Here is a 72,089-nt window from a genome sequence, read left to right on the forward strand (position 1 = left end):
CAATATTCCATTGTCTATGTGTATGACAGCTTTTTTATCCACTGGTCTATTATAGGCGCTTGGATGGCTTCCATATATTGGCTTTTGTTAAATAATGCTACAGTGAACATATGGGTGCATATATTCTTTCAAATTAGTGTTCTAATCCATTTGCATTTAAGGTAATTGTTAATAGATATGTACTTATTGCCATTTTATTATTCATATTTTAAATCTTTTTTTTCCTTCTTCTTTAAGTCCCTTTAACATTTCTTGCAATACCGGTTTGGTGTTGATAAACTCCTTTAGCTTTTTCTTATCTGGGAAGCTCTTTTTCTGTCCTTTGATTCTAAATGATAGCTCGGTTGTAGGTTCCTGCTTTTCACCATTTTGAATATTTCTTGCCAATCCTTTCTGGCCTGCAAAGTTTTTCTTGAGAAATCAACTGACAGTCTTATGGGAATTCCCTTGTAGGAACTAACTGTTCTTCTCTTGTTTTTTTAAGATTCTCTATGTGACTTTAACCTTTGATATTAAATTGTGACGTGTCTTGGTGTGGGCCTCTTTGTGTTTTGGATTCTCTGCTCTTCCTGAACTCGTATGTCTATTCCTTTTCCCAAGTAGGGAAGTTTTCTGTCATTATTTTTTTTCAAATAGGTTTTCAATTTCTTGCTCTTTCCCCTTCTCTTTCCGGCACCAAATGTACCTCCTGGTACATTTGTTTTTGTCCCAGAGGCCCCTTAAACTATCTTTATTTTTTGTATTCTTTTTTCTGTTTGTTGTTCTGATAAGATGTTTTCTGCTATCTTATCTTCCAAATTGCTGATTTGATCTTCTATTTCTTCTAATCTACTGTTAGTTCCCTATAATGTATTCTTCATTTTAGTTATTGTATTATTCATTTCTGACTTTTTAAATGGTTTCCATGTCTTTTTTGATGCTGTTGAGTTTCTCCCTAAGTTCTCTGAGCAAACCTATTATTGTTTTGAACTCTGCGTCACTTGTGGAGGTGATTGCGTAGTGCTCGGGCATGGTCTGAAGTTGTTCACGGTGTGCACTGGCGTTGGGGCTCCCAGGAGGTATAGGCCAAGGTCAGCTTCCACCTGTGCCCTGCCCAGGGCCACTTGGCGTGACCTATAGAGTGACCTACAGATGGCTGTTATTTGGCTGGGCTTGGAGGTGCCTCGGAGAGGCCAAGCTGTGAACCAAGGCTGGCTGCCACTAGTGCCAGGCGAGGGGTCACTTAGCAAGAGTTACATGGCACGCTGAGGCAAGATGCTGCTTGTGTAGGGTTGTGAACTTTAGAGAGATTTTAGGAATGTCCGCAGAATGAGCCAAGATGTGCCATTTATATGGAAGAAGTCATTGGAAGTGGCTTCGGTGGGCTCACAAGTTGGAAGGGATGGAGTCTCAGGGAATTACCAGGGCGTGGCAAACAGTGTTAATCAGGTTGATGGAGACTCAGATATGGCACCTGTCTGCTGGCTGTGTATGGGGAGGGCTGAGCAAAAGAACAATGGCCTTTGCCAGAACTTTTGTCTGAGAGAAAGCTGCCCCTTTAGCCCTTGTCCCAAAGCCAGACAATTCAGTTTCTCTCCCTATGTCCCTGGCATCTTTCAAGCTGCTGCCCCAGAACTAGAGCTCAGAGATGTGCCTGTAATCATGTTTTTGATGAAGTTCCTGTGTCCTGGGTATCAGTGATGTTCACATAATACTTGCTGGTCTTGAATTTCCACAGGGAGGTATCAATGTTAATACCACACTCACTTTTAGCTTTCAGTTTATCCAAGATCCAGGAATACTTAAAGAAGCCCTTCCCTAACTCAACACCTCCTTCTCAATTTTTTTTGATTTTTGATTTTGATTTTTGTCAATCCAACCCCATTTGCAGATCAGATGGCCAGTAGTGGTAGACTTTCTGGAATCTGTGTGTCCAATGATGACGATGGTGGCCTTTTAGTGGTGTTGTTCACAACATCTGTGTTCTGGCAGCAAACCCGTTGCTAAAAAGCCAGTGAATTTTTCATTTAAAACTTCTTTCCTTGTTAGAGGTTACATTTTTTATACCTTCCATTTTTCTTATGTTCATGTTTTAATCCTTAAGCATATCGAGCATACTTAAAATAAGCATTTTAGAGTATTTGTTAATATATCACCTCTGTCATTTCTAGGTCTGTTTCTATTGATTTATTTTTCTCTTGGTTATGTGTCACATTTTTTTCTGCTTCTTGATATGTGTGTAGTGAATAATTAACTTTAGCCAAAGAGAAGTCTGGTCTTTGTCCCAGCTTCTTAGAGGATAACCTCTAAACTCTTAAGTGAAAAAAGTGGCTGGCCTTGTCCTCACTTCCTGTGAAGTTGCTCTAAATTCTTAGAAAGTCTTGAGTGATAGGAGTGTCTTTTGCTATTCATGGGGCCTCTGATAGTTTATACTAACTCAGATGACCTAGAATGGGGCTTGCTATGCTGGAATGACAAATTATGTAATTAGAGATTGGGGCTTTGACTCAGTGATACCAACCTGACCTCTGGGGAGCAGAATGAGGCTGGAGATTGAGTTCAACCACATGGCCAATTATTCAACCAATTGTGCTTACATAATGAAAACTTAATAAAAACTCTGGAAGACTGGGTGAGCTTTACTGGTAGACAATACACTGCATATTGTCACACATGATGTGCTGGGAAGGTAGTGGATCCTGACTCCATGGGGAGAGGACAAGGAAGCTTCATGTTCGGAACCCTCTAAGACCTCATCTTATGCATCTTTTCTTTTTTGATTGGTTTTGATTTTTTTTGCTGACTAACACTGTAATCATAATCAGGAAAAACAGTGCTTTCCTGAGTTCTGTGAGTTGTTCTATTGAACTTTTAATTATTGAACCTGAAGGGTAGTGGTAACCCCCAAGTGTGTGTGGTCTGAAGACCCCTGAATTTGCTGGTGTCCAAAGTGAGGGCAGTCTTGTGCAGGACTGTGTCCTAAACTTGTGAAAGTTGTTTTGACTACCATAGTTGGTCTCAGAAGTCAATGCAACATGTTTAACAATTTGATTATGATATACCTTGGTATGATTTGGTTGTGTGTGTTCATTTTGCTTGGTGTTTGTCAATATTCTTGGATCTATAAGATGGATGTTGGATATTATGAAGGTTACCTCTTCCTTTCAAGAGGGTTGGGTTTAGTTAAATTACTTGAGAATCACTTTCATCCTTTTGGGGCATTGATTTGATGTTTTCTTAGGAAGGATACCTTCACTCTAAAAATTCCTCCCAGAATAATACGACCTTCTGGGATCACTATTTCCCAGGTGACCTTTCTGTCTTAATTTATTTCTTTTCCTTCCTTCCTTCCTTCCTTCCTTCCTTCCTTCCTTCCTTCCTTCCTTCCTTCCTTCCTTCCTTCCTTCCTTCTCTCTCTCTCTCTCTCTCTCTCTCTCTCTCTCTCTCTCTCTCTCTCTCTCTCTCTCTATCAACCACCTCTTACATCAAGCTCACTCTGGACCATTATTCACCTGTTCTAATCCCCCCACAGACATGTACCAAAAAATGAGAGATAGTCCCTAAAGCCAAAAGCACACTGAAATTATTCAAACGAGGCCGTTAAATGAGAAAATCCTAAGCATGTTTACCCGGCCGTGTCCATTCCTTCCTGTAGAAACCACCATAAAAGCTGCTGTCCGCGTTTTCCTTCATTCCCTCTGCCTTCTGACTTACCCTGGTTCTTCCCCAAGGGATTTTGTGTGGCATGCTATGCCTCCTGTTTTTAGGGATCTGTGAGTATAAACTTCATTCATGACAGTCATTTCTATGTCTGCATATCTCACCATGCCTGATTAAAACAAATCTCGGGTACCATTAACCACATGCACAAAGAGTAAATACTATATGATTACATTTATAAAAAGTTCAAACTTTAAATGTTGGGATGCTCACTATGCAGATTACCTTATTGTCTAACCACTATGCTTTACACTTGAAATTAATATAAAAATAATTTTGAATGTCAACTGTAATTGAAAAATAAAATTTAAAAAAGCTGGCATAATGGAATTATGGTGTTAGAAGTCAGAGTAGTGATTACTCTGGGAGGAGATATAAGGAGGCAGGAGGGAGCTTTTGTTACACTAATAATCTGTTTCTTGACCTAAGTGCTAGTTACAACAATGTGTTCAGTTTGTGCAAATCAATCAAGCAGTATATTACAATTTGGATACTTTCTGTATGTATATATGTATGTAATACTGAACAGTTGCATTATTGGTTCAAATCTTTTATCTCTTCCTGAATCCCTGTCTTTTGCCATATAACTTTGCAATTCTCTCTCACTCTGACCCTGGAATCCAACATGTGATTTGACGTAGACAATAGAATGAATAGGAGGTAAGAGTGTACTAGTTCTTGGCCTGACTCTCAAGAAGTCTTGTGTGTTTCTTGTACTCTTGTGCTTCTGTTATTGAAATTATGAAGATATGTTGGGGCTAGGTCACTCATCCTAGCATGAGAGCCATGTGGAATAGAGCTGCCTCAGCAAAAGTTCCCCATCTAAACCCAGCCTGGAGCAGGGCTCTCAGTTGCTCCACAGATGAATGAATGAGCACAGTCAAGATCAGCCAAACCCAGCCTAGGTCAGCTGACCCCCACCTGACTCACAGATGCATAAAGTGAAGATAATTGGTTTTGTTAAGCCACTGATTTCTAGGGTAGTTTATTATGCTGCAAAAGCTAACTGGTACAGTAGTGAAAAAAATCAATGAAGGCCAAAGTTGGAAAAATGGAGAGGAGGGAATTGAGACAGAAGAAATTTCATTTAAAAAAATTCTCCCCTGAGCTGTGTTTGAAACGTCATGTTGCTTATTCTCTTGATACTGTGTGGCATTAAGAAATCTATGGTTTTCTGTGTCTACGTGCCAGCTTCCCAGGGAGGCTATAGCTACTGCGAACAGACATGTAACAACCAGGAATGGCAGAGGGAGGATCTGGGTATGGATGGGGCATAGAGGAGAAGATACATTGGTTCAGCTTTGGGTAGGGTTGAACTTGACATCTTGAAAGACATGCAAGTGGAGTTGTTCAGCAAGGAGGAAATGCAGATCAGAAGCTCAGGTCTTTGCTGGACATCTAGACTTGGGTGTCCTCAGCTAGCAGGTAGTCACTGAGGAAGCTGGGACTGGGTCTGCACTGGAAAGCCAGTGCAGAAACCGCTCCAAGGAGCTGTGAGAGCCAACACCTCATTACTCCGTGCAAAGCGCTTCAGTCAGCATGGGTGATTCTTACACGGTAAGCAATTGACAACGGAAGTACTATGATTACTATTTAATGTATTACCTAACAGGGAGGTGATAAGTACCTCTTGGTCAACAAGCAGAGGGTGCCCTGTAGCACTAAAGTGTCATCATGTATCACATGTCCCAGGAATTAGAAACTCCCAAACTGGGCAGATGGGACCGTGTGCCTTTCATTGCAACAGCTAGTGCAACAGGGCAGGAGTGGATGAGGAAACACAGGGTGATGCTTCTGAGAGGCAATGAGTTGCAGCACCCAAGAAAGGGAGAGGGAGGGTATAGAGGGGGCACTGATGCTGAGAGTGGCGAAGGAGCTCAACGTCCTCTCTCTCTCTCTCTCTCTCTCTCTCTCTCTCTCTCTCTCTCTCTCTCTGCCTGACATAGGGACCACAGGAGAAAATTAATAGGGATCAAATAATCAAAAAAGGTGGGACAAAAAGTTGTACAATAGTGGGTGGGAAGAGGCCAGCCCAGCAGGAGGGAAGCTAGGCCAAAGAAAGGATGAGAGGAAAGGTGGCATAAAACAGGAGGGCAGCCAAGGGAGTCTGGATGCTGAATCAGAGAAGGGAAGAGGAAATAGGTAATGAACGAAGTTGGAGAACGACGGGGTGGAGGACGAGAGAAGGCCGCAAATAGAAGGAAGAGAAAGAACCTGCGTCTGGATATTTAGAGCGGCTCGCGGTATCACCGTATGGGACCCGACTCATCCGCTGGAGGACCTGGAAGAGGGCGCCTCTATGGGAGAAGCCCCAGATGTTGCCTGAACCTGGCCAGCTCCAGGGGTCCAGGGGCGCACCGGGGGCTCCAGAGAAAACCCAAGGAGAAACTGGGTCTGGGAGAGGTTGGTACCTGACGGCGGGCGTGGTGGCATAGAGGGGGCACTGATGCTGAGAGTGGCGAAGGAGGTCAACGTCCAACTCAGAACGATGCTCAGTGCTCGCCCACTGCCAGCAGAGCCGGGTGCTGCAGCCGCGGGAAGTGCCGGGTGTGGGGCCGGCGCGGAAAGGAGGAGGCAGGGGTGAGTGGGAGAGGCGGGCAGTGGAGGGGCGCAGGGAACCAGAAGGGCTGGGACACCCTGGCTCGGGGTGGTTCGAGGGTAGGGACTGCGTGGCTACCGCGCGCAGGTGCGCACAGAGGGGTGGGGGCGCGGGAGAACGTGCCCGCTGTATCGTTTCTGAGCAAGTCTAAGGGGGAGACCCGCGGCGGGCGAGGAAGAGAGAGGCCGCGGGGGTGGAGGCGCGGGCCCGGGCTAGTCACAGCCGCGGCGCGGGCCCGGGCTAGTCACAGCCGCGGCCCCAGGACAGGTTTTGGCCCCAGGACAAGCAGTGGTCCTGCCTCCCACCCCGGCCGCCTCCCGGAGCGCCAGCCCCGCGGCAGGGGCGCTGCTGCCGAGCAGAGACCGGCTCGGCTGGCCGCGCCCAGGTGGGAGGCAGGGTGGAGGGCGGGGTGCCGGGGCCCCAGCTGAAGGGGCGGACGCAGCGTGGCGTCTCCGCTCCATAAAGGGGCGGCGGGGGCCTCGCTCTCCCGGCGCCGGCGGCGACCACTGGCGGGGAGCGCGGACGGGGAGCGCGCACGATGCCCGCGCACTGCCAGCAGAGCCCGGTGCTGGCCGGCAGCGCCGCGTTGGCGGCCTTGGGGGCGCTGGTGCTGTACGTGAGGGAGCCCTCCTGCTATGGGAAGTACACGGGGAGCCTGGCCGCGGCTCCCCACCTGCCCGCAGGCGCCGCCTGGTTCCTGCAGGAGCTGCCCTCCTTGGCACTCCCTGTGGCGATGCTCGCCAGGCAGTCCCGCGCCCTCTTGGGTCCGCCTGCGACGGTGCTTCTGGGCCTCTTTTGCGCACATTACTTCCACAGGTAGCGTTTCCCGCGGGTGGGGCGGGCGGTGCAAGGCCGGTCCCTCCACGTCCAGGCGCACAGCGCAGCGCTCACCTGGGACCGAGGGGCGGCGCGGGCGGCGGCGGGGAGCGCAGAGCCTGGCTGGCGGGGAGGGGGCACCTGTAGGGCCGGGGCTGCCAGCCGGACACAGGCGAGTGGAGAAGCGGTCGCACTCGTCTCGGTTCCGTCCCAATCCTCTGGCTGCTCCGGGGAAGGAGGTTGCAGGGGGTGGGAGGGGAGCCGGGGAACTCCCGTCTGGGCAGAGCTGGACCATTCCCTTTCCAACTCCGCTAGGTCCCCTGTCCCCGACCCCTCCTTTTCTTTCTTTTCTCACCTTTCCTTTGCAGGACGGGCGGGCTGCTACAGGGGTCTTGAGAGACTCTAACTGTTGGCACCCCCAGAAGGAAACAGCTCAGAGGGATCGATCAACTTAATCTTTGTGGGTCTGAGGAGGGAGGTGGGCAGAGCCAGATCCGGACTTCAATGGCGGGAAAGAAAACGGATGGGAACCCACTGGCCTGAGCGAGAGCCCCACTTTCCATGCTTCACCCAAGAGGGACCGGACCGCCTCCCCCACCAGCTAATCTGCCTTTCCGTTTCCCGCGGGGCATAAGTATGAGTAGGTCAGAGTGAACGTAGAGCTCAAATGTTCTTCTAAATTAAAAACCCCAAGTTCAGAAGAACTTTGCCTGCTGGTCTGCTAAGGAGAGACAGGGAAGAAACTAGCGGCTTTTAGGACCCAAATAACTGCCAACCCCCTAAAAGGACACAGGGGAAGGGGGGAACACTCGATCAAGTTGCCTACCATTGCCCAATCATGTAGCATCTATTGTCTCCTCTAACCCCATTGTAACCCTGCAAGATATGCATTTATAGACAAAGAAAGTGAGGCTGAGTAAGATGAAGGGACTGAATGGAGATGATACAGCTTTTGCCCAGCCAGATCCAAATGTAAGCCCGAGCAACTCGATGGTTCAAGACCTTTCACCATGGTAAGTAGGCAGAGACTCCATGCATGGAGAAAACAGAGTCCATGGACAGAGAAAGGTTGCCAAACCAGGCCAGGAATTTGAGTAGAAGCACAGCCTTATATTTGAGTGGAGAATTTCTAGGATGCAAAGGTCAAGGAAATCTAGATTAGAAATCAGGGTAAAGAATGTCTCTGGAAGCTGAGAGGCATAATCCTCTCTCTCCTATAAGGCAAAAGTGATGCTCCATTTCAGGAGGAGGAAATGTAGAGAAACTCATTTCAACTTGTTTTCCCTTATAATCGTTTCTTACCCCTGGATCTTTTTTATTGGTCAAGGTTTAATATTTATGCAATCTTAGCTGCATTCTCATTCGTTTAGAAAGAAATGTTGGCAAGCGATAAGAACCACAATTTCAGAAATGGGTGTCCTTTCCACAAGTATTTGGGAGCAAAGTGAAGGTCTAGTTATTAACCACTTTATTTTACCCAGATTTAGGTATTTTAATTTGTACAGAAAGAGGGATGTTGGGTGTAGTAGGGATGTTGGTTCTCAACCTTCCTAATGCCATGACCCTTTAATACAGTTCCTCATGTTGTGGTGACCCCAACCATAAAATTATTTTCGTTGCTACTTCATAATTGTAATTTTGCTACTGTTATGAATCATGATGTAAATATCTGATATGCAGGATGTATTTAGGCGACCCCTGTGAAAGGGTCGTTCGACCCCAAAGGGGTCACGACCCACAGGTTGAGAACCGCTGGTGTAGGGTATAAGAGACCAGCTTTTGATTTCACTCTTTTTGGAACAGACATTTGACAGAAAAATATGATTCTATCAGACAATTACTTTTATCTTCAAATTTATTTAAAGATTTATTTAAACGGATCATATTGTGTATGATCCGTTAGCATCATACACAATATTTTATGAGATCATTTTATATTAGAGTAATGATTAGTGTTTTCTGAAAATTTCATTAACCTAATTTTTAGACTTGTTTTTAAAACCGAGAGGCACTTTGTACAATGAATTATGGCCGGCACATGAAAAAACACACAAGGAGGTAATTACCCATAAAATGAATGTCAACATATTCTACATCTTCTTCAGGGGAAAATTTAAAATCTAAGTAAAGGATTTGGGTATTGATTCTGCCTGAGGGGCAGCTGTCCACTGAAAGAAACTCTGACTTAGTTGTCCCTGAGACATGAAGATGTAATGTTTGCTCACCTTCCCCCTGTGTGAGCTCTGTCTTTGAAGCCTCTGTTGTATTAGATCTGTTATCATTTTGAGTGTTTACAAAGTGTTCTGTTCTGTGCCGAACACGCTACATGTTTTATCTACTAATCCTCATGTTAACCCATTTAGGTAGGCACCAACAGCACCCTTATTTTTGCAGGTGGAAAACCGAGGCAAGCAAAGTTCATACAGCAACTTGGGAGCCAGGGTCTGACCCAGAGAGTTTGAATCCAGAATTCAGGTTCTTAGCTACTGTGATAAACTATTTTATATTTGTACTTGCTGCCTCATCCTTGCCTTTAAAAAACTCTATTGAGTTTTAATTTTTTAAAATTATAAAATAATGACTGTTCACTAAAGAAAAAATGAAAACTACATAAAGTAGAAAAACATCCATAATTTCAACACCTGTTTATCAATGGTTAGTTTGGAAGCATTTCCATCAAGGCTTTTTTTTTTTCCCTCCAAATGTATTTTTATTGATTTCAGAGAGGAAGGGAGAGGGAGAGAAAGAGACAGAAACATCAATGATGAGAGAGAATCGTTGACCAGCTGCTTCCTGCATGCCCTGCACTGGGATTGAACCATGACCTCCTGGTTCTTGGGTCAACGCTCAGCCACTGAGCCATATCGGCAGAGCAAGGCTTGTCTTTTTTTAAAATTGATTTTTCAATTACAGTTGACATACAATATATCAGTTTCAGACATACAGCATAGTGATTAGACATTTATATCTTACAAAGCAATCACTCAGATCAGTCTAGTATTCACCTGACACTATTCATAGTTAACAATAGTATTGATTATATTCCTTACATTGTACTTTGTATCTCTGGGATTATTTTTATAACTGGCAATTTGTACTTCTTAATCCCTTTCACCTTTTAAAAAAACGTATTTATTTTATCTTTCAGTTATAATTGTCATTCAATATTATATAAATTTCACATGTACAGTATTAATGTACAAATATTTATATAACTTATGAAGTGATCCCCCCATAAATCTAAAACCACCTGGCACTGTATACAGTTATGACAATATCATTGACTATATTCCCTATGCTGTATTTATATTCCCAGGACTATTTTGTAACTATCAGTTTTGTACTTCTTAATCCCTTCACTTTTTTCACCCAGCTCCCTAACCCCTGTCCCATCTGGTGACTATCAATTTGTTTTCTGTATCAATGAGTTTGTTTTTGTTCTGTTTACTTTGTTTTGAGATTCTGCATGTTGCAGGGACTCCTCTTCCTGGTACTGGTTCTTGGGGCTGGAGAGCCTAGTATGGTGCTGGGACCCCTTACTCCTTATGGGGGAGCTCTGCAACCAAGATATCTCTCCTGATTCTTACTCGCCACACCATGCATGTAGAACCTGCCTGTCCATTCTCTGCCCCTACTACCAGTCTCATTGTGGTTTCTTCTTTACATCCTTAGTTATAGGACTTCAGCTGGTCTTTGGGTGGTTCTCAGCGATGGTTGTTCTATAATTTAGTTGTAAATTTGATGTGATTGTGGGAGAGGCAAACACAGACTTTTACTTACGCCGCCATCTTGACTAGCAGTCAAGGCTTTTATTTTTCTCAGCAGAATTTTACGCTTGTTATATTTACACTGGTTATATTGAACATATATGTATATGGGCTTTTTTCCTGCCTGACTACCTAAAATTTTATACTAAGTATTTTCACACATTATGGAGTCTTTGGAGATATCATCTAAATGGCGGCTTGTGATTTTATCTCATGTAAGCATGATAATTTACCTATCATTAATGTATAGTTGGACATTCAATTTCCCTCTTTTTGATGTGGGTAGAGGGGAGGAGCTAGGCTAAATGAAGCTGTGATGCACATTTTTTCATCTACATTATTTTCAGAATTTAGGACTGTATTCCCAGTTAACACTCCCAGAGAGGTTCAAAGTCTGTGAGCACTTTTGCTTTGAGGCTGTAGGAGTCCTGTGGCTTGATGATGGTACAGTAAGGAAGAAGCACCAGGCTGCCTTGGCTTTACCCTGGCCTGTGCATAGCGTTGGCACAGAGAATATGATGGAGGGACTAGGGCTCAGGAAGAAGGCTGGCTCAGGTGTGGCTTAGACTCTTTTGCAAAATATCCCCCGGGATTGTTCGGAGCAGCACTACGTCCAATTGGGTAGAAGTCAAAACTCTGGACTTTTCTCCCTACAAGCGTGATACTAGAATGTAAGTTTCAAAAGGGAAAAGGATTTTTGTCTCATTTTTTAATGGCTGTGTCTTCAGTGTACAGAAAAGTACTCACATGTAGTTGGTACTAAAATTTGTGAATGCATGAATGATTTCTACTTCTGACATCAGTACAGGCAGAATTGTGGGGGAGCAAGGGATCGCTTACACATCGTTATTGCTGAGACTGCGTTAGCTAGGCCAACTCAGATGATTGCCCTCCCCTTGGAATCTATTGTTGTGGATGTTTGGATGGTTTAATCACATGGAAATGACTGCTGCATAAACATGTTACCGAATCCCACTGTCGAGATTGTTTGAAGTTAAACCTATCTCACCTCCTGTTGACCTTGACTTCAGTCCTGGCATGATCCTTCGCCCAACACTCTCTGATCGACTTCATGTTCCCAAGCAGCCTTGGTGTCCTTTGCAATGGTTATCACATGTCCTATGCCTGTAGCAGCTGATGCTTTGGATGTGATCTTAGTATTTGGATAACAAAAAGGTGACTGTACTGTGAACTTCCACAGTGCACAGCCAGAAGCAGAGTGGAATGCACACATTAGAGTGTGAATTTAAAGGGATTGTTCCTGGGGTTTAGATGCTAAGACAAATGAGATTTTCTAATCAGCCAAAACATAAAGGATGGCTTCACATTTTATTTTTAAAAAATTATTTATTTTAGTGGGAATTCATCCTTTATTATTTTAGATCTGCCTTTTTGCTGTACCGGTTAATCCATTCTCCAGCAGCGTGAATTCTTCCTCATCCTTCAAGACTCAGATCAGGCACCACTTCCTCCAAGAAGCCTTCCCTGAGCCCCTTCTCTGTAAATCCAGGTGTGATGCGGTTCCTTGGGCTTTCGCAGCAGCCAGGGTTGCCGGGAGCCGGTCCATGCTTGCTGTTTCAAGGGACCTGGCATATATGGCATACTTTTCTTAATATGTTTGCTCACCTTCTTGGTGCTGTGTTTTAACCAAGGTCACCTCTCTGAGAAAGGTTGTTTCCCCAGGTAGGAATTTTTCCCTGAAGTCAGGGAGGGGATGCCTCTCCTAGAAAGGTTGTTTCCCCAGGTAGGAATTTTTCCCTGAAGTCAGGGAGGGGATGAAACTCCTTAACTAAGTGCCAGGCGGGTAGTTAATCACTACAAACAATCATGCTTAAGCTACATAATCTTTACTCCCTGGAATGGAGATAAGAAACGCCCTAACCTTTGTAATAGAGATTGATAGGATTGAATCAACTGGTATAAATACAGATGTAACAAGACAGAAAGAGACAGAACTCAAGAACACAGAACCTACACTCAGAACCTAGGCACAGAACCTACACAGAACGTTCTCTAGAGACAGAAGAACTTCGCTGGAGAGAACATGGCAAAAGATCTTGGACAGAAACTGGCCTCAGAACCTAGATACAGAACCTAGCGAGAGAACATGGCAAAAGATCCTGGACTGAACCTGACTACAGAAATTGGCAAGAGAACCTGACTAGAACCTGGTGACTGAACCTGGCTGGAGAACCTGGACAGAACCTGGCTGGAGAACCTAGCAAGAGAATAGGGACACAGAACCTGGCTGGAGATCCTAACCAGAACCTCTCTGGAGATCCAGACCAGAACTTGGCTGGAGATCCTGGCTAGGCTGCTGATCAACTGAACGCTGTCTCCGTGTCATTCCTTCGCCGACTCCGTCTACGCCTTTGGGAACCCCTGGACCTGCTGGGGTTGGACCCCGGCACAGGGTGGCCTTTAAGGAAATGTCATCCTCATCTGTAGCCTCTTCATTTTATAGAAGCAAAGCGCCAAGAGGTTTAGTCAGTCAGGGGCAGAGAGGGGCCTGGAACTTGAAACTCCTGATGTGCCCTGGTGTTTCTACAATCCCATACGAGGTGCAGGTGTCTCAAATATTCGGAAGTAATCAGCATACTCACTGGCTGAGAATCGGAATGATGATTAATGCCTACGTTGGACATCATCTGGATACACTTCTCCCCTTGCAGATTAAGAAGGAGGAAAGGCCCAGGCGGGATAAGCCACATTTTGTGATCATTTAATCATGTGGTAAGGACATGCACGAGGAATAATTTGGATCAATTAAGATTAACTGGAGGGTTCTTTAGAATGGAGGGAGTGATGATGGTCAGCAAACTTTTTTGTAAAAAGCCAAATAGTAACCATTTTAGGCTTTGTAGACATATAGTTTCTGTTGTAACTACTAAAATCTGCTGTTACAGCATGAAAGCAAAACAGACAATTGTAAACAAATGAGTAGAGTTGTGTTCCAATAAAATTGGGTTTACAAAAACAGGCAGTATTTGGCCCGTGGGCCATATTTTGCCAGCCCTTCCTAAGAAAACCATAAATGATGTAGCTTTATATTCAGTGCCCTGCTGACTCTATAATGAAATTTTGTTATATTCTATAGCAAAGCAGTAAGCATGTTTTAAAGAATTTCTGCTACATTTAAGTTGGAATTAAGTAGTAAACAGATTTTTTTGAGAATCCATGGGTTCCAAGTCCTTTATTTGAACCCATGTCGGAAATAGTAGGAGTCTAGGAGTTTACATTGTAAATGGGTAGACATCATAAGCACATCTGACAAATACAGAGCTGTCCTTGTCAAATATGGAAACAAGCTTTAGAGATCTTGACCATTCACTTTTACCACATTGAAGAAATGACCAACTTTTGTCCATTTCATTTTTAAAAATTTATTTATTTTAATGAGAATTCATCCTTTATTATATCAGATCTGTGAGATTTTTTTAAAAAAATTATTATCTTTATTGTTAAAAGTATCACAGATGTCCTGTTTCCCCCTCTTATGACTTTTGGTTCATTTAAAGTCTATGTCAGTTCAAAAGAAAAGACAGATTAAGTGCCCTGGAAGTACAAAAATTGACAAAGCAATGTATACAAAGTCATGTGATGAGAAAGGGGCAGAGTTCATAGGTCTCCTGATTCTTTATCAGAGCCTCACATGTTCAGAACTGTGCTAAGTCCTATGGGAAACACAAAAGCAATACAATACCTGGTGCTTATACTCCAGGAGGAAGGCAGGGAAGAACTATCCTTGTGGGTCTGTCACTCTTCCTGGTGTGAAAGGTGGATGGCAGCAATGTCTCATGCTGAGAGGCCCGGAGCAAGTAGGAAAAGCAAATTGAGGGGGACGTGAACCTGACGGGGACCATGGTCTACCACTGAACATGCTGAGCTTTCTGGTGCCCGTCCGGGTGTGAGTGTGCATGGAACAGAGGGCAGATGGGTAAGCGGGTTTTGAGGGAGCCCAATAAATGGCATCCCTCTTCCCCACCCAAGTTCAGAATCAACAGCGAGATAGACCTAGGAGACAGATGGCCCCTTACTAGTGGTGAAGCTGGTTGGGGAGAATGTGGGTTACATTTGGGTCAGGTGGGCCTCCTAAACCTGTATCTCAAAAATACTCATCAGTAATCATGCCTGAACAACTACAGGCTTTTCCCAGTGGAGCCTGTTCTGAAAAGACAGCAGAGTGAGACAAGGGCTGAGCTGTACCTTTCAGATTTACCAATCATGTAATTCACTTCTCCTTCCCTGGGGAGGAATGGGTGAGGAACTGTGGAAAGGCCAAGAAGGATGCTTTAATGAAGAGCTCTCAGCGAGAAGGACGGGGCTGGGGGCGGCATAAATGTGTTCTGTTATCAGACAGAATACAAAAGTTGTCTACTTACTGATTTTTATCAGAGCCTGGCAACTTGGCCTGGCAACTCCCCATTCTGCTTTTTGACTCCCTGCCATGTATGGCAACAGGGACATCAAGTTATTTAAAAAGTTGCTATGCACAACCCAGGAGCCTTTAAAACCCTCTGAACTGAGGCCAATAGTGCAATTTGCCTTGCGGTTATGAAAGGGGATAAGGGAAGGGGAAACCAATATTTATTGAGCACTCGGTGTTCCAGAAATTATGTTACGTGTTTTACATTGGTTATTTCATTTTTGTCCTCGAGACAATCACTATTATTAATCCTATTTCACAAGTGACTGCACTCTATCTGATTGTTGCGGTTCGTGGGAGTGAGTGGGCAAGCACTTGAGCTGGTCCTCAAAGATGGTCTATTTCCACATTTGTGGGTGGGAATGTGATGTTCAGTTAGGAAAGGGGCCTGTTTGGTGACCTATGACTGAAAATTGCCCTCCATGTACTTTATTTTTGAATTCCTCTTCTCTTTTTAATTTCCAAATATTGTTTGTATCTATGCCGCAAGATCCAATTCTACTATCCAAGTCTTAAATCAGGCTCTGGGACATTTTCAGAATTTTTCTATCATACTTTATGTTGTGAAGGCTGATCCTAGAAGTTACTGTGAAGAAAATATGACAATTTGCTTTTCACATTTTTCCCATCTGATGAAACATCCCAAAATCCATTTTTATGCATAGTCTCTGACTTATTGCCTGCCTCTATCTGCCCTATTTTTTAAAAACTTATTTTCTTGTTTAAGGTATTACAAATAGTAGTACACATGTCTCCTTTTTTTCCCCATTGACCTCCCCCCCGGGCTCCCCTACCCCCTGGCACTTGCCCTCACCCCCACCCCAGTGTCTTGCGTCCATTGGTTATGCTTATATGCATGCATACAAGTCCTTCAGTTGATCTCTTACCTCCCCAACTCTCCCCTGCCTTCCTGATGTACTTTGACAGTCTGTTCATGCTTTCTTTTCTTTTCTTTTCTTTTCTTTTCTTTTCTTTTCTTTTCTTTTTTTTTTACCTCTGTATCTATTTTTGTTCAACAGTTGCTAATGTTCTTTATATTCCACAAATGAGTGAGATCATGTCATATTTATCTTTCATTGACTGGCTTATTTCATTTAGCATAGTGCTTTCCAGTTCCATCCATGCTGTTGCACATGGTAAGAATTCCTTCTTTTTTACAGCAGCGTAGTATTCCATTGTGTAGATGTACCACAGTTTTCTAATCCACTCATCTGCTGATGGGCACTTAGGCTGTTTACAAATCTTAGCTATTGTAAATTGTGCTGCTATGAACATAGGGGTGCACATATCCTTTCTGATTGGTGTTTCCATAAAAATCTTAGAAGAAGCCATAGGCAGCAAAATAGCAGACATTTGTCGTAGCAATATCTTTAACGATACAGCTCCTAGGGCAATGGAAACTAAAGAGAAAATAAACAAATGGAACTACATTAAAATGAAAAGCTTCTGAACAGCAAAAGAAACCATCAACAAAACAACAAGGAAGCCCACTGCATGGGAGAACATATTTGCCAATGTTATCTCCGATAACGATTTAATCTCCAAAATATCTGCCTTCTTTTAACAGTAGTGCATGCCCTCATTTCAGTCTTTCAGTGAATATTCTTTATTTGCCCAAAGTCACATATCTGCTAAATACTAGAGAATTGGGTCCTTTCTTTCCTTATTGAGTTATTTATTTATTATTATTATTATTATTTTTATTGTCTGAAGTTTTACATAAGTTTCCTTTTTCTCCAATTGACCCGCCCCTCCCACCCTCCACCCAGCCATTCCCACCCCAGGCAAGCCCCCACCACCCCAGTCTCTATGTCCACTGGTTATGCTAATATGCATGCGTACAAGTCCTTTGATTGCTCTCTAACCCCCGCCCCGCCCCCCATCCCCTGCCATTTGTCTCTGGATCTATTCTTGTTCATCAAATTATGTTGATCATTATATCTCACATATGAGTGAGATCATGTGATATTTATCTTTCTCTGACTGGCTTATTTTGCTTAGCATAATGCTCTCCAGTTCCATCCATGCTGTTGCAAATGGTAAAAGTTCCTTCTTTTTTTATAGTGGCGTAGTATTCCATCATGTAGATGTACCAGGTTTTCAAACCTTATTGAGTTTTGAAAGTTTGTTGTTGTTTTTTTTTTAATATATTTGACATACAGGTCTTTTACCAGATATATGCTTTGCAAATATTTTCTTCAAGTCTATGTGGCTCATCTTTTTCATTCTCTTAATAGTGTCTTATGAAAAGCAGAAGTTTTGATGAAGTCCAATTTTTCTATTTGTTTTTGTGCTTTTGGTATTATATCTAAGAAATCTTTCCCTAATCTGAAAACTCTCCAAAAAGAAACTTAAAGACATGGAAATAAGTGATTTAAATGACAGAGAATTCAAAATGAACTGCCATTTGACCCAGTGATCCCACATCTGGGAATATATCACAAGAGTTTTCTCTTCCATTTCCTTATAGAAGATTTATAGTTTTAAGTTTTACGTTTATGTCTATGATCCATCTTGAGTTAATTTTATGTAGAAGTATGAATCAGAGTTCTTTTTTTCGCATATGGATAGCTAATTGTTCCCATAACATTTATTGAAAATAGCTTCCTTTTTCTAATAAATTGCTCCTGCACCTCATGATATGAACAGATATTTCACCAAAGAAAACATGGATGGCAAATAAGAACATTAAAAGATGCTCAACATTATTAGACATTAGCAAAATGCAAACCAGATCACAATGGGATAGCATTATGCCACCACTAGAATGGCTAACATGAAAAAGACTGACCATACCAAGTGCCGATGAGGAGGTGGAAAATCTAGAACTCCTGATGCTCTATCCACTGAGCAAAGCTGGCTAGGGCTACTCATTCTTATATTGCTCTTTCTGCTGGAGTCAAAGAGTACTTGTAGAGTTCTTTAACTTATTTTTTACTTGTAAGTCTCTCTCTTCTTCCACCTGTGTCATTTATAGATTTCTATATTTGATATCACCAATTCTTTTCTCTATTTGGTCAACTCTATTTCTTAAGCTTACTAGTTCATCTCTCTTATTTGGTTCTTCAGTTCCAGGATTTCTATTTCGTTCTTTTGTAGTTTCAACCTCTTTGGTAAACTACTCCTTTTGTTCATTGATTTTATTTCTGAGTTCATTAAACTGCCTATATGTGTTTACTTATATCTCGCTGAGTTTTTTTTCAGCAATCGTATTTTTTAAAATATATTTTATTGATTTTTTACAGAGAGGAAGGGAGAGGGATAGAGTTAGAAACATTGATGAGAGAGAAACATCGATCAGGTGCCTCCTGCACACCCCCCACTGGGGATGTGCCTGCAAACCAAGGTACATGCCCCTGACTGGAATCGAACCTGGGAACCTTCAGTCCGCAAGCCAATGCTCTATCCACTGAGCCAAACCTGTCAGGGCAGCAATCATATTTTTAAAAATTTATTTTGATAGTTGAGAGTATTACAGATGTTCCCCATTCCCCTTCCCCCCCCAACTCCAGGCTCCCATCTCAGCCTACTAGGCCTTCACCGCACTATTGTCTGTATCCATGGGCTATGCATAAATGCATATATTTTCTTTGGTTAATCTCTTCCCATCCTTCCTTCCCCCTTCCCCCTAGATCTGTCAGTCTGTTCCATGCTTCCATGTCTCTGAGCCTGTTTTATTCATCAGTTTATTTTTTTCATTAGATTCTACATATAAATGAGACCATGTGATATTTGTCTTTCTCTGACTGGCTTATTTCACTTAGCATAATAATTTCCAGGTCCATTCATGCTGTCTCAAAAGGTAAGAGATCCTTCCTTTTTTACAGCTGCATAGTATTCCATTGTGTAAATATACCACAGCTTTTTTATCCACTCATCTGTTGCTGGTCACTTGAGCTGTTTATAGATCTTACCTATTGTAATAGCACTGCTATGAACATAGAAGTGCATATATTCTCTCTGATTGATGTTTCAGGATTTTTAGGATATATTCCCAGATGTGGGATCACTGGGTCAAATGGCAGTTCATTTTGAATTCTCTATCATTTAAATCACATATTTCCATGTCTTTAAGTTTCTTTTTGGAGTTTTCATTTTCTTTCTGAGGTGCTTTGTTTTCTTGGTTATTCATGGTATTTGATGGAAACAAGGCATCTATGACAAACAGTGTGCCACGGCACACTAGTATGCCACAGAATTTTTTTTTATTGTTTAAAGTATTACAGATAGTAGTACATGACACAGAATTTTTAAAACATGCAATACCTGACTATTTAGTGAGGGGCACTGACCTCTTCTTCCTTAGGTTGTCAAATAAAAAAAATGACAACAGCCAACACAACAATAGCCTTCTGTTGTGAATGAATCAAAATTATACCCATTTTTTTGTCAGTTGGCAAAAAATGTACATTTTGTGGTGTGCCACAGAATTCTAGTAATTCTTTTTTGTGTGCCATGAAATGAAATCTCTGATCTATGGGAATGAAATCTGCTTTTTCCTTTGAGTGGCATTCTCTATTTAGTGGGTCGATAAGAAGTTTTTCTTTTGTTTTACAGTAGGTGGTGCTGAAGCGCAAGTCTTTCAATTCCGTTTGCACTCTGGCTTCTTGGCTCTCTGTAGGGTGGTGGAAAATGCCCTACTTCCCCTGGGGAGGTGGGAATCTCCACTATGACTAGGTTGCCTCAGTCTCAGGGCACCACTCCATGTAGGAATGTTGCTGGCAATGGGGTTTTGAGCTGGTGAAATCCCAGTGCTGTCTGAAATCTCAGTGCTGTCCCAGGAGGTTTGGGGGAAAGTTCACACTGAATTTTTCCCATGGTACTACTTTTCTTTTTTAAAATATATTTTTATTGGTTTCAGAGAGGAAGGGAGAGAGAAAGAGAGAGTAGAAACATCAATGATGAGAAAGAGTCATTGATTGGCTGCCTCTTGCATGCCCCCCACTGGGGATGGAGTCCGCAATTCGGGCATGTGCCCTGATGTGGAATTGAACCGTGATCTCCTGGTTCATAGGTCGATGCTCAACCACTGAGCCTTGCCGGCCGGGCCCATGGTACTACTTTTGATAGAAAATGGTTAACCACTCTATGGCTGAGAAAAAAGAATGTGGTTTTATTGAATTGAGCCTCTCTTCTACTAGATATGGCAATCTAATTTCTCTGTGTGGACACAGAATTTGGAGAAGCTGAAATATCTGGTCAATGCCAATTTGAAAAAATTAGTTACACCAGCCATTGGAAGTTATTATGTCAGTGGTTTTTAATCTTGACTGTGTATTTGAAATCATCTGGGGAAATGCAGTGTCCTATACCTAAGGCTCTGATGAACTTGTCTTCAGTGGGCCTCTTCCTTTCAGTGTTCCTAGAGCCCTTTGGGTGATTTTATGAAGCAGTTGGTAAGAACCTCTGAGGGAGACAAGTGCTCATGCAACTGATTCATTTTTAAAAACAAACAAACAAACGAACAAACAAACACAGTGGCTGTAGGAGAGCAAAATATTCAATAACATAAACCCTGGAACTAGCTTCACCTGGATTTGAATCCCAGCTCTGATCTTCCATAGCTGTATGACCTTAGGCTAAGTTAATATCATTGTGCCTCAGTTTTCTTATTTGTAAAACGGGAGCAATTAGAATACCTATCCCCTAGGGTTATTATAAATATTAAATGATGTTATATGTGGAAAATACTTAGAACATTCCTTAGAACGTAGTAGGCACGATGAAATTATTAGCTGTCTGTGATCCTTTGCTGGTATTTCCTCAGCTGGATGTCTGACCTGAAATTAGTGTCAATGGCCTGATATTACTCTAACAAGATGCTTAGTTCCCTGGGGCTGCTGTAACACATGACCACAAGCTGGGTGGCTTAAAGTAACAATTTCCTCTCCCCATTCTGGAGGCCAGAAGTCTGCAGGGTGTTGGTCAAACTGCTCCCTTTGGAAGCTCTACAGAAAATTCATTCCCTGCCCGTCAGCTTCATGTGGCTGTCAGCATTCCTTGTCTTGTTGTGGCTTCTCTGTACTGTCTTCCCATTGCTTTTCCCCTCTGGGTCTTTCTTCTCCCCCCACCCTCTTCTTTTTTCCATTTCTTTTTTTCTGTCCCTTTCTTGTATGAGGATATGTGTGATCTCATTTATGCTCCATGCAGATTATCCAGGATAGTTTCTTCTCAAGACCCTTAATTTAATCACATTTTTTTTGGGCCATATAAGATAATTTTAACTTTTTAGTTACAATAACGTAATATTCAGAAGTTATTGGGATTAGGGAGTGGGCATATCTTGTCTAAGGGCCACCATTCAACCCACTACACAAGGTCATAATGAAATGTAAGCGGATGGGATGTACCACTGACTCAGTCTGTGTTTAGTCACCTTTGCAGTGGGCCTATACATCCCACTCTCTAATCTGTCCAAAACCATTATTTATAATGACAGGTATGATCTGAATATACAGACAAGTGAATGTTTATTGCCAGTGTTTGTTATTTCTTGGGAAGGACTCAGGGAAGTGGGCCAAGGACTCAGCTGGTTGGCCTAATGCCCTTTGGCATATGGAGAGGCTCCAACAAGGAAATACATCTTGGTGGGTTCTGCTCCAAAGGGAATCATTTGGGGGAAACTCTATTTTATAATTGAATGCAACCTAAAACCTTCACCAATTCTGGCTTTAAACTTGGAAAAGTTTGGTGCTTATTTCAAAAGAGAACAGTGTGATGGTGCATTAATCAGGACTCTCAGTTACAAGTGACAAAAAAATCAATTCAGATAGCCTTAAGTAATACCTGAACTTATTAACTGCCATAACTGGAAAATTCCAGATTGCTGCTGTGGCTCCAAAGATACCTTCAGGACCTGGTTTCTCTCTTCAGCTCTTGGCTCTACTTCTTTTACTGGCTCTTATTCTCAGAAAGGCTGTCCGTTGGGGTGGCAAGACAATGGTAGAATCTAAGAGCTTATATCCTCTCAGATCCAAGGCATGTGGAAAAAAGTAGTTCTATAAAAAAATATAGATAAAACCTTATTGGGATTTGTTGGGTCACATGCCCATCCTTGCAACAATCACTGTTCCGATTGGCTGAGCAGCATGGAGAGGATGAACCCTCTCATGGGCTAAGACGGGTGAGGAGGTGGGACCCTAGTGGAGAAACAGGGTAGTTACCATAAGAAAGAAGACTAAATGTTGGGTGGCAAGTATAACAGATGACTACCATAGATGCAACAAGATCATTGGACTAAAATGACTGAAAACCAAACGTGTCTTCTCTTGAAGGGCATGTGGGACTTCCCCCCAGTTTTATACTTTTATTTCAATTCTCATTTCCAATTGGAAATGAATGAATTGTTTTGAATCAGAGGACCCTCATATAAATCCCATCTTTGCTGCCCCTTTGTAGCTAGTTGTGTGGCTTTAGAAAAATTACCACCCCTCTGTGAGCTTCATATTCTTTACTGGCCCGGTGGTCTCACACAAACACACACACACACACACACACACACACACACACACACCCCTCAGGATAGATGTCTTCTTATTAGGACCATCATCACCAGGATGCATAAACAGAATAGGCCTACCTGAACACAGTCTGATTGATATCAAAAGTCCATTTTGCCCCTACAACTCTTTTTGTGATGTTCTAAAACACGTCTGAAATTCCTCTTATTCAAGTGTTTCCTTTGGTTCATAGCAATGTGTTTCTAGGGAGCCAGGTAAATATGCAAGTTGTTTCCAAGAAGAGGCAACATGAAATCCTCCAGCATTGACTACTACTCACATGCCATCTTGGATGGGATGAGCCAGACAGAGTCATTTTGTGAGGTGATTTTTATTACCACATGCAAGCCAATCATCAAGACCTTCAGAAAAATGCTCTATCCTCCCACATCTGTTAGGATTCTTCTCTCACAACTTTTTTTTTTGTCACTCAGGCAGGGTCTTCATGTTCCCCAGGGATACTCGATGCCATAGGGACTATCTAATTGAAACATTATGTCTATAGTTCTTCTTTCCCCAAGGGTCTCCAGTTGCAAAATGGCACGTCTCCTCCTTAATCACAATGCTCATTTTCACAGTGAAGTAGATATTAGGTAGGGGAGTGCCATCTGATCACTATTTGATTAAAGTAACCATGTGAGGCATGAGTGAGTGACAGGCTCAGCTTTCTTTCAAGGAATAGCTTTTATCTTCAATCTTCTGTTTTGGTGTAAGAGGTTTGTTGAGCAGGATTCTTAGGTCTCTTCCTAGTCTCTTAAGATCAGTTGCAGATGTATCCACAACAGGTGCTAACTCCACTCTTGAAATCTTATTGGCCAGAGGTTTTAGCTATCACTTAGAAGACAATCCTTAGGTAGAAGGATTGGGAAAAATGAGTGGTAGGTTTCCAGAAAAGAACTAGAATGATTTGAAGACTGGGAAATTTCCAGGAAAAAGGAACTGTGTAGGGTGTGAACATCCATGTCTATGCCATGCATGACTGGGATCCTGAGAAAGTAGGAGAAAGAGGGAAGCAGGAGGAGAGGGCCCCACAGGGGCTATGATGTGAGCAGACACAAAGACTAGGCTACAAAGGCCAGCTTTACTATGTAGGTCTGAGGCTGACCCCAGGCTTTCTACAGAGAAACTCGAATGCCATAGTTCCTGGTTGGAGAAAAAAAGAAACACTTCGTCATTAAGTTCTAATATGTGCCACTTGCGTTCAGTTATACCATTTAATTCTTTCAACAACCTTCTGAGGTTGGTTCCATTATTGGTATTATCCTTTTATCAATGAGAAACCGAGGTCCAGAGAAGTTAAATTGCTAAGGTCATTTGGTAGTTTAAAAATATGTCCACAATTCTTTCTTGATGTGACTTCCTTGAAAAGATGGTCTCCAATTTCCCTCTCCTTGAATGGGAGCCAGAATTTGTGATTTGCTTGTAACAAATACAGTGTGGCAAAGTGATGGTGTGTGATTTTTGAGATGAAATCATAACAAACATAGATTTTGTTGGCATTCTCTCTTGGATTGCTTGTTCTGGGTGAAGCCTGCAACCATATCATGAGGATACCCAAGTGCCCTTGGTTAAACCCAATGTGGATAAGGCCCACGTGAGGAGAAGATGAGGCCTCCTGCCCACTGCTGGCACCAAATGTCCAGCCATATGAGTGAGCCATCTTAGAAGCGGTTCCCCTAGCCCTAGTCAAGTCTTCAGATGATTGCTGGTCTAGCCAACACCTTACTTGTGATTTCATGGGGAACTCTGAGCCAAGTCACTCCTGAATTCCTGACACATAGGAACTGTGAGTGAAAATACATGTTTACTGTTGTTTTTGACCACTAAGTTTTTAAAAATGGATCTTAGAGAGAAAGGAAGGGAGAAAGAGATAGAAAGAGAGAGAGAGAGAGGGAGAGAGAGAGAAACATTGATTGGTTGCCTCCTATACTCGCCTTGACAGGGGATCAAACTGCAACCTAGGTATGTGCCCTGACCAGGAATCAAACCCTCAACCTTTTGGTGTCCAAGCAACTGAGCCACATTGGCCAGGGCTCTTCTGGAAGTTTTAAGGTACTGATTTTTACATTTAAGTCTTTAATCCATTTTGAGTTAAATTTTGTAAGTGGTGTAAGATAGGGGTCCAGTATCATGCCTTTGGATGTGGATATCCGATTTTCCTAAGCCATTTATTGAAGAGACGATCTTTTCCTCTTTGAGTATTCTTGGATCCCTTATCTAATATTAGTTGACTGTATATATGTGAGTTTATTTCTGGGTTCTTGATTCTATTCCATTGGTTTATGTATCTGTTTTTATGCCAGTACCATACTGTTTTTTTTTATTACTATGTCTTTGTAATATAGTCTGAAATAAGGAAGTGTGATGCCTCCAACTTTGTTCTTCTTTCTTAGAATTTCTTTGGCTCTTCAGGGCATTTTGTAGTTTTATACAAATTTTGGATTGCTTTTTCTATTTCTATGAAAAATACCATTGGAATTTTGATAGGGATTGTATTGAATTTACAGATGCCTTTGGCTATTATGTACAGTTTAACAATATTAAGTATTCTGATTTATGAACATGGGACATATTTCCTACAACATTACTGAAGTAATTTGTAGTTCTTATTTATTAGGCTCCATATCAACATTTGCTGGTGTGTGTGTGGGGTGGGGCCACAGTTTTTTTTTGTGTGTGTGTGTGGCGCTTGACTGTAGTAGAGCAGCTGTTTTCTTAAAAGTTTCATCGTGGCCGAAGCTGGTTTGGCTCAGTGGATGGAGCGTCGGCCTGCGGACAGGAGGGTCCCGGGTTCGATTCCGGTCAAGGGCATGTACCTGGGTTGCGGGTGCGTCCCCGGTGGGGGATGTGCAGGAAGCAGCTGATTGATGTTTCTCTCTCATCGATGTTTCTAGCTCTCTATCTCTCTCCCTTCCTCTCTGTGAAAAATCAATAAAATATATTTTTTAAAAAAAGTTTCATCGTGCTGGATTGCTCCTTTCCCTGGTTGTTTGATAGAGACCAGGATGTCTTTAAACTGGATGTCTAAGAGGAAGTTGGTCATATGAGTCTGAGTTCAAGGACTACAGCCATCCTGTCTGGAGACATAAATTTGGGAGTGGTCATTCTATTGATGATATGTAAAGATCTGATACTAGATGTGATTACATACATGGTGACTATGAATAAAGAAGAAAAGAGCCCTGAGCCCTGGGGCATGCCAATATTTAGAAGCCAAGCGGGTGAAGAGAAACCAGCAAAGGAAAATGAAGAGAAATCAGCGACGTAGGAGAAGAACCAAGGGAAAGTGTTGTGCTGGGAGCTGAATGAAGGAAGTGTTGGGTGGAATGATTACCTTGTCAAATAAGAGAGCTGAAAATCGGCTGTTGGATTTGGAAATGTGGAAGTCTCTGGTGGTCTTGCCAAGATGAGTTTCTATTACAGGGGAGGAAGGGAGGAAAGAAGAGAAGAGGGCAGATGGTGAATATGGACAACTATTTGGGGGCATTTTGCTGTAAAGAAAAAAGAGGTGGTGGTTTAAGGGGGAGATGGGGCTGAGGAAGGAGTATATAACAAGTAAATATATGTATAGAAACCTAGTATTTAGATATGGAACTTGAATTTATTTTGATTGACAATAAAGTCTAAAATTTCATATAGTGAAAAGTCTTCAATAAGCTTGGTAATCTTAGCAATAGCATTTATATTTGAACAAGACCTAGTTGAATATGAGTTAGTCTATGCAAGATGTATAATTTTAAAGGTTATTTCTTTGGTTAAATTGGATTTGCAAATTCACTTAACCCTTTCCAATAAGAGTCCCCCCAAATGAATATTTACTTAGCAGTGATAGAAAATTTCATTATTTACAGAGTACTTATCAGTCTCATGCATCAGAACAAACACAAAAGAATGAAAAGTTACATGAGAAATGTAAGGGAGAAATAAAGTGAAGTGCTCTCAGATCAGGGATACTGAGTCCCAGGCCTTGTGTGGGACATGGGATCTGAAGGTGAAACTCATCTGCAACCCTCCACAGCATTAATTTCAGCTTGACTCTTTCCCCCGTCCTCATCATTGTTTTTATTGCTTTCTACATGGAAACATTTATTTCGAACTGCTTCCAGTTTTCCGACATCAAAATGATTTGGATCAGAAGAACTGTATTTGTTCTCCAGGACTCCTGCCTCTCCAGAGCCTTTTGCTGGTGCTGTGTTCACCAGCCTCCTTTCCTTTTCCCACTGGGAGCTCCAGCTAGGCCACATTTCCCAGGCTCCCCTGTGGTTTGGTGGAGCCAAAGCAATGAGGATGGGAGTAATGGACACCACCACCAGCCTGCAGCCTGGCCCTTTGGATAGCCTTTACAGTCGTCCATGCTCTCTCCCTCCCTTGCCTGCTGCCTGGAGGAGGAAGATGCGCTGGAAGAGCCTGGCTCTGGGCTGCAGAGCACAGCATCACCCCTGAGCAGGTTTGCACAGTGGCCCGAGCAAGAAATGAGCTTTTACATGTGGGGATCTCTGAGACTTTGGAATTGTTTATTATAGTGGTGAGCCTGCGATTGATACATACTCCTTTGGTTGAGATGCGATAGTATTGACTTTGCATTCAGACTTAGGAGGTCCAGAGGATAGGGGTGGGAGGATGCATGGTTTAATTTGAAAGCATGGCTACATGCACTGTATCTTGGGTTTTCGAAAGGCAAGGACTTTGTCTTTGGACTTAGTTGGGGGCAATGCATGCCACTGAGAAAGAGATATTTAGTAAATTTACTAGGAAAAAAAGTAAGTTGGATTCTTTTTTTCTTTTAAAGATTTTTAAAATTGATTTTGAGAAAGAGCGAGAGCGAGAGCGCGAGAGAGCGCGAGAGAGAGCGAGAGAAAGCGAGAGAGAGAGAGAGAGAGAGAGAGAGAGAGAGAGAGAGAGAGAGAGATGAGAGCAAAACATCAATCAGCTGTCTCCTGCATGCCCTTGACTGGGTATCAAACCGGTGACCTTTTGGTGCACAGGAAGATGCCCAACTATCTGAGCCACACTGGCCAGGGCAAGTTAGATTCTTATTGAACTTCTTACAACAAAATAACTCCAGATGTATCAAAGTTTTAAACATAAATATTATTAAGTTAATGGGAAAATTTGAGTTATAACAAAATTGTGTTTGAGTGGATACACTCTAGAAGTAACCAAAATAGTCATCAAAGCAAAACAGACAAACCCATGTGGTATATTCTTACATGAGAATAATATGTAACAATAAAAATAAATGAAGTATAGCTATACACAACAATATGTTTGAGTCTCAGAAACATAATGATGAGTTAAATAAACAAGGCATTAAATGATACGCTAAACATCATAGAGTCTGGTTCACTTTGTATGGAATTAAGAATGAGCAAAATAAAGTAGCTTTTTTAGGAATGTATACAAATTTGGGAAAATTACACAGGGGCAAAAGGAAATGATTATTATAAAAATCAGGATGGTGGTTACCTCTGGGGTGGTGATGGTACTGTGAACAGAGAGGGACCCATGGCAGGCTTTTTGGGTGATGACTGTTCTATTTCTTGCCCTAGTGACCATGTGCGCATTTATTTGATAGTGATTCATTAAACTATTCATATAGGTTTACGAGCTTCCCTGTTGTATTGCACCAGAGAGAAGAAAAGTTATGAAGAGGATGTAATTTGATGTATAGGATTTAGCACACCTCGGGCAATATTTTATTTTGAGGTTATTTATATTTTTAAGTGCTTCTTCCTAGATTCCTCTAGATCCATAATTCTTAACATTTAGAGACGTTTCTACTTGCTCAAGGGATTCTGTAGCCCCTTTATAGGGGATGCTATAATGTCAGTAATGAAATCACATAAGAAAGACATTATGGAAAGCCATACGGTCAGGTGGCTGCTGTCAAAATGCCATTCCACTGGCAGATGGGGTAAGCCAGACTGTACCTTTCTTCCCGTATCATCTGGATTTTCTTCTTGATTTATCGAAAGCATCAGCATCCAATCCTGGGCTCCTAGGATTAAATTTACTAACTGCCATATGGGCATGGCATTTACCTTTCAAGCTGGTTGTAAGAATAAAATAAGATAATAAATGGTGACTACAATGGCTTTTCATGAAACAAGACAAACAATATCATAAATACATGTTTTAGGGCCAGATCATGTTCTTTTGTTGCACAAATTTAAGGAAAAATGTTTTTTTAAAAATAGGTTTGATGTGATGATCGGCTTGAAACCCTTTCCCCTTGTTGATTATATATATATTTAACAAGGGATCCTGCTCTTTCTCCCCGTGTGCCCCAGGACATTGGTTTACCCCTTCCTCATGAGAGGGAGGCCTTTTCCAGTCGCGGTGCTTTTCAGAGGCTTTGTCTTCTGTACGGGAAACGGACTCCTGCAAGGCTACTACCTGACTTACTGCACTGAGTACCCTGCCGATTGGTACACAGACATACGGTTTATCCTGGGTAAGTACATCTGACCACTTTCCACCCAACACGGCTCTCCACCGTCTAACTCACCATCACCTCTGCCCCCCCCCTCACAGTAACCCCTCAATGATTCCATTCTCCCCTCCTCTCACCCTTACCCTCATCTTTTCTCTCTGTAGCCACCTGAGAGAGCTTTGAAAAACATCATGTCATTCATTCCTCAGCTCAGAACTCTCCGATGGCTTCAGGATAAAATGCAAATTCCTTACCATGGCCTATGAAACCCATGTGTCCTTGGTTCAGCCCCGTTTCCCGACCTCATTTCCAGCCTCTGTTCACCTCATTGCTGTGCTGTGCCCTCAGTGGCCTTCCTGCTGAGCCTTACATGGTCGAGCTGGTGCTGCTTCAGAGCTTTTCTGTGCAGACCACTCCCTCTGCCTGGAATACTCTGATCCTATATGCTCATGAAGCTTGGTCCCTCACTTTATTTAGGTCTTTATCAATCTACGCCTCCTCTAATAGACTTTCCCTGACCAGCTATTTATAAAATTGTAGAAAATGCTAATTATTGAAATTGTTTCATTATCTGCAAGAGGAATTAAAGTCCAGGAAGGTTCAACTATTTATATGTTATTATGGCTCAGACCAAAAATCTAGGGATTGCCTTCGGTTCCTCTCTTCACATTACGTAGCACATTCTAGCCATCAGCTTAGTGCTGCCGCCTGTAGCTCCAAAATGTGACAGGGGTGCTTACTTCACCCTGGTCCAAGCCACAGTGACCTTCAAACTAAACTGGCCTACAGTAACCCCTTGTCCACACAGCGGCCAGAGTGAACGTTTGAGAGTACAAACAACCGGACGATCAGTTGTACGAAAGCTGAAACGTGTGCACAATGGAGTATGCTGGAACCACAAAAACAACAAAGGAAAACAAACAGAAGCAAAAAAGATCTCTGTGTGCTCGTGTGGTGACAACTCTGTCTTTTTGGGGGGTTGGGTGAGGCGTATCTTAGTACTATTCTTAGAATGCGAAATTAAATGCCCTTTCTTTCATTTTCAGAAAAAAAAACTTGGCTTGTGCGAAAAACATCAAAATCAGGACACATTTTTCACTTCCCTCTCTCTTCTTTGCCTAGGTGTTTGCTTATTTGTTTTGGGAATGGGAATCAACATTCATAGTGACTATCTATTGCGCCAGCTCAGGAAGCCTGGAGAAGTCATCTATAAGATTCCACAAGGTAATGTCTCCCTTCCCCTCCAGATTCCCAGTCCTCCTAGGGAGCATGTCCCAGGAATTATGCGGTAACAAATGGAGGGGGTGCACGGACAATCCGGGGACTTCTTCCCCCATCCCATCTCACCCCACAACACATGCATTTCTGATCTGAACCCTGAAGTTCCAGAGAGGTACAAGAGTTCTTCAGAGAAACAGAACCAATACGCTGTAGGTATAAATATATAATGTTTATGATAAGGAATTGGCTTATATGATTATGGAGGCTGAGAGGGCCTAGGATCTGCCCTCTGCCAGTTGGAGGCCCAGGAGAGCAGGAGTATATGTTCCAGCCAGAGTGCAGGGGAGGACAGACCTCCCAGCTCAGTCAGCCAGGCAGCGTGATTCTCCTTGCTCGACCTTTCTTGTTCCATTCAGTCCCTCAGTGGATTGGACGAGGTCCACCTGCCGTGGGGAGGGCAATCTGTTTACTCAGTCCATCAATTCACATATTAATGTCATCCAGAAACACCCCCCTGGACACACCCAGAATGTTTTACCAAATATCTGGGCACTCCATGGCCCATTCGAGTTGACACAAAAAATGAACTATCATGTGTACACAGTGTTGACACTTCCTATGCAGCAAATAGAGCTGAATTATGATGACCAGCAGATCTGTCCTCTTCAATGAAGTCTCACTAGATTTATCTAATGGGTAGTCAGGGGTAGCACTTGCATATTTCCTGCCACTTGTATACTCTCAAAGGCGGAGAGAATCATATATACTTAATTAAAAATTAGGATGAGAAAAAAAAAAATTAGGATGAGATGTGTTACAAGTGCATTTTCAGAGATAAATTCTAATTGCTCCCGAGAAACTAGGGTGTGAGCTGACAATTATAAGCAGGTGGGAGTGAATCAGTCCTGTAATCCTTCAATATTTGTAGTGAGGTATTTGTGTGGGATAGTGGGTCCCATCATTTTAAAAAAGTATATATTTTTATTGATTTCAGAGAGGGAGAGAGAGATAGAAACATCAATGATGAGAGAGAATCATTGATCGGCTGCCTCCTGCACAGCCCCCACTGGGGATGGAGCCCGCAACCCACGCATGTGCCCTTGACTGGAATCGAACTTGGAACCCTTCAGTCTGCAGGCCAATGCTCTATCCACTGAGCCAAACCAGCTAGGACCCATCATTTTTTATTTTTTATTTTTATTTTTTTAAAATATTTTATTGATTTTTTACAGAGAGGAAGGGAGAGAGATAGAGAGTTAGAAACATTGACGAGAGAGAAACATCGATCAGCTGCCTCCTGCACATCCCCCACTGGGGATATGCCCACAACCCAGGTACATGCCCTTGACCGGAATCAAACCCGGGACCCTTCAGTCCACAGGCCGACGCTCTATCCACTGAGCCAAACCGGTTTCGGCCATCATTTTTTAAATGTAAATATAACCCTTTACATTAAACCTTTTCCTGAACTAGGATATGGTGATAATTATTCATTAATAATATTATTATTAATCAATAATTATTTAGGATTAATATTCATTGATTAAGAAAATAATGACAGTGCTACTATGAATTCAATAGCACATCTAAATGAATATGTGTTGCTGACATCCTAACAGTATCTACATCAAACAAAAAAGCGTGGGTTGAGATGTACCATTTGCGATCACAGACAATTTATGGCCTCTTTGCAATAGATCCGTGGTTCCTCCTGGGGTCTGGGGAATTACAGGCTGGAAACTGCTGATGCAATGTCAGCCTTAGGAAGGTAACTTTAAGGGGTTTCAATTTTTAAAGCTTCACTTAGTAACTAGACAAAGAAGAGCAGAGAAAGTTCTTAAAAGCTAGATTGCCAAGGTTAGTTTCCAACTACTGAATTATACCTGAGAATGATTTAAGAACAAATGTTCTTTATGTAACTATGGAAAGAAAATACTTGTTTTAGGTGACACTTTGCCAGTTTAATGTGGGGCAGAAATTTTGGGAACAGATACATTTACTATGACTAGAAAGTGGCGATTTCTAGTATAGTTCTGATATTAGAATACATACATGGTTGGATAAAAAAAAAAACAAACAACCTTAAAAAAATCAATTGCATCAGACCTCACTGGCCTCCAGGAGGTCAGAGACCTGCAGTTCCCACTCCCTCCTTTAGACTTGAACACAATGTACTGCTTTGGGAGGGCAAGGGCCAAAGGAGAATTGAATGACCTTCTCACATCATATTACTACTCCCACCGAGTTTGTTGTTTTTCCTGTGGCTGTGAATGTGAAATATGCTGACCCGCAGGGGGGGTGTGCAGGGAAGGAGTGAGCAGGTGGCCTGGAATCGCTACTTAATAGAATGAAACAAAACCTAGACCTCCTGTCCCGCATCCTTGTCCTGTGGGGAGCCAGGGGTCCCACAGTTGTTAGAGATCTGGATGGAGCCCACCAAGCAGCCGGGCCACTCCTCACGGTTGCAGGATGTTCTGAGGACAGCAGGCTGCCGTGGCTTTGTTTTCCTTTCTCCCCAAGTGGGTTCCCCCAAGCTGTGATGCCTGGGAAGAGAGTCCCCAGGCCCACGTTTGATCTAGCCACCCTTAAGCATTTTGGAGCAAAGCAGAGGGACTTTCACGTCACAGTGATCCAGCTCTGATGGTTGACGTTTTGATTCTTCTGCACGCAGGGGGCTTGTTCACGTACGTTTCTGGAGCCAATTTCCTTGGTGAGATCGTCGAATGGATCGGCTATGCCCTGGCCACCTGGTCCGTCCCGGCACTTGCATTTGCATTTTTCTCACTTTGTTTCCTTGGGCTGCGAGCTTTTCACCATCATAGGTAAACTTGCCAACCCCCATGGCAGCCTCCACATAGCTTTCCACTCCTAATGGGCTTTCAGCACAGAATCCTGGAGATGCCAGGATCATGTCCGAATCTCTGTAATACCAGGGCTAATTTGGGTACTCGCCTTCTTCCCCTACCCCCGCCCTCCATAAATCATAGCTAAGGTCATTGCTGGCCTCCTGGGCAGGTGGGCAAGCAATTACTCGTGTGGTGCAATTTCAGGACTGTTCTATCTATGGGAAATTCCAGCAAATTGCTGGGTTTACAACCTTCCCTCTGTAGGTCCAGCCTAAAGCTTTCCGAACTCCCACCTCCCTCCCAACCCTTGCCCCTCGGTGGGGTGGGGACCAGAGAGTTAAAAGTGTCGCTGGCAGGGGCAGGGTAACATGCTAAGGTGTTATCAGGTTTAAATGCAAATTTCAGATTCTTTCTCTAAAATGGCTTTTGTACTTGGAGGAAAGAGAAAGACTGTGATGTGATGTGATATGTGTGAGTGTGAGTGTGAGTGTGAGTGTGAGTGTGAGTGTGTGTGTGTGTGTGTGTGTGTGTGTGTGTGTGTGTGAGAGAGAGAGAGAGAGAGAGAGAGAGAGAGAGAGAGAGAGAGAATTCAAAAGGAACGGAACCAGGACCCTGCCTAGACGTTTTAGTCCAGCTACTTAATTTCATCGTCTTGAAGGCTACACTAAGAATGTGTCCTTTTCCTCAGAGTGGAATTTATGCAGAGACCTGTCAGAAATGAGTGAAACAATAGCTCTCCTCAAGACCTAGTCATGCTACCTCCTAGTCTTGGGGAGCGGGTGGAGGGCCACAGAGGCTCCCCAGATGGTAAGAGTGTCAGTGTAACCATTCTCCCCGCCTCCAGGCAGGGTCTGTTGCCCACCTGAGGCCAAGGGGACATGGGAAGGAGAGGGTGTCAGCCAGTAGTCGGAGGGGCTCTGAGAAGCATGATTGAGTTGGGCTTGGTCAGAGGAAGGACAGCAATTGCATCTGAGGGTTCCAGCTGTTGCAGCCACAAAATCCAAACGGAGCCCTTATGCTTTTATGTCAGCATCCCCAGAGGGAGGGCAAGAGGTGTCTTTCTTACAGGGCTAACTGGACTCTGTGTGAGGCCGCTCACCACACCTCTCCAGTCATAGCTCCAACATCCAGCCACCTCTGGGAGAGTATTGTTACTATTTGTCCCTCAGGTCAAATTAAGGTACTTTCTTTTTTTAAATATATTTTATTGACTTTTTACAGAGAGGAAGGGAGAGGGATAGAGAGTTAGAAACATCGATGAGAGAGAAACATGATTCAGCTGCCTCTTGTACGCCCCCCACTGGGGATATGCCCGCAACCCAGGTACATGCCCTTGACTGGAATCGAACCTGGGACCCTTCAGTCCGCAGGCTGACGTTCTACCTGCCGAGCCAAACCAGTTAGGGCTCAAATTAAGGTACTTTCACAGAGTGTACCATGATTATAACCTGAGCGCTACCAGCTTCAAAGGACAGCCAGGTCACTTAAGGATAAAGCCCTTTTACAAGATGCATCGGTCTCCTAGGGCTGCCGAAGAAGATGACCACAAACTGAGTGGCTTTATTCTCTCGGAGTTTATTCTCGCTGTTTGTGGCAAATATGTTCTTCCATTCAGTGGGTTGTTGTTTCTTTTTGTTGGTGGTTTCCTCTGCTGTGCAAAAACGTTCTTGGCTTGATGTCTTCCCATTTGTTTATTTTTTCTTTTGTTTCCATTGCCTGGGGAGGTATGTCAGAAAAAAATGTGATTAAGAGAAATGTCTGAGATTTTACTGCCTAATTTTTCTCCTAGGAGTTTCATGGTTTTGAGTCTTACATTTAAGCCTTTAATCCATTCTAAGTCTATTCTTTCATATGGTATAAGAAAGTGGTCTAGTTTTATTGGTTTTGCATGTGTCTGTCCAATTTTCCCAACACCATTTACTGAATAGACTATATCTACCCCATTGTATGTTCTTGCCTCCTTTGTCAAATATTAATTGGCCAAATAGGCATGGGCTTATTTCTGGGCTCTCTATTCTGTTCCATTGATCTAGATGTCTGTTTTTATGTCAGTACCATGCTGCTTTGATTACTATGGCCTTGTAGTATAGTTTGATATCAGGCAGGCATGATACCTCCAACTTTGGAGGTAAAAGACCTGTACTTGGGAAATTATAAGACACTGAAGAAAGAAATAGAAGAAGATACAAGTAAATGGAAGCATATACCATACTCATGGATAGGAAGATTTACTTATTTCGCAGCACACGAAGCTTCAACATTGATAAGAGTAGGATGCAGGAGGGAGAAGATGGACCAATGGCCATTGGGAAGAGTTGGGCCCTGAATAAATGTAGGCTGATTTATAAGAAAGATTTCAGATACAGCAAACCTCAACTGTTGACCACTGCTTGATTATGTTTTTAATGATTTGTTTCTCATCTCTTAGGTTCTACCTCAAGATCTTTGAGGACTACCCCAAATTTCGGAAAGCCCTCATTCCATTTATCTTTTAAAGAAACCAAATTTAAAAAGGAACAAAACTCCCACAATGTTGTTGAAAATCACTGTAACCTTTAAGGTTCACATATCTATGATGTAATAGTTCGTATATACATGATATACGCAATGGTAGGCCTTCTGTGCTCTTTCAGCTGGCCTGGAGAGTCTGCATGATACTCCCCCCCCCCCCCCCCCCCCCGCCCAGGGCTCTTGATCCTGATCTCATGTTGAAGCTTCAACCATGCCCTTGGCTATTCCTCCTAGAAAGTGCAAGGCTTCCCCATGTGTGTTTCTTTGTGTGACCCAAGTTCATGTGGCTTTATACCTGCTCTACATCAATGTCAGAAAGCTCTGCAGTCAAGAAAGTTTTGCGTAGAGGGTAGTGTTTATAGACTTAATTAAAGATGCATGTTCTACACCTGTATGAATAAGGAGAGATTTAAATTCTGAAGCTGCACAGCCCCCGAGCAAATCTACCGCCAAATGAAAACTGAGTCACGTCTTCCTTTTCCTTAGATAATTAGGAAAGATGTGAGATGGCGAGGCAGCCTTTTAACAGAGGAGCCCTCTCTTCCCATTGCTGTGAATGCAACCATCCCTTGACCCCATTTCAAATGTTTGCAGTGTCTTAGGGCCTCTGTCTTCCTGAGGATTTCATTCCCTCGGTTAGAGGCATCAGAGCCTAACGCAGAGAACTGGTTTTCCTGATGGTTTCAGTGACACAAAGAAAAAGACACAGCAGTGGATGGCTCCTGAGAGAGTGCAGAAGAGTTTTAGAGTGGCTCCTGCAAACTCTCCTATCCTTGGAAACCGGTGGAAATATCCAAATAATGAGCGGGCGTCAAGTAAGGAGACGACGAAGGACAGATGCTGCTTGCCTCAACGAGGTGTCCACAGTGACAGTGAAGCAAATCGGAAGAACCCAGCAACACTCATCTCTGGGTTTCTCCCCCACAGCTCCAGGACCTGAGCTAGAAGGTGCATCTTGAACATCAGCTCTCAAAGGAGCCCAGAACAGAAGCCAAGAGCTGCAACCAGAAAGAGGAATCAGGGCAGAAAGCCTGTTTGATTCTTTTTGCGGGGGGAGGGGTGGCAGGCGCAGACAGTAATTTACAAGTATCTTGATTTTCTCTTTTTTACTTTCAATGTTTCTAAAATTTAAAAATGAGGAGGTTTTTGCATTCTAGTTTCTTTTTTTATTCTTTTTTGGGGGGGCGGGGGGGATGTTAATCCTCACCAGAAGATATTTTTCCATTGATTTTTAGAGAGCAGAAGGGAAGGGGAGAGACAGAGAGACAGAGAAACATCGATGTGAGAGAGACACCATTGATTGGTTGCCTGCAACCAAGGTACGTGCCCTTGGCAAGAATCGAACCCGAGACCATTCAGTCCGCAGGCTGACGCTCTATCCACTGACCCAAACCGGCTAGGGCCATTCTAGTTTCTTTAAAAAGTTGGAGAACCTGAGCTCATGGAGCCTGCTAAGAACAGGGACTAATCAGCTAGTTTTCGCTAGAATTGGCAACCTGTGTAGAGGGTCACCCAAGCCTGGGTGCTGAGACGATGGGCTGTGGGAGGAAGGGCTGAAAACCTGTAATGAGAATGTATGAAGGTACTTGTGTCCTCTGATCTAGGTCTGGAGCAAGGATTGGTAAAATGGAGCAAGCTCTTTTGAGAAATGAACACCAGTGTTACCAGATGTGGTGCTATGCATAGAAATTCACATAAGACTCTTGGATGATTTGAGGATGCTGCAGATTACTGAAAAATACAAATTGTAATCATGTAAATAAGTGTTTTTGCTGTTCATTAAATACCTCCTGAATCATGGATGTTGAGTACTTTGTTTGAATTAAAAGGCCGCTGGACTCATGAAGATTTTTATAAGATGTTGAGCTGTGGTTCCCCCCCCCCCCCCTTTTTTCATCGTTTTAGTGTTGCTTCTTCTGTCTTTGTTTTGCCAACTTGAAATTAGGGGCTTTGAGCTGAAACCAAAATGAAGAATGACTTGCAGAGCTTCTCCACCACAGTTCAGGACTCCAGGGGGGTGCGGTAAAGGCGCAGGGAATTGTGCTATGGTAGATGCCATCCTAGAGCTCAGGAATACACAGGGGCAGGGGAGACACTCCTTGAAATGAACCTTAAAGTGTAGTTGGGGCTCTGTGAAACAAGACTTCCAGTTCTCTCCATGACCCTCAAAACTGCCGTTCTTAAATCTGTTATAACCAGAGAAAGCTCCACGTCGTCAGTCCGCAATGTAGCAAGTGTTCAGTAAATGGTGGTATTATTTGCCCAGTACTTGTAATCTCAAGACAAAGCTGTGATTTAGCATTTACATTTTTTGCCACTAAAGGTTCTTTCTAGAATTTTATTTTGGCCAACTCTGATTTGATAAGGTAACTTGCATATTCGGAAATAAAAAAAACCCCACACCTATTGTCATTTCGAGTTAATATTATCATGGGCCTTTAAATTTAAATATAATGTAGCCCAGCCAGTGTGGCTCAGTTGGGTAAGCATTAACCCACGCACCAAAAGGTCACTGGTTTGATTCCTGGTCAGGGCTCATGCTGGGGTTGCAGGCTCGATCCCCGGTAAGGTGCGTGCAGGAAGCAGCCAATGGATGTTTCTTTTTCACTGATGTTTCTATCTCTGTCTCCTTATCCCTCTCTCTCTAAAAATCAATAACATTTTAAAAGTTTATTAAAAGTTTTAAATATAGTGTGGAGTGAACTCTGTGTAGTCTTAAACCGTCCCTTGATAACTAAGGTATTCTTAGTGCTCTATACCCATTGTTTTCAATGCGTAGGGTTAGAATATGTACCTAGATTGAATACAATAAAGTCTGAATGTGTGCTCATCCCTAAATATATTTTCTATTTCTCCTAAAAATAGAGTGCAAAAAATATGGTTAATTTAAGTTTCTAGGCAGTCGTTTTTGGTTAGAATAATACAAGTGTCTAATTATTAACTAAGAAGATACTTTGACTTGCTCTTGCTGAAACTTTCAGGGTCAGAATGGTTTCCTGTTGACCTTGTAGGTAGGAGATGTTGGGGAGTTTTGTTTGTTTTTCAGAATTGAAAGATCTGAAGCACACTTTAGACTTCAGCTAGTCCCACCCCTTCTTATTATAGCTGGAGACACAGAGAGCCATGGTGTCAGAATGCCTCCCAGGTTCCATGGCTGGTCAGAGTAGTCACCCTATCACATACTTTTAAGGATCAGAAGTCCTTTTTTTTTTTTTAAGTAGAAAAACAGCCAGAGCTGAAAGCCTATACCATATTTTATTTTTAAAAAATATACTTTATTGATTTTTTTTTTTACAGAAAGGAAGGAAGAGGGATAGAGAGTTAGAAACATCGATGAGAGAGAAACATCGATCAGCTGCCTCCTGCACACCCCCTACTGGGGATGTGTCCGCAACCAAGGTACATGCCCTTGACCGGAATCGAACCTGGGATCCTTCAGTCTGCAGGCTGACACTCTATCCACTGAGCCAAACCAGGTAGGGCTTTACCATATTTTAGATACCCACTGACAATCATGCCTATTGAGTGGAACCCAGTTCCCTTGCTCTATGGGGAGGCTCAGGCTGATGCCCTTCTCATGAACGTATCTGATAAAATGAAGGTTAGTAGAGATCTTAGTGTAGTAGAAGTGACATTCATATTCAGTGTGGAAAAGGTTTTAAGTCACAAACCCTCCTTACCCCCAATTCAATAAGTACCATTAGCTCCACTGAATTCTGAAAAAGAAAAGACCTCTAATGAGGCAATTCAAAGTAATTTAGGTGGTTTAAACCCTTTCAGGAACAAATAAATAGACCCATGATTTCACCGCCCTGTAGTTGTTCAATAGCCATCCTGACTTCTTGTGGTAACCTCATGGCCATCTCACCAAGAAGCAAGGGAGAAAGCTCTTGATATATGAAGGAATGGACTCATGAAGACAAGGGATTACGTTAAGAAAAAAAGAAAACTCACAGACACTGACAACCAGAGGAAAATAGGAGTGGGGGTAGATGAAGATAAAGGGGGGATAAATGGTGATGGAAAGAGACTTGACTAGGGGTGTTAAGCACACAGTACAATATACAGGTGGTGTATTATAGAATTGTACACCTAAAACCTATGTAATTTTATTAACCAACGTCACCCCAATAAATTCAATTAGAAAAAGAGTCATTTCCTTTCTTGCCTGGACTTTTAATTCTCTAATAGGCTGTGAGCTGAGATCCAGGCATGGCAAGTAAGCAGAGTAACGCTAACTGTAAAGCAAAACCTTCTAGAGAAGGCTGTTGATGGTTTTATAGCCTCCACAACATCCCATGATAAAAGGAGAGGCATGGTGCCAGGCAGTAACGTGGGTGCTTGGATGATATAATAGCCTTTGAGTGCATTTAATACCTAAGAAAGAGATTTTCTCATTCTTTCTCTAAGTCCACTGAGCTGTGATCTTGAAAGGTTCTATATTATTTGTATTGTTTCTCATTCCTTCCCACCAGCCATAGCTGGATGAGTGAAAGACATTGTTGGGGAAGGTGAAAATATGTACTAAGTGGTGTTATTTCCTTTTGTCCCAACCTTCTTGAGTTCGGGGTTTGGCTTTACTCAGTGTAGTCAGAGTGTAGGTGGCGGATATCCAATACCCGCTCCCACCTGGCAGGCTGGCTGGGAGGAGGAGGAGAACAGAGGGAGAAGGTGGAAGAAGGTGGGTACTTATGTGGGAGGGGTGGGGAGGGTGGACAATGAGGTGAAGCAGGTGGCTTTGGGAGAAAGAGGCCCTCCCTGGCACAGTGCACTTCTTCTGTTTCCCACGTGTCCAGTCTGCAAGTCTGACCCCTTCCCTATCATCCGAAGGACAGAAGCCCCTCAGAGAGAGAGAGAATGAGCTCTTCTTCGAGCTCCTTTTTCATAAGGGAAGAAGCTGAGGTTCTTTAAACGGCAGCCAGATGGCCGTGCCTCACAATATATAACTTAATTGTATTAACATCCTCTCACCTCATAAATGTGGTTTAACGTCGCTGCCGCTATGACACAGGTGAGGAAGAGCTGAAGGAATTGTTGAGAAGCATGTGCAGTGTCCAAGTTCGGTGCAGCCAATGGGGAGATGAGAGCATCCAGGACAGCATCCACCAGCACATCCCTTTTCATGGCCTCTGTTTTCCTTTACTCCAGAGGCCCAAAGAAAAGGACCTTCCTTATAGAGATGCATTTTTTCCCAGCACTGACTAGAAAGTGAATAAGATCAATTAAATTTCATTAACTAAATCATTAATGCATTACTACATTAATTCATTTCCAATTCTATGCACCTATCTGCTTTCAGTTGGGTTAAAGCACCAAGTGACCTGAAATAACAAGTATCTCGTGGCAGGGGTTAGTTTATCTGGTGGACCCCTTGTGGCGGAGAAATCAAAGCAGAGGTGAGAGGCTGAGCAGTGCTTGGAGTGCCCTCTGGTGGGAACTGCCCGGATGTGCAGAAAGGGTGTTGGGAAACGGGATTGGGACAAGAACTGTGGGCACCCCAGTCACTGGGGAGAGAGGCTAAAAAGAAAATAAAAAGTAAACTTCAAAGGAGAGAGGTTTGATCAACCATAAGGAAGAGAATAAGGAAGAGAAAAACCTGGCTGTGAGTTCCCCATCACTAGCGTGTTCAGGAAGAGGCTGCAAGATGACTTGTTGGGGAAGGTCAGATTGAATGTCTACACAGCATTATAAAGAAATTAGGAGAAGAAACAGTCTTGTATCTCTAGCTCTAAATTTATTCTTAGTTTTCTGTGGTATCATTACCTTCAGTCTATAGAGCTCACTGTAACATTTCTTGTAGTGCAAGTGGGTGGCAATGAATCCCTTTAGTTTCCATTATTTGAAAATATCTTTACTTTACCTTCACTCTTGAAAGATATTTTTTGCAAGATAAAAATTCTTCATTAACAGTTTTTTTTGTTTTTTGGTTTTTTTTGGTCAGTGCTTTAAAGATGTTTCACTGTATGCCTTCCTCCTTGGTTTCTGAAGAGAAACTGTGATCATTCAAATAGTTGTTGATATTTGATATTCAAATAGAATATGTCATTTTCTCAGCAATTATGATTTTATAATTTTTCTCTTTGTCTTTGGTTTTCAACTGTTTGAGCATAATGTTCCTAGGAATAGTTTTCTTCAAATTTATTTGGTTTAGGCCTTATGGAATTACGGAATCTGTAAATTTAAGTCATTAACCACATTTTGGAAGTTTGGGGCCATTATTTCTTCAAATACTTTTTCAGCCCTCTTTTCTTTCCTTCCTTTTTCTTTGACTACATTTACACCTCTAAGACCGTTTGAAATTGGTTCACATATCTATAAGGTTCTGATCATTTTTTTCCTGTTATATACTTTTTATTGATCCATCTTCAAGTTATGGCCTTCAGAGGAAAGCCACAAAAAATGGAAACTCATTGTGTTCCCTTGTGTTCCTGGATGCAAATTTCAACTGTCTTCCAAAAGTTTCCTACTTTTGTTTTGTCTGTAGAACCTCAGGTGGTTGTTTTTGTATTTTTTCTAGATATTATAACTCTTATTTGTAGCAAAATCAGTTTTTTTATATGTTCATTTCCCAACACAGTAAGCAGAAACTAAGAGTATTATTTTACCTTGAAGTCAGCACAGATTTTAATTCATCCCTTAACAATTTATACAATCATATTCATATGATGCATTAATGAACATAATGAAGTCTGAAAAAAGAATTTAAAAAAGGTTAAAAACTGTTCATTATATTACACATATTAATGAAGAAAATAACTCATACATTTACAGCATTTTTCATTGATTTGCTCTTAGTTAATTAGAAAGATCTTGCTGACTGCCAATGCCTTGGTGTTTTTTACCAGTAAAAATAAATTAAACTATATGGGCCTGAGTTGAAAAGATATTCTACAGTGATATGAGATGTTGCTTACACACAGGTTGTGTGGTTAAATACATTTGGGATCTGTAGGATTAAACAAAGTCGAATAGGGTCCTTTTCTTTAATATGCTAATATATGTTATGAATTTCCAAAATGAAGACAAAATCAGTATTGCTTTATTATTGCTTTTGTCTCAGACTTCAATATGGTTCATCATGCCACCATACATGATCCTGTATTTAAAACCTTGATATTTAGTTCATCATAGATTTTTTTACATTAATTTGTCTTTTAAATGCTGCACTAGAATATTATTTATCTTGATCACTTACTGAGGTTTTTGGTGTCCCCTTAAATTTTGCAAGAACCTCAGTGCTTCATTTGCCTCACTCCAATCCCCTGAATTGATAGATTTACCAATAAAGCTTGGTAATTCCTAAAGCATGAAATTAAACAAACTCATCAACTTGTAAGTATAGGCTTAGCCCGTATCTATATGAACACCCATTGCCGCTCTTTCTCTACTTTCATCTTGTCACATGAATATTCTGCACTCAATACCCCCTCTAAGCTTTGCTCCTCTTCCATCAAAACCAGGACTGGCTCCCCCTCCCCATTTCTTCTTTACAGCGAATCCAAATCCTTCTTCAGCATCCTGCTCAAGTCTAACTCCCTCCTTACATGCTCCCCTGAGGTCTGCTTTGTTGTTCATGCAATTCCCAGTGGTCCCATACAACGTGGTCCTGAATTATATGCTCCCTAAGATGGTTTCTTGATAATTTTATGGGTTTATGTCTTGTCCCCTCTATAGTCCAGAGCCCTGTCTCACACTTCTATATTTTTTCTTTTTTTAAAATTGATTTCAGAGAAGAAGGGAAAGGGACATAGAAACATCAATGATGAGAGAGAATTATTGACCGGCTGCCTCCTGCATGCCCCATACTGGGGAGCCAGCCGCAACCCAGCCAGGGCATGTGCCCTGGCTGGGAATTGAACTGTGATCTCCTGGTCATAGGACGACACTCAATCACTGAACCACAGCAGCTGGGCTCACTTCTGTATCTTTTTAGCACAAAGTGTTGTGTGAAGTCACACAAGGCTCGGTAACTGCTGTTGATTTGATAGGTTGCGTCAAAGTTCCCTCAACTCACTTCTGTTCAACTCACTTCTGTTCCTTTGATTCTTTGCTCTGCATTTTTTCTTATTCAAAAATCCACAAGGATCCATAATCTCAGCTTCCCTTGGTTTCAGACTAAACCTATACTCATCAACTTTGAACTCAACTCTAAGTTCTAGGGGTCAACACAAGACAAAATTTGGAAGGAGTTCCCTCTAAGGTTATGCAAGTTCATGAATGCTCTCCTGCAAACACTCCCCAACTTATCATGTGTTGTTCTAATGCCTGTGGTAATTTGGATCCCAATATGCCTCCCACAGGTGTAAACAGTAGAACTTTTCCTACTGGGAGATGTAGGTATCTGACCAAGGGTATAGCTCATGAAATAGTGCGTAGGGTGGTGTGTGTTTTTGCAACACGTATCTCTATTCTAAAAGCTATCCATTGTTTCATCTCCTTCACTGAGAACCTAAAACCATGCCGGGCCTCCTGCCCTTCATGCTTATCCCTGTGCAACTTGCTGTCTTATCTGCTTAGAAGGTTGTAACCAAGAAGGAATAATGACTAAACATCTTTGTAGCTTACTGAAGATGTTCTCCCGTAAACAGACATCGGAAGCTTAGCTGGAGAGCAAAAGGCTCTGGAACCAAGAGATCTAACAAAGAGAAATCGGATGTAATTCTCCTCGGGCTTTTTCTATTAAGGTGCTCTTCCTTGCCAGAAACGGCCCATATTTTGTGCAAAGAAAATCATAATCAGTAGGACAGCTCATTGATTCTCTGAATCTTTCTTTTGACTATCCATTTTACTAATGAGTGCCTTGCCCTGCCGCAGCATGGAATGAAGGAGAATAGTCTACTGCTGGTCTGCTAGCTAATGGATCCTTTTGAATGGGCAAGAGGCTGTCAGAGCTGATGTCTCCTGGGACGAGCAAGAGAAGAGAGTACTTGAGGAAGGTTGGGCTGTTATTACATGCTTGTCATACTGTTTTTGTCCTCATGGTGCCCGTATTGTAAAAGTGAACACGGGTCTGGGGAATGAGAATTCCTGTCAGCTGTGTGTTCAACTGAGCTGATCTTTTGCAAGCTCCCAGGGTCCCACGAGATTAGTCACTGTGGCCAGCCCAGGCTCCCCAGGGAGCTACGCAGAGGAAAAACTCCAGGCAAAAAACACAGCATTATTGTGGCTCTCCCTTTAAATACTTGATGAGCTGGCTGGCCAGTCAGCTTCAATTGGGCTAATGTTGACATCAAAATCAGGTAAAGGTGGCCATTTGATCCCTTTTATCTGGGCCACTTCCTGTTATCAGCTTCCTAGGTGAGGAGAGATAAAGAGAGGTACAATCAAGGAAAAGATCATCAATGACTAAAGGAGGAAGGACTTTTCCTGCTAAGGTCTGGCTCAGAGGTCACCTAAGTGAGTATATAGGACTCTCACCATGGTGTCCAAAGCTTCCCAGCTGGTTAGGGGACAGGCTAGGGGGTTTCCAAACAAGAGGAAACACCAGAACGATCCCACAAGCCATCCAAAAACAACCCAGACAATAAGTACTGAAGCCCAAGGGAGAGAGGTGGAAATAGAGGGCAGGCATCCTAGGCTGCTGGACACGTGGCTGACCAGTTGCACCTGCTAACAGATCCACACACAGTATAGCTGTATGTACTGGATCATCCAGGTCTTGAGTGCATCAGTGATGTGCTACATTTTAAATGAACAGTGCTTCATGCTATGAATATATCACAATTTATTGATCTCTTTTCACTTCGTGATGGACATTTGGGTTTTCATTTTTGGCTGTTGTGAAGAAAGCGGCTATGGACATTTTTGGAAAATACTTTTTGTGGACATATGTCAGCATTTCTCTTGTGTGTATACATAGCAGTAGAATTTCTAGATCAGGGGTCCTCAAACTTTTTAAACAGGGGGCCAGTTCACTGTCCCTCAGACCGTTGGAGGGCCGGACTATAGTTTTAAAAAAAACTATGAACAAATTCCTATGCACACTGCACATATCTTATTTTGAAGTAAAAAAACAAAACGGGAACAAATACAATATTTGTATTTGCATGTGGCCCGCAGGCCGTAGTTTGAGGACCCCTGTATAATAAGATTGCCATATGTTTATTAGAAACTGCCAAAGAGTTGTCCAAATTGAAGGTACTGTTTTACCCTCATATAACCATGGATGAGAGTTTTAATTGCTCCATATCCTCACAACATTTGTGTTGTTAGTCTTTTTAAGATCATAGTTCAGATGGCTTAGAAGTGGTATCTTATAGTATTTTTGAACAATAAGCTTATGAAGATATAATTTACACACAGTAAAATATGCATATTTTAATTACAGTTTGATGAGTTTAAAAAATGTATGCACTGATGTAACTACCACCACCACCACAACCCATATATCGTATATATACTACAGTATCCTATATAATAAAACCCTAATATGCAAATCAACAGAACGGCAGAATGACTGGTCGCTATGATGTGCACTGACCACCAGGGGCAGACGCTCAATGCAGGAGCTGTCCTCTGGTGGTCAGTGTGCTCCCACAGGGGGAGCGCTGCTCAGCCAGAAGCTGGGCATGGCTGTTGAGTGCAGCTGAGGAGCGGGCCTAAGCCAGTGGTCGGACATCCCCCGAGGGATCCTGGACTGCGAGGGGGTGCAGGCAGGGCTGAGGGACCCCTTCCAGTACATGAATGTTGTGCACCGGGCCTCTAGTATAGTATATTTCCATTATGTGGAGATTGTGCCCCTTTCCAGTCAATAATGAACCCACCCTCATTTCAACTTCAGATGACCACTGAATGTTTTTGTCACTATTGATTAGTTTGTCTTTTTCAAAATTCTTTCAAAATTCCATATGATAAAATCATAAAGTGTGTACTCGTTTTTCACTCAGCATGATGTCTTTGGGTTATAGCCATGCTGCTGTGTGTATCAATACTTTTGTTTTACTGAGTAGTGTGCATTGAATGCATGAGCCACAATACGTGAATATTGTTATTAATTTGCTTGCTGATGGGCATTTGCATTGTTTCCAGATTTTGGCTCTACATATAAAGCTGCTACTAATATTTGAGTACAAGTCGTTGTATGGACAGAGAAGCAAGGAAATAATAAAGACAGAAAATAATGAATTGTGAAAATAAAAATAATTTAGATAGGCTCAACATATTAAAAAGTAGTCCTTTGGAAAGAAAAAACTAGACAAACCTTAAGTAAGAGTGATTGTGAGATAAAAAAAATGGCATGTACAATATTTTTAATAAGAAAAAGAGACATAATTACACATAAAAAAGCAATATGACAGATAACAAAAATCTATATGCCAATAAATATGAAAGTCTATTTTTTCTAAAAGTGTAATAAACCAAATTGTCTCAAGAAAGACGGAATGAATGAATAGTAATAAACTGTAGGAGTGGGTACAGATGATAAAACTGAGACTCAGAGTGATTAAAAAGGTTACACTGTAATAACCAGAGTCCATACACTAGCAATGACCATTATTAAAATTAGTTGCTAGTTAAAAAATTGCCTCATCCCCAAAGGGGAAGATGTACAGGTAGATTTTACTGAACTTTCTATCTCATGAACATGGTTTAAAATGGAAAGCTGCACAGCTCATATAATGAGACCAGAGTAACCTTGACATCAAAATCATAGTCAGCTTATAGGTAAAGTAACAAAAATTTCAAATAAAACATTTGCATAACATATATTTATAAATAACATATCACAATAAGAGGGATTATTCCAGAAATGTAAGGGTGGTTCAACATTCAAAAATTCATTGGTGTAATGCATCACATTATCATATGAAAGGAAATGCTTTATGATGATTTGAATAGATGCTTAAAATGCATTTGAGAAATGTCAATCCTCGGCCATGATAAAAAAAAAAGAAACTCTTAACTGAGAATAAAAGGAACCCCTCTCTTTACTTGACAAATAGCATTTTTTGAACACCACAGCAAGCATCATATTTAATACTTAAAACTCAGGATTAAGAAAAACGTGTTTACCTTTATGTTTCATAACCAGGAGGTGGGTTCTCACAGGAACCGAACTGGCTGGCACCTTGATCTTGAACTCCCAAGTCTCCAGAAATGTGAGAAAGGTCTGTAGTTTAAGCCGCCCAGACCCTGGTATTATTGTTATTGTAGCCCAAACTGACTGAGACACCAAGTAAGGGATTTTGCTCTCGTGTAGGAGTTCTCTCACCTGACCACCTCCTTTTCTCTCTTGGTATTGGTGATTCTCCCCTCTTGGTTTTCCTCCTACTTTTTGGGTTGTTAATTCCAGTCTCCCCTCCGTCTCCTCCTCCTCATGTTGCCTCCTAAGTATTGGTGTAATCTGGAGGATGTCCTCCAGTCTCTTCATACCTTGTGGTCACCATGTCAGTGACCGACCTGGGCCCTCAACTCCTCCCCAACATCAGAGGTCTCATTGACGTCGGAGTGATTGGCTGAATCAAAGGGTGCAAACCAAGGAGCCTCAATAACATTTCCTTATTTAAATGAGTGTTTACAGTGAGTGACAAATAACACAAATTCATGTTTTCATCTACTCTTGAAACCTGAACTTCCACATGACAGCAATAGCTGGGAGCCGAGGGGCAGCTACTCCCTTTATTCTATGCACACGCCATCCCATCTGCTGAGCAATTTGCCACGGTCCCCACTACCGCCTCTTTTTCCCCTTCCAACAATATACCTGGCATGCTTTACGATTTTTTTTTTTTATTAGCTGCACAGACCTTGTCATAGGCATGTCATAAATTTGTTTGGAAACATGCTGGTACTTAGAAAGTGTTGCTCCAGCTCACCCTTTAAGTAAAGGAAAATGAAGTCAACTTCCCCATAAGTGAAGACGGGTTCCTTTGGTATCTGTGGTGGCTGCTCTCTGCCCCTGCTGTTAATGATAAACGCGGCATATAAACTGCCTGGTAGCTTGTGTTTGTACAGCGTTTAGGAAGAGAACTTAAGGACCATGGAAAGGCCCCACCCGAGCTCAATGATAAGTCACATAAGTTTGCTCAGTGATTTCTCCTGGTCATCAGTTTTCATAGGGGCTCTGTGTCAATTTCTCCACCACAGACTCCATCCAGTGGGGGGTGGAGTCGGACCCAGGAAGGGGCACACTCACCTTTCTTGGAGAGTCAGCTCCATGCTGAGCTGCACCTCCGATAAGAGACAGTGCCAGGCTGTTCAGACACGGGGTCAAGGTTGGCAGCCTCAACTTCATGCCACAGGAATGCCAACAGCAGAGCCAAGCCTGAGCAACTGCTTCCATATAAACCAAACAAAAACCGATGTTTTTGAAAAACAACAAACATATACCTGCCTAACATAATATTGTATGCCAACTGTAATTGAAAAATAAAAAATAATAAAAAAACATAAAAAGAAAACTTCAAACAAAACGATTAAATCAGGGATAAATAGCATTTGGGAACAGATTATAAACAAAGAAAACGGCTACTATGTGATAGATGGTCTGTTTAATCCGCTTCGGTTCCCTGATAACATTTGGCACAGTTGCCTTGCCTGCCAGCAGTTTGCTGCTTGTATTTACAGGTATATTTTGCTACATATAAAGGTCCAGGAACTTAATTATTTTGTAAGGGTCTTCACTCCCTTACAAAAATTTCTGCATGGCTCTCCTTTTCCCCTCAGAAAATGGGGGACACATTTTCAGAGTTGTTTTTTTTTTAAAGGTCAGCCTATAATATATTTTTCACTATACTAACCTGTAGGGCATAAATAAAAACATGGTGTGAGCCAAATGCACTCATATTTCAACCAAATGGTTTCTCTGCAGGCCCTGAGATTTAAGCATCCTATCAAATGAAATCAGCTTTACTGAATTCCCCTCCCCGAGCCACCGTGTTCCTGAGATCTTATTACTTTTGGCAACAGAACACACACACACACACACACACACACACACACACACACACACACACACACACAAACTGGTCACTCTTAAAACAGTAATTCAGCCTGGACAAGTAGGGAGGTAAAACCTGGTCTTCCCAACGCAGGCAAAGCCACAGAATGAAGTTAGTCTCAAATGGCATGATTTGCCGCTTTCACCTGAGACTTTAACCTGAGTCTTACTTCTCGCTATTAAAAGTAGGGTTTGAGAGTGTCACGACAACTGGGCCACCTGCTTCAATTTCCATTTTACCTTGGCAGGTCTCCCTTGGCCAAGTACAAAGTTGACTCTTGATCCAAGAAGAAAGCAGAATGAACAAAGAAGAAAGGGAAAGTAAGTAGATGTTGGAAGAAGGAAGTGGAAAAAGACACATTTATTAAAATCTGACTATAGCCAGGCATCTTGTACATTTTATCCCATTTAATGTTATAAAACCCTGATCAGTAGATGTTGTGTTCATACCATTGATGAAGTAAAGATAGGAGACTTTGAGAGACTGACTGGCTAACTCTCAGACCTGTATTCTTTCTATTACTACCTGGAGAGTGAGGAAGAATGACAAGAAACAAGTTTGAAGGATTATGGCCCACTCACTCCAGGTTTTTGTTGAGAAACTTATGAAAGGGAGGTTGGGGCTAAGGAGGATGACAGGCTAAGAGTTAGCATTTTAATGGACTGAGCATCAAATACAAAGCCCAACCAGGGCTGGCAAACCTCCTGAAGTCATAGGCTTACGTGTTTGAGTGTTTGGAAGGATCTTGTAGTTCCTTGATTTTGCTTGTTGTGAATGATGAGTGGTGGAGTATATTGTATCCATTAAGGAGCAGGAAGTGGACAGATGCCAGACATGATCAGAGTTAAGTGTTAATAGAATGACTCTGCCTGCTTAGCAGGGAATCTATAATAATAAAAGGGTAATATGCTAATTAGACTGGATGTCTTCTGGATATCCTGATGAAGCCGGGGCTGGAGGGAAGCCAGTCCGGTTCCGGGTGCCTGCGGGAGGCCAGAAGGAAGCAGCCTGGGTCCCAGGTGCCCAAGGGAAGCTGGTGCCAGCAGCCAGGGGAAGAAAGGCCTACTCTTGCACGAATTTTCGTGCATCGGGCCTGTAGTAGACAATAAAGGCTCAAATATAGAATGAAGCAAACCAGCCGGGGCCTATGACAGTGGTCTAGGTGATATAGCGTGGTGGCGAGAAGCAGAGTGGTAGTGATGGAGAGAGTGACAAGTGGTTGCATTTTCATTATATTTTGAAAATAGAGCTAATGTCATGGCTGATGGGTTGGAGATAACGTGTGAGGCAAAGAGAGAAGTCAAGGACAATGTCAAGATTTTTTCCTTTTTTTGGCCTGAGCAGTTGATTAACACAGTGATGGGAGACTATCAGAGCAGAAACATTTTTGAAAAGATAGAAGAGGAATTAAGTTCAGTTTGGGATATAATAACTTTGATGTATCTATTAGTCATCTAAGTGAAATTTTTGGGAAGACAGTTGTATATACAAATCTGAAGATACTGTACATGAGTTGGATATCAGGGCTGGAGATATATACAGAAATGCATAGCATCTAAATCCATGAAATTGGGTGAGATCACTATGGGAGTGAGTGTAGAGAGGGAAGAGAAGAGGTCCATGGATCAAGGGCCACTCTCTCTTACACCCCATTTTAATTCATCAATAAATCCCTCTTCTCATCATTTCTAAGGCTATCACCTCAATCCCAGCTGCCAGGATCACTCCTGTTGATAATGCCAATAGTTTTATAACTTTTATGTTATGCAGCATGAGTAGACTAATACAGATGGTAATGAGTTCTTGCCGTGCCCAATCTCTGGTTTTTAGTACCACTCTCCCCCTCTCCCCACTTTGGTCCTCCAGTCCTTTCAAGACTTTTAACCATATCTTCTGTATTAAATCCCTTTGTGCTGAAAATACCCAAGGTGATTTCAATTTTTCTGACTAAATCTTGACTGATGCAGTATTTGCTACTAAGGATGAGGGCACCTCACATTGGATCAAACTGCATTTATTGATAAAGCTGCAAATTGCCAGAGATTTTGACATCTCTGTGTTATCTTAAGCAGCTGGAGTGATCATTGGCACTCTGCTTCTTTAGTTGACTGAAACCTGACTCAGCAGTGGACTAATTTAATGAGGCGGAGGTGCCCTAACTTCTTTGGTGTAATGGAAAGGATGGAATCCAAAGGCTTAGAGAGAGGAAGGTTGAAATGCATAGTTCAGGTATGATCCTTCCACATTCCACTAAGTCCCAGGCAGACCCAAAGCATTCAGAAATGCATTGGTGAAGGAAACACCATAATTCTGTAACGTTCTGTACTGTCTGTCTCTTGCTAGCTGGGGATGAAAGAGATAGATGCCACTTTCATCCCCAGAGTGGCCGAGACAACATGGGAGCAGTCACTGAAATGGTCATAGGGGTAGAACAGCAATCCAAATGTGGTGTCCCATGGTGGCTATTGACTGATGGGTGGGCAGTCAACGAAAGCAATAAATATGATCAGAAACATTAGAGATCTGGACAGGAGGCACTGAACTCGTGTCACCACAGTGTATTTGTGTCCTCTCACTCTTATCCTAGACTCAAGCCAGTCCAGTGGCTTGGATCCTCTTTCTTTTCCTTTTCTAAAAAAATGTGTTTGTTCATTCATTTTGCTCTTTAGATTCCACATATAAGTAGAATCATTTGGTATTTGTCTTTTTCTGTTTGACTTATTCACTTAGCATAATACCCTTTAGGTCCATCTATGCTGTCCCAAATGGTAAGATTTCATTCTTTTTTTCATGGCTAAGTAATATTCTATTGTATATATGTACCACTGCTTTTATATCTACTCATCTGTTGATGGGTGCTTGGGTTACTTCCAAATCGTGGCTATTGTAAATTACTCTGCAATGAACATAGCCATGCATATATTCTTTTGAATTAGTGTTTTGGGTTTCTTCTAATATATACCCAGAAGTGGACTCACTGGGCCATATGGCAGTTCCATTTTTAATTTTTTGAAGAGACTCCATAATGTTTTGCACAGTGGCTGCCCCAGTCAGCATTCCCACCAACAGTTCATGAGGCTTGCCTTTTCTCTGCATCCTCACCAACACTTGTTTGTTGATTTATTTTATTTTATTTTATTTTATTTTTTTACAGAGAGGAAGGGAGAGGGATAGAGAGTTAGAAACATTGATGAGGGAGAAACATCAATCAGCTGCCTCCTGCACACCCCCTCCTGGGGATGTGCCAGCAACCAAGGTACATGCCTTTGACTGGAATCAAACCTGGGACCCTTCAGTCTGCAGGCTGACACTCTCTCTATCCACTGAGCCAAACAGGTCAGGGTGTTCGTTGATTTATTGATGATAGCCATTCTGGCAGGTGTGAGGTGGTATCTCATTGTGGTTTTAGTTTGCATTTCTCTGATGATAAGTGATGTTGAGCATCTTTTCATATGTCAACATGGATGAATCTTAAAGACATTATGCTAAAGGAAATAATCTAGCCACAAACATACTGCATTATTCTGCTTATATGAGGTACCTAGAGTAGTCACATTCACAGACAGAAAGTAGAATGGTGGCTGCCAAGGACTGTGGTGATGGGGAAATGAAATTATTATTTAATGTATGCATTAGAATTAGTAAATAGCAACCTCATTTAAAGTGAAGTAGGAATGCTGGGAGAGGGAGGTCTTGGCCCCGTGTTGATCTTGAAGAACGATGGGGGAGACTCTTTGTAATGGCCCTTCCAGAGGCCCTTTTCTCCTCTACAAAAGGGCTTCCTCTTCTTTGTTTTAGCGAACTTGCACGTGGCCCACCATGGTTGCACGCTGCGGATTGCGATTCCTTGTTGTTTCTGAATAAACCCATTTTGCTAGAGGAAAACCTGGCTGACTTTTTGCTTACAGTCAACAAGTGGGTACAAAGTTTCAGTGTGGAAAGTTAAAAAAATTCTGGTGATGGATGATGGTGATGTCTGCACAGTTTTATGAATGTACTTATTGCCACTGAACTGTACACTTAAAATGCTAATGTATATTCACCACACACACCACACAAAAACTTAGTGAGAAAGATATTGTGCTATTGGCAAAAGTTTGCATTTGTTTAAATCACGTTTTTCAACGTGTGTCCCATGAAAGCATTCATGAGGAAAAGACTGTTTGATGAATCAGCCAGGGAACCCTCTATACACAAAACACATTCATCACAGAGAAGTCATGGACGAGATCCCCATTGAAAATTATTAAGCTTTGTTTAGTCCCGCATTTCACATGTGTATTTGACCCTAGGACCTTTGACCTTTTCCCAGAGAGCCCTTAAACACTGCTATAACTAGCTGCAAAATATCAGTTTGAAAAGCACTATTCAAATTTTCCTCCAATCTGTATAGCATGTGTGTCTGGAAGGAAATGGGTAGTTTCCTTCATGGACTTTGAAAGCTCAATTCTTTATAGATATACTTAGTGAACTTTGTAATTAAGCAACTAGAGATTAGCTATTAGAGGTTAATTAACCTGTGATGCTTTGTTAGTTTCATAAAGAGATCATATATAAAAAGCTCTCTGTGTAGATAGGTGCTCTGACTTGAAAATGAGTTGTTTGGATTTTGCCAATAATGGTAACAACCACTGTCACCGGGTGGGGGTGGGCAGCTACCTGGACTGCAGGCATGTGACTTGCAAATAAAAATCAGTCAGGTGACAGTAACTGTCTTACATCTGGCTTTTTTTTGTCTGCCCCCGACTGACTCAAGTGGTGTATTAGTCCAGTGCGAATGGAGAAGTGAATGTAAGAAATGGTCTTGCTTTTGTAGTTTTTACTTCATGCCTGGAGTTTTTCCTGAATTTCCATCTGGAAATAGTTGCAGAAAAAGAAATTATCTCAGAGTGCGTCTCATTCCCACAAATGAACATTTGGACAAATTATGTTTACCTACTAGATTTCATATTCCCTATCTCTAAAATAAAGAGCTTGGATTAGATTGCAAAAGGTTCCTCCAGTTTGAAAAACACACACGTTTTCCCAGCTAAAAGGGGTAATTTTCCTTTTTCTTGGCAAATCAATATTAGTCTTTACCTTATGAAGATTTTGAAGTCTAAATATTTCCTGTTTTATAAGTATTTGCGATTTGCATAGTGTTTTTATTTCATATCAACCAAACACTTTTCTTTTCTTTTTTCAATGCTAACCACTTTTCTTAACAATTCTGTTCTTCTGCCACTTTTATTGCCACTTTTAATTGTTCTTAGAAAAGGTGGAAGTTTTAAAACTTCAGCTATTTTAGAAGAGAATAGAACATTTAAAAGTGAAATAAAACAGCTTTAAAAACACCTGGAAATGGCAACCTTCAAGGACAACCATTAAAAAAATTAAAATGGAGTGTAAAACTTCCCAACCAAAAATGAGAAAGAAATGGAATAAGAAAACAAATATGCTAGAAACCCAATACCACAAAAAGGAGAAAAACATTAGAAAAAAAAGCACAAGGTGAAAAGGTGGGAATAAGCCCAAATATTTAAATAATCAATAAAATGTAGAAATGGAACGAGCAGCTGAAGCTAGTAACACTCACACCGAATTGGCGAAATTGCTCAGCTGGTGAGAGGGTTTACAGCCGGGAAGAGCAGAACTCCCCTGGTAAGGTAAAAAAAACACCAGGGATTTGGGCAGGAAAGTTTGCCAGACCTCTGAGCCCAGAGAGTCGGAGGGAGACCGCGTGGCAGACAGCCGCGTCCCTTGGGACAGGCACAGCCCCTGACGGGGGAAAGGAGAACCGCGGGATTCCTGGCGCCGCCAGGGAAATTGAGAGCTGGGTTCTGTGATCACGGAGGACTGAGCCTAAAGGGGGCAGCCTGAAGAGCTGACCTGACCATGCAGTCCCGGTAAGAGAAGAAGCTTACAGAAACCAAGCCTTCCCCGTTTCCGCGGCCGGCGTTTGTTTGTTTGTTTTCACTGAATCCTGTTCATGGGACATTTCGGATACAGACACTCACCTGTGCTGAAGAGAGGGAGAGTGTGCTGGGGAGTGGAATCTGGGGAGAGACTGGGGAAAGAGGGGGAGCCGGGAGAGGTGGTAGTGAATTGAGTGCTGAGACACCCCAGAGCCCGGGACTGGGGCAGCCACCCGCTCCTGAGAGGGAGTCTCCCCCCCCCAGCCCCCAGGCAAGGAGCACAGCCACACCCAGATTCCACCCTGTACGAGATCAAGGATTAAGATAACCTGATCAGTCCCTGGGAGTTAACAGGGTCTGGCCTATAGGGGGATTTTCAATCCCAGCAACAACATAGCACCGGTAACTAACTATTACGCAGTCAGCTCTGGGCAGTGAACTTCCACTGGACAGAGAGGCCCTATAGCCTCAGAGGCCAACCCCAGAACACTGCCACCCAGAGGCTGACCCACAAACTGACTCTTTGCTAAACACAAAATAAGGCAGTCTGGGAAATAAATGCGGCATGCTTTAAAATAAGGACTGTGGTTTACAACACAGAGGAACAGTATATCGCAGGGAAACTCAACACTCTCCTGAATACCTGGAAGGTCTAAGGCGAGCCACACTGAAGAATAGAAGAAACGAAGGACCTTCACTACTGCAATTTTTTTTCTTTTTTCACTTTTTAACTAAGAAACCAATTTTTTTTTTCATTCTTTTTTTTTCTGTTCTTTTTTTTCTTTCTTTCTTTTCTTCTTTTTCCATCACCTGATTTTACCCTTTTAATTACTACCTTCTTATTTTTAACCAGTATTATTACTGCTACCATTTTACCATTTTTTAAAGTGCCATTTTATTTTTTCTTTATTTTATTTTGGGATTAGTGTTCACCATTCTATTTTCATCGTTATATTATTGGTTGTTTCTAGTTTGCATTCATATCCAGGGAGCTGTTGCTGGAATTTGTTGGGATTAAATGGCTGTTCTATAGGAGTATTCTCCTCATATAAAAAGTCTCTTCCCTCTTCCACTTCATTCTCTCTCTTCGCTCTTTTTTTTTTTTTTTCTTTTCTTTTCTCGCTTTTATTTTCCCCCTTCCTTTTTCCCAATTTCATTTTTGCACTCCCTTTTTTTGGTCCCTACTTTTCTTTTCCTTTTTCTCTTTTATCTTTTTCTCTTCCTTCTTCCTTATCCCCTAATTCTCTTAATTCAGGTGGTCACCTTTAATTGGGGTTATTAATATCGTGAATATATTTGTGTATAGTGCCTGGTACGTGGTGCCTTGTTGTGTTGTATTTTGTGCCTTTAAATCAACGCAGCAGATCCAAGCAACAGCAACCTCCTGAGCACCTCATCCTCTGCTGAGGAACAGCAGCTGTACGTGAAACCTCGCCCCACCAGCCGGAAGAGCCACCACAGCTGTGAACAGCACCCACCAGAGGAGCTGCTGCCAACTGAAGAGCAGCTGCTACCACAACCGCCCGAAGAGCAACCACAGACCAAGGAGTCACTGCCACCAAGGGAGCAACCACTGAACAACTCAACATCTAGATATGTCAGTGAGATCAAACATGGGTAGACAAAGAAACCCCCAAAGGAAAGAGAAGGAGGACTCTCCAGAAAAGCAGCTAAGTAATACAGAGGCATGCAACATGACAGATAAAGAATTCAGAATAAGGATCCTAGAGTGCATAAACCGGATGGAGGAAAAAATCGACAACCTCTTCAAGAAGCAAGAAGAAACAGATGAAAAAATCGATAACATATGGAAGAAGCTAGAAGAAACAGATGAAAAAATCGATAACATATGGAAGAAGCTAGAAGAAACAGATGAAAAAATCAACAACCTAAGTAAGACCCAAGAAGAAATGAAGAGTGATATAGCTGCAATGAAAAACTCCATTGAAAGTATCAACAGTAGACTAGGAGAAGCGGAGGACCGAATAAGTGAATTAGAAGACAAGGAAGCAAAACACACCCAAAATGTACTGCAATTGGAGAAAAAAATTAAAAGACAGGAGGAGAGCCTAAGGGAGCTTTGGGACAACATGAAACGAAACAACATACGAATAATAGGAGTACCAGAACAACAGAAAGATGAACAAGGATTAGAAAACCTACTCGAAGAAATAATATCAGAAAACTTTCCTGAGGTGGGGAAGAAAAAAGTCACACAAGCCCAGAGAGTCCCAAACAAGGTGAACCCGAAAAGACCCACACCAAGACACATCATAATCACCATGGCAAATGTTCAGGACAAAGAGAGAATCTTACAGGCTGCAAGAGAGAGACGGAAAGTTACATACAAGGGATCTCCCATTAGATTGTCAAATGACTTCTCAACAGAAACACATCAGGCAAGAAAAGAATGGACTGAAATTTACAAAGTGATGCAAAGCAAAGGACTGAATCCAAGAATACTCTATCCAGCAAGGCTATCATTCAAACTTGAAGGGGAAATAAGAAGCTTCACAGACAAAAAAAGACTAAGGGAGTTTGTCACCACCAAGCCAGCAATGCAAGGAATGCTAAAGGGACTGGTATAAAAAGAAGAAATAAAAAGCTCAGAAAGAAAACAGCCACACACACACACAAAAAGAAATGGCTACAAACAAGTACCTTTCAATAATAACTTTAAACGTAAATGGACTAAATGCTCCAACCAAAAGACATCGAGTGGCTGAATGGATAAAAAAACATGACCCATACATCTGCTGTCTACAAGAAACCCACCTCATTAGAAGGGACTCACACAGACTGAAAGTGAAAGGATGGAAAAATATCTTTCAGGCAAATGGAAAGGAAAAGAAAGCTGGGGTAGCAATACTTATATCGGACAAAATAGACCTCAAAGTGAAGGCCTTAACAAGAGATAAGGAAGGCCACTTCCTAATACTAAAGGGATCAATACAACAAGAAGATATAACCCTGGTAAACATATATGCACCCAATGTAGGAGCACCCAAATTCATAAAAAAACTCCTGGAAAATATCAAAGGAGAGATCGACAACAATACAATCATAGTAGGGGACTTTAATACACCATTGACAGCACTGGATAAGTCCTATAGACAAACAATCAGCAAAGATACAGCAATCCTAAATGACTCACTAGATCAGATGGACTTAATAGACATCTTCAGAACACTTCACCCCAAAGCCAGAGAATATACGTTCTTCTCAGGTGCTCATGGGACATATTCAAAAATAGACCACATATTGGGTCACAAGCAAAGTATCCCCAAATTCAAGAAGATTGAAATCATAAAAAGCGTCTTCGCAGACCACGATGGCATAATATTAGAAATAAACTACAATAAAAACAACCCAAAATACTCAAACACCTGGAAGCTGAAAAGCATGCTATTAAATATTGATTGGGTTACCAATGAGATCAAAGAAGAAATTAAAAACATCCTGGAAACTAATGACAATGAAAACACAACAATCCAAAACCTATGGGACACATTGAAAGCAGTCCTGAGAGGGAAGTTTATAGCTCTACAGGCCTATCTCAAAAAACAAGAAAAAATGGTAGTAAATCATCTAACTCTACAACTCAAAGAATTAGAAAGAGAGCAACAAGAAAACCCCAGAGTGAGCAGAAGGAAGGAGATAATAAAGATTAGAGCAGAAATAAATGACATAGAGACCAAAAAAACAATACAGAAAATCAATGAAACCAAGAGCTGGTTCTTTGAAAGGATAAACAAGATTGATAAACCTCTAGCCAGACTCACCAAGAAGCAGAGAGAGAGGACCCAAATAAATAAAATCAGAAACGATAGAGGCGAAATAACAACAGACCCCACAGAAATACAAATGATTGTTAAAAAATACTATGGACAGCTTTACTCCAACAAACTAGACAACCTGGAGGAAATGGACAAATTCCTAGAAAAATACAGCATTCCAAAACTCAATCAGGAAGAATCTAAAAATCTCAACAGGCCAATAACTATGGAAGAAATTGAAGCAATCATCAAAAAGCTTCCATCAAACAAAAGCCCAGGACCAGACGGCTTCACAGGGGAGTTTTACCAAACATTCAAGGAAGAACTAAAACCTATCCTCCTCAGACTACTACAAAAAATTCAAGAGGAAGGAACACTTCCAAGCTCATTCTATGAAGCCAGCATCACCCTAATACCAAAACCAGGTAAAGACAACACAATGAAAGAGAATTACAGGCCAATATCCCTCATGAACATAGATGCCAAAATCCTCAACAAAATCTTAGCAAATCGGATCCAGCAGTACATCAGAAAGATCATACACCATGACCAAGTAGGATTTATCCCAGGGATGCAAGGATCGTACAATATCCGCAAATCAATAAACGTGATACATCACATAAACAAATTGAAAGAAAAAAACCACATGGTCATATCAATTGATGCAGAAAAAGCATTTGACAAAATTCAACACCCATTTTTGATAAAAACTCTCAGCAAGGTGGGAGTAGAAGGATCATACCTCAACATAATAAAAGCCATATATGACAGGCCCACAGCCAACATCATACTCAACGGACAAAAACTAACACCATTTCCCCTAAGAACAGGAACAAGACAGGGATGCCCCCTCTCACCACTCCTGTTCAACATAGTACTGGAAGTGTTAGCCATTGCAATTCGGCAAGAAGAAGAAATAAAAGGCATCCAAATTGGAAAAGAGGAAGTAAAACTGTCCTTATTTGCAGACGACATGATATTATATATACAAAACCCTAGAGATTCCATCAAAAAGCTACTAGACTTAATACATGAATTTGGCAATGTAGCAGGATACAAAATTAACCCCAAGAAATCTGAGGCATTTCTATACACCAATAGTGAACTTTCAGAAAGAGAGATTATAAAAACAATCCCGTTTACCATTGCACCGAAAAAACTAAGCTACCTAGGAATAAACTTAACTAAAGAGGTAAAAGACCTCTACTCAGAAAACTACAGGACGTTGAAAAAAGACATAGAGGAAGACATAAACAGATGGAAGAACATACCGTGTTCATGGATTGGTAGAATCAACATCATCAAAATGTCCATACTACCCAAAACAATCTATAAATTCAACGCACTTCCCATTAAAGTACCAACAGCATACTTCAGAGATCTAGAACGAACTTTCCAAAAATTCATCTGGAATAAAAAAAGACCCCGAATAGCTGCAGCAATCCTGAAAAAGAACAAAGTAGGTGGGATCTCAATACCAGATATCAAGTTGTATTACAAAGCCACTGTTCTCAAAACTGCCTGGTACTGGCACAAGAATAGGCATATAGATCAATGGAATAGAATAGAGAGCCCAGAAATCGGCCCGAACCAATATGCTCAATTAATATTTGACAAAGGAGGCAAGAACATACAATGGAGCCAAGATAGTCTCTTCAATAAATGGTGTTGGGAAAATTGGACAGATATATGCAAGAAAATGAAACTAGACCACCAACTTACACCATACACAAAAATAAACTCAAAATGGATAAAGGACTTAAATGTACGACAGGATACCATAAAAATTCTAGAAGAATCCAAAGGCAAGAAAATCTCAGACATATGCCGAAGCAATTTCTTCACTGATACAGCTCCTAGGGCACTTGAAACTAAAGAAAAAATGAACAAATGGGACTACATCAAAATAAAAAGCTTCTGCACAGCAAAAGAAACCATCAACAAAACAACGAGAAAACCCACTGTGTGGGAAAACATATTTGCCAATGACATATCTGATAAGGGCCTAATCTCCAAAATTTATAGGGAACTCATACAACTTAACAAAAGGAAGATAAACAATCCAATCAAAAAATGGGCAAAGGACCTAAATAGACACCTTTCAAAAGAGGACATTCAGAAAGCCAAGAGACATATGAAAACATGCTCAAAGTCACTAATCATCCGAGAGATGCAAATCAAAACAGCAATGAGGTACCATCTCACACCTGTCAGACTGGCTATCATCAACAAATCAACAAACGATAAGTGCTGGAGAGGATGTGGAGAAAAAGGAACACTTGTGCACTGCTGGTGGGAATGCAGACTGGTGCAGCCACTATGGAAGACAGTATGGAGTTTCCTTAAAAAACTGAAAATGGAACTCCCATTTGACCCTGTGATCCCACTTCTAGGAATATATCCCAAGAAACCAGAAACACCAATCAGAAAGGATATATGCACCCCTATGTTCATAGCAGCACAATTCACCATAGCTAAGATCTGGAAACAGCCTAAGTGCCCATCAGTAGATGAATGGATTAGAAAACTGTGGTACATCTACACGATGGAATACTATGCTGCTATAAAAAGGAAGGAACTCTTACCATTTGCAACGTCATGGATGGAACTGGAGAGCATTATGCTAAGTGAAATAAGCCAGTCAATAAAGGAAAAATACCACATGATCTCACTCATTCGTGGACAATAGAGACCATTATAAACTTTTGAACAATAATAGATACAGAGGCAGAGCTGCCTCAAACGGATTGTCGAGCTGCAGTGGGAAGGCCAGGGAGGGTTGGGGGGCAGGAGGTAGGGGGGTAAGAGATCAACTAAAGGACTTGTATGCATGCATATAAGCATAACCAATGGACATAAGACACTGGGTGATAGGGGAGGCTAGGGGACTGTCTAGGGCTGGGGGATAAAATGGATACATATGTAATACCCTTTGTAATACTTTAAGCAATAAAAAAAAAAAAATAAAATAAAAAAAAAATAAAAAAAATAAAATAAAATGTAAGTAGCTTAAATACTAGTATACTACCTAAAATAGACTTAGGGTGGTTTTAAAAACAGGAACACAAAATTCAGCCATGTTCTTTTGCAAAAGACATACCAAACACTTAAATACATGGTATTACTGGACTAAAGGGGCCCATTTGCCTGTGCATATCAAAGCCGGATCAAACACACGCAGGAGTTTGCAGCCAAGAAACTAAGGGTAACCTCAATTTATTTATTTATTTATTTTTAATAAATTTTTATTGATTTTTTACAGAGAGGAAGGGAGAGGGAAGAGAGTTAGAAACATCAATCAGCTGCCTCCTGCACACCTCCCATTGGGGATGTGCCTGCAACCAAGGTACATGCCCTTGACCGGAATCAAACCCAGGACCTTTCAGTCCGCAGGCCAATGCTCTATCCACTGAGTCAAACTGGCTAGGGCAGGGTAACTGAAAGGGCGAAGGCTACGCCCTCCATCTTGCCCCGAATCCTCCATTTTTGGGCAGAGCCATGTGCTCGGCAAAGCTTCTTCCCGGAAGCCCAAGCCTCTGCTAGCCACACCCAGGATTTCTCTAAACTAACCAATGACAATCAAGGGAAGTGCACGCCATAGATATGACCACATCCTGTGTAATGAGACACCGACTTACGCCTGGCCAATTGGCAGGGCTCACAGTCCCCTCTCCTCCCCTTACTCCACACCCCTATAAAACTCCTCTTCCCACCGGGCTAGCCCTCTCTCTGCCACTTGGCTTGCCGTTGCGTCGGTGAGTATGGTCAGGGAGCCACACTAGTTCGAATAAAGACTCTCTGCTTTTGCATCGGACTCGGCTGGCTCCCTGGTGTGGTCTATTGGGGATCTTGAAATCTGGGCATAACAGTAACCTCAATTTAAAAGACACACCACAAAAGAAGATGCATGAGTTGTCAATTAGCACATGAAAAGATGTTCAACATTATTAGTCATCAGGGAAGTGAAAATTAGAACCATAGTGAGAAACCATTTTACATCTACTCAAATAGTTGAAATTAAAGTAACGGACAAATCAAATATTGGACAAAAGGTGGAGTAGCTACAAAATTCTTATACATTGCCAGTGGGAGTGTAAAATACACTCATCTTGAAAAACTAGCTAGCAATTTCTTTTGAAGTTAAACATGCACCAATCCATTTCTACCACTGGTGATTTACCTAAGAAAAATGAAAAGAGGTCCATCTATGTTAGGCACATTTTTGCATTATGCCCCACTTGGACCGACTCGCCTCAAATTATAAAAATTTCTGAGGAACCATAAACCCAGACTCTTACTGTAATTCCTAGGAGGCAGGCTTCTCCCATCACCCCTCACTATCTGGTTTGTGCTGGTCCCTGTCTCTTGGCCCCTGCCCTGGGCCAGCCCCCTCCCTACCCAATGACTTACTGCAGAACAATTCTTCAAGGTGACTTTTCCTGGGACCAAATAACCTCCTGGCTAAGTCAACTCTGGGATTAATTTAACTAGAATTTAGCCTGGGAGGCCCTTACCCTTTATTCTGGCTGGTAGTACTTATCAGGATCTCCCTTGACATTTTTAAATTTTTAATGTGCCTTTGCCTTATAACATCTGGTTGGAATTATGCTATTGCTGTTAGAGTATACAATGACCCCCCCATCCCCAAGCCTTTACCTCCTCTTATTGTGTACACAGGTCTACCCCATAACTCTTAAACTTCTCCTAAGTCCTCACTATCTCTCTCAAACCCTCAACCTAACACATCATCTCCTCAACACCACCAACCCCACTCTCTCGAGGGATTACTGGCTCTGTAAGAAGTCCTCTCATCAACTAGCTACACGGCAGCCCCAACCTCCTTACATGCATGGGGGCAACTCTAGTCTATCCTTCCACTATAAGATACATGGAAGCCCCTGTTCCAACTCATGTGCCTTGATGAAGTTTATAACTTACAAATCACAGAAATGACCAGAGGAACCCTCACAGGCAGAGCTGTTCAGTTACTCCAGTCATATTCAAACAACATACCTGAACACTCATCCAACAAAGTCCCCATCTTGGGACCAGTACCAACCAACAGTGTCCTAGCATATCAGGCACCTCTTTGCATCCATAGCACACTCCCTGCAGGAAAGGCTTTAGGACATCTTGATGAACGCTTATGCAACTTCACTCTCAACCTTTAGCCTTCCTCTGACTGGGCTATTTTGTCACCCAAACAGCCCCTCTTCTGAACCCCTTTTGATTCGCAGCCTGGCCCATCTCAACAACCGATACCTCCCAGTTCTGTTTAGGTCGACCCCTTTCCTGTGTTAGCGATTTCTCATGGCAGAGTTGCCATTCACATTTACAATCTAACTGCCGCTGATTCCCCTCCCACAGTCTCACACATTCTAAATTTTGGGTGGAGCCTGAGAGGAAAAATATATTTTTTGAGAACACCACCACTGGGGCTACACAGGTCAATCCCAAAGGTCCTTATGGGGGCAACCTTGGATGGAACTGTTTCTGTTTGGGAAAATGAGGACAACCTCTTTACCCCTTGCTAGAGTCCACAGCCAGCGCGGCTTTCGCGGGTTCAAAGACTTGGAGGGAGGGCTGATGCGCAAATGATACACACAAGACGGAATATTAATTTTCTATAATTACCGGGGGAACCAGAGAATAACTCAACTAAAGAAGTCGAGTTCTCCCTGTTGCTCCTTTCCCAGCTGCTTTTATTAGCTAGAATACACAATTGCCTTTAGGAGTGCAAACAGACATGTCAATGGTAATGTTTAGCAAACAGTAAGATTGCCAGGTCTTGGGGGAGTTTGCTTTAGGCCATTGTGTCTGCAGCAGGTAATAAAATGTAGATATTCACCCTGTGAATATCAAAAGGAGTCCTGGTCAGCCTTCTGCCAGACTCCTCACATTTATATCAATTACTGTTGATCTTGGTCATCAGCAACCACTGAGAACATTTTCTGCTTAGAAAATCAGGGAATCTTCTTTCTGTGTGGCACCAATACCTATCTCTGTCCCCCAGCCAACTGGATGGGGACCTGCACCCTAATCTATCTCATCCCTGAAATAGACATTGCCCCTAATAACCAGTTTGTTTAAGGTTCCTTTCCCCGCTTACGCTCAGACCAGGGAATCTGAGCATTGCCCTCCTTCCCCTCCTTGTTGGCCTAGGCATAACTACATGCTTAGGCACTGGGATAGCGGGACTAGCAACCTCTTTTTCCTACTATCAGAGCCTATCAAAAGACCTTGCAGATAGCTTAGAGGAAATTGCCCCAAGTATTATTGCAGTACAGGGCCAGATAGATTCACTGGCAGCAGTTACCTTCCAAAATCAGAGAGGACTTGACCTCATCACAGCTGAGTAAGGGGGGACGGGGGGGGGGGGGGGGGGGAGCGGTATGCCTATCCCTAGAGGAAGAATGCTGTTTTAATGCCACCAATCTGTCATAGTAAGGGATGGGGCCAAGAAACTAGTTGATAGAGCCTCAAAAATCTGACAACTACTTTCAGAATCCTGGGGCAGCTGGCTACAGAATCCTAACACATTGCGGACGGATCACGAGAATTCTCGTGTTTTCTGTTCTAAGGCTTGTGGCCAATCATGAGAATTCTTTAAAAAAGATATTAGCTTGTAAGAACATGTCATAAATAACTTCAAAATGCAATGGGTATTTAATTTTAAAATGTGCCTTTAACATTTATGTAAAACGTTTTTTGTTCAATAGAAACTTATCTGGCCATGGGGTAAATAAAACTACTGGTCTGCAATATGTTAACTGGACCTCCTGGCTTCAATCTCTAGTTGGACCCCTCTTCATGCTCTTCCTGACACTCATCTTTGGCCCATACATCCTAAGAGCCCTTTCCTCCTTCCTCCAAAACCACATTCAGGCAATTACTCATAGATCCATAGGGGACATGATGCTATTCCAGACCTACACTAGATATCATCCCCTCCCTCAATCACCAACTAAATTAGGGACATCTCTACACCCTACCTAAGCATGAAGAAGTTACAGAAAAATGAGATCGGCCTACCTCATCAGCCCCAGCTTATAGGAACCCCAGCTCACCGGAAAGAAAGAAAAAGAAAGAGAGGCTGGAATGTTAGGCACATTCTTGCACCTCATTATGCTCTGCTTGAGGCTCTTGTCCCTCCCAGCGGTTTTCTTGTTGTTCTCATAGATTTAGCAAGACATGACTAATGTCCTTCAGTTTCCCATAAATGGCCTCATCCAGTTTCCAGTGGACCCAGCCCTCTGCCTGCACCTGGTCCAACTGGCTACTCTGACCTTTACAGGAAACATAAATATCCCGCTCCCCCCCACTCTGCCTTGCTGAAGCCATTTTCGTCTCAGCCCTTCTGCTCACAGATATAACAATAAATTTATAATTCTTTACCACTTTTGGCTTCATGCGTTCCACCTTCGGTGACCCTAACAATCCACAAGAAAAATGTTCAAAGTAGTTTTATTCATGATAGCCAAAACCTGGAAAAAACAAATATTAATAGAAGAATGGATAAATAAATTGTAGTGCATTCTTATAATGCAATATCAATCAGCAATAAAAAAAGAATGAACAAGTAGAGAACAGAATAGCATGGCTGAACCTCAAAAACAGTAAGCTAAGTGAAAGAAATCATATACAAAAGAACACATACTGTATAATTCCATTTACATGAAATTCTAAAACAGACAATAATAAGCTATAGGGATAGGAATCAGAACTGTGGTTGCCACTGTTGGAGGCTAGAGGATGGGAACTGGCTGGAAAGGAGCATTAAAGAACTTTCTAGAATGATATAAATTGAGTTTAATATGAATAAATTCATTTGTCAAAACTCATTTGCTGGGGAGAGATCAACCAAAGGACTTATATGCAAGCATATAGGCCTAACCAATGGACACAGACAACAGGGGTGGGAGGGCATGAGTGGGGGGCTAGGGGTAATGTGGGGATAAGGGCACATATGTAAATAACTTAATCAATAAAAAAATTAAAAAACAAACAAAAAAACTCATTTGCCACCCTGGCCTGTGTTTCTCAGTGAGTAGAGTGTCGGCCATGCACCAAAGCGTTGTGGGTTTGATTCCTGGTAAAGGGAATGTACCTGGGTTGTAGGTTTGATCCCTGGCCCCAGTCAGGACATGTGCGGGAGGCAACCAATCAGTGTGTCTCTCTTATATTGCTGTTTCTCACATCGATGTTTCTCTCTCTCCCTCCCTTCTACTGTCTCTAAAAAATCAATGGGAAAAAATGACCTTGGGTGAGGGTTAACAAAACAAAACAAAACAAAACAAAGAAAAACTTATTGACCTATAAATTTAAGATCTGTGCATCTCATGGTATATGAATTTAAAAGAAAGAAAGAACTCTATTACAAGGTAATCACCAGAAATTATACCAATTCCTAAATCACAAATTCTAACATCTTTTTCTGGATTCTACATTCTTCTTGACCTCTTGAAGCTCTCCACATTGATGGCTCCACCACATTTTCTGTATACACCAGCTCTTGTTTCCTCAATTTATATATATCCATGGCTCATTATTGTTATTTTTCTGTAATTATGTAGAAACTTTATTTCTTTAATATAACCCTTTTTCCATTCTTTCCTTTTGATTCAAACTGGCCTCATCCAGCACCATGACACACCTGTCCTCTTCTCCCATGCATGTCCACTCCCTTAATCATTAAGCCCTCAGAACAATGAGGCTCTGATTACCTCATTGTTTAATACAATCTTAGGAACAAAACCTTGGGTTTTGTTGATCACAGAGACAGAGTTTCAATAGAACTGCAGACAACATCTAGGCCTCAGTTGTATTTTAGTTCCAGACCCAGAAAAGTGGAATGACCCCACCAACCACACCTTTTCAAAACCAGATGAAGTGATACCATGGCTGACATCAGGACAAGATGCACTGATCAACTACCCTAGCACCAACCAATCAGTAGAGATCATGAATCCTAGTCCCCTATAAAACCCATCCCTTACAAGCCATTGGGAGCCAGTTCTTTGACACTACTCTTACCCATGACTCTAGGTTTGGCCCTATCTCCTCAAATAAACCCTTATTTTCTTGGCTGCAAACTCCTGTTTGCATTTAATTGGGCTTTGATGTGCACAGGAAAACAGACCCCTTTAGTCTGGTAACAATTTCTTATAGATATCTTAACTTTTTTCGCCTCTATTCTTTCTATTCTATTTGCCTATTGCAACTCAACCTTGTATAAACCAAGCCACTACCTGCATCTAAGTGTTTCAGAGAAAAAAAATCCCACAATTGAGTAGATTGATAGGACTTTTCAGTCCTGTGATGACCAATTTTACTTCTAAGCTCATGATGTCCAGTCTCACCATTGAGATAAGATCATTCTTTTACTCTTTTCAAATAATTGTTCATTCTCTAGTTTTCTAGTCATATATCTCCCATTCTATGTTCTTTTCACCTTTCTTCCTATTAAATTAAAAAACAACAACCAAACAGTAAATAATATAGAAACCCTATCAATTTTCCCCCACTACCAAATCCAAACATCTGGTGGCATTACCACCCAATCTTCCTCCTTTACTTTGTCTGAGAAGAGGTGTCCCTTCTCCTTTGCAAAGCCAGGCTTCCTGTTTGTGCTCTGGGTCCCACCCCCTTTTACCTTATGTTAGGGTTTTGGCTTTCACTCCCTTTAACCCTTAGCTCTCTATTGGATCCATCCAATAAATATTCAAACATTTGCATACCACTCTTTAATGTTATTCTAATCGCCTCCAGCTATTGTCCCCCCCTCCTTTTTTTTTTTTTGCTTCCTTACTTAGCTGCACTTCTTAGAAGAGCTGTCTGCGGCACACTCTCACCTCTTACTCATTCTTCAGTGTTCTCCATTTTGGCTTCTGCTCCATAGAAAACAATCTTGCTAGGTCACTTCATGCTGCCAAAGCCAACATTGATTTCTCTGTCCTCCTTCTACTGGACCTTTAGAGGCATTCTCGGCTTTTAACCACTTCTTGGAATATTATGCTGCTTCTCCCAACTCCTTGGTCTTCTCACACTCCTTTGCCAGCACCTTCCAACACTTCCTTCCTCCCCCACATCCAAGCCCCTCTGCTGAAATCTAATATTTGAGTTCCTCAGAAAGCAGTTCACAGCCCTCTCCTCTTCTCCCTTTAAATCCTCATCACATCCATTCTCATGATTTGTGATGTTACTTATATACTATGACCCTTGAATGAATACCTATAACCTAGACTTTCTTCTGGTCCCCAGACTCTTTTAGTCAATGACTTAAAAAAAAATATATATATATATATATTGATTTCAGAGAGGAAGGGAGAGGGAGATAAAAACATCAACGATGAGAAAGAATCATTGATTGGCTGCCTCATGCACCCCCCTTACCCGCACTGGGGATCGAGCAACCTGGGCATGTACCCTTGACTGGGAATCAAACTGTGACCTCCTGGTATATAGGTCGATGCTCAACCACTGAAACCACGCTGGCCAGGCACAATGACTTTTTCAATATTCCTAACTGGATGGCTCACAGAAATCTCAAAATTTCATTGTCTCAAAATAAACATTTGATCCCCCATTCTCCTTCATTCTTCCTCTCTTGGGAGAACTGCACTCAGGCAGCACCAGCTCCATCTTTTCTGCTACCTTCTTCCATTTCCTGCCCGCCCCCACCCAAAAAAAACACATAGTCTAATTCATCACAAATTGCTACTGATTCTATCTCTAAAATATGTCTTGAAATTATTGCAGACATGTTCCTATCCATCTCCACAGATCTAACCAAGCCACCATCATCTCTTAATCTGACTCCTGCCTAACCTCCAAATTGGTCTTTCTGTTTCAGCACTTGTCCTACTTCAATCCACTCTTCATATAGCAGCCAGAATGATTGAATACATGAGTATAGGACAGTGATGGCGAACCTTTTGAGCTCGGCGTGTCGGCATTTTGAAAAACCCTAACTTAACTCTGGTGCCGTGTCACATATAGAAATTTTTTGACATTTGCAACCATAGTAAAACAAAGAGTTATATTTTTGATATTTATTTTGTATATTTAAATGCCATTTAACAAAGAAAAATCAACCAAAAAAATGAGTTCGTGTGTCACCTCTGACACGTGTGTCATAGGTTCGCCATCACTGGTAGAGGATAACGTCCCACAGTCACAAATAAACAGTCCCCTCATTACTGAAAATTATCAATGGCTTATTTCACTTAAAACACAATCTAAAACCCTTTTCATGGCGCCTAGTCGGTTTGGCTTAGTGGATAGAGCACTGATCTGTGGGACAAAAGGCCCCGGGTTTGATTCTGCTCAAGGGCATGTACCTTGGTTGCAGGCTTTTCCCTGGCCTGCGCCCTGGTCTGGGCTCATGCAGGAGGTAACCAATCGATATATTTCTCTCACATGGATGTTTCTCTCTGTCTTTCCCTCTCTCTTCCACCCTCCTCAATGGAAAAATATCTTCAGGGGAGGATTAACGAAAAACAACAACAACAAAACAACCTCTTTACATGGTCTGAAGGCCCTGCATGATGTAACCTTTCTCACCAACTTACCCTTGAACTCCTTTTCCACTCAATCATGACACTGATTTCCCTCCTCCCATCAGTACCTCACGTATACCAAACTCTTTTCCATCTCAGGAAGTTTGTACAACCTGTTCACTCTGCCTAGAACATTCTTTGCCCGACTAAGTCAGCACTCAGTTCCAACATAATTTCCTCATTATGGTCTATTCTCTGTTCCTCTCTCTCTTGACAGCCCAGTATTTTCCATTGTAACAGCCCACTTTGTAAATATATGTATTTATTTGTGTGTGTGTATTGATTTAATGTCAGTTTTCTCTAAAGAAATTTAATCTCCATGAGGGTACAGACCAGGCCTATTTTGTTTGCCACTGTATAACAGTGATTACAGTTCCTGGCCCAATAATAAATATTGGTTGAATGAATTTATTGTTGAGTATATTGTAGGTGACAATAGATTCTCCGAACCCTGATTCACATCAATTAATTATTCTGTATAACTGTCCCAAATTCCCTAATCCCACAGGCAGGATCTATCATCTCCTCCTACAAAATTCTATTTTATAGTCCTCTGAATTTATGTTTACAAGACTACTAATGTTAAACATTACCAATACTCATTAATATCCCATTTTCCTACTGTGTTGGATTATTGTTTCCAATGTCTGCTACCCCTCCATGTGATAAGATCATTATACCTCCTGACCCTTTGTCATCAGGCATGCCCATGTGACCTGGGCTACCCCCTCCTGTAGGAGAATTCTATTTCTCTGATGTCATATATAGGCCAGGTGACTCACTTTGGCTTAAGAGTGGAAGTGAGGTGTACCACTTCTGAGCAGAAACATTAGAGCCATTGCATTAATCCGCAAACTCTCATTCCCATTTATCACGAGAATGACAATGCCCCATGTAGGGGCTGCTCCTTCAGCCTGGACCCCAGGTCCTTAGAAGCATGTCACATGAGTGAGGAATAAACCGTTGTCACAGTGTAACCCAACCTAATCTGACTAACAAACTCACTTTCTTGAGGTTGGATGTGGCCAATGTGATTGGTTCAGCCAACAAAATGTGAGCACAAGTCACATGGGTCACTTCTAGGTGGGTTTAGATTGGTCATAT

The 72,089-nt window shown here is 41.9% G+C and overlaps 1 protein-coding gene across 1 annotated transcript; it reads left to right on the plus strand.

Moving 5' to 3' along the window:
* The first annotated feature begins 6,804 nt into the window (after positions 1–6,804).
* Positions 6,805–37,703, plus strand: SRD5A2 (steroid 5 alpha-reductase 2). Its single transcript, XM_059660215.1, has 5 exons — positions 6,805–7,114; positions 29,097–29,260; positions 30,362–30,463; positions 33,132–33,282; positions 35,735–37,703. Exons 1-5 carry the CDS (start codon positions 6,837–6,839, stop codon positions 35,799–35,801), a joined length of 762 nt encoding a protein of 253 aa, XP_059516198.1. The 5' UTR covers positions 6,805–6,836; the 3' UTR covers positions 35,802–37,703.
* Positions 37,704–72,089: the final 34,386 nt, after the last annotated feature.

This window comes from Myotis daubentonii, chromosome 12 (assembly GCF_963259705.1).
Source record: "Myotis daubentonii chromosome 12, mMyoDau2.1, whole genome shotgun sequence".
NCBI classification, from domain to species: Eukaryota; Metazoa; Chordata; class Mammalia; order Chiroptera; family Vespertilionidae; genus Myotis; species Myotis daubentonii.

Bases quoted from the DNA above. Each gene is read 5' to 3' on its own strand.
- SRD5A2 (XM_059660215.1), top strand. From the start codon at position 6,837: ATGCCCGCGCACTGCCAGCAGAGCCCGGTGCTGGCCGGCAGCGCCGCG. The intron at 30,464-33,131 runs GTAATGTCTCCC...TTCTGCACGCAG, and splicing joins CATCTATAAGATTCCACAAG to GGGGCTTGTTCACGTACGTT. The intron at 33,283-35,734 runs GTAAACTTGCCA...CTCATCTCTTAG, and splicing joins CGAGCTTTTCACCATCATAG to GTTCTACCTCAAGATCTTTG.